The sequence below is a fragment of the Candoia aspera genome, chromosome 2 (genome assembly GCF_035149785.1).
Source record: "Candoia aspera isolate rCanAsp1 chromosome 2, rCanAsp1.hap2, whole genome shotgun sequence".
NCBI classification, from domain to species: domain Eukaryota; kingdom Metazoa; phylum Chordata; class Lepidosauria; order Squamata; family Boidae; genus Candoia; species Candoia aspera.
The window spans coordinates 2,332,578-2,398,506 of NC_086154.1; the positions used below are offsets into that span (position 1 = coordinate 2,332,578).

Here is a 65,929-nt window from a genome sequence, read left to right on the forward strand (position 1 = left end):
GGAGGAGTGTGGTACAGGCCTCGCTGCCTTTACCTTGCTGCCCCTTCTCCCTACGGGGTTCTGATCCAGGGAAGCCTTAAGTCATTAGGGACAATACAAGCAAAGGGAATCGTAGAAACACTGACCGAGGAACCTCCTGGAGAGATTTAGTGGTCAAGAGACAGCAGTCAGGAACAAGGCTAGATCACTTTATTTCATTTATTTCTTTCTCATATTTAGCCACCGCCCATCTCTCCCAGAAGAGGGACTCTGAGCGGTTTACAATAAAAGACTTTAAACAATGGACGCTTGTGAGGAGGTAGAGATCACCGTTAGCGGAGCTCCGTCTGAGAAACCAAACTCATCGCTGGTGGGGGAAAGTTCCAGTAATGCCGAGGAGCCCTGGAATACCCATGGAAAGGCAGGGAAGGACATTCCAAAGGAAAGGAGGAAGAAGGAAGAAAATATGGAAGTAGATTTGTCCTTTGCTAAAGCCGAAGGTGGCTTCAGAAGGTGGTCGTAGATGCCTCTCTCCAGGCAGCGCACCGGCTGCGTCCCGTTCAGGAAGTGGCACTCGGACTTCTCCTGGTGCAAGAAATGGGCTGCGAGGAGGAGGAGGAGGAGGAAGAGGAGGAAGGCCGTCAGGAGGGAGTCCCAAGCCCATCACTCCCAGCCGCGACTGGAGGAGGGACCCACATGGGGAGGGGGAGGGGGAGGGGCGGAGACCTCCTACAGAGACCGATGGATGGCCTCTGGAGGGCCCACTGGGAGGGGGAGCCGGGAGGGCCTTTCTCAGCCCCCTCCACTTTCCTGATGGGGCTCCCTGGGGGAGAGCCGGGGGGGCTGCGAAAGGCCCCCGCCCAATCCCCTCAAAGTCCCACCCTTGGGGGTGTGGGAGGAAGGCCCCAATCCACCCAAGGAGGAGAAGCTCCAACACCTTCCTTTGGCAGCAGTGGCCCACCCCGCAGGGCTGTCGCTCTCTCAAGACACTCTCAAGACCCCCTCTGGAGGAGGTAGGGGGAAGCATGTGGGTCCCAGTGGGGCTCCCTGGGGGAGATGGAGAGTTGCTGGGGCTCTGGATGGGGAGGAAAAGGGGGAAGGGGAGGAGCTTCCTGGTGAACCCAGGGTAGGGAAAGGCAGGCAGAAGCTCAACCGGTGCAGCAGTAATATCCACATCTCCCTCTCCCTCTTCCTTGGGAGGGAAATGAGGAAGGGGGCACAATAAGGCTCTCTGGACTGATCCTCCTGGGCTCCCCTGGCCCTTCCCCATCCTTGCAGGCCCCCAAGACCACCTCACAGGGAGGGTCTCCTGCGCCTTCACAAAAGGGAAACTTGGGGAACCCAATTTCGGAGGAGCAACTCAGACCCCCCCTTTTGTTTGCTTATCTGCCCTCGGCCTCACTAAGGCGTGATTTGAGCAATTAAAAAGGCTTCAAACTACAGGGTGCTGCAAGAGGGCTGGAGTTTCACTTCTGCAGCACCAGGCAGCAGGAACAGGCTGAGATTCCTCACATCCACCCCGGGGAAAACAACAACAACAACAACAACACACACACACACACATGGGTTGGCTGTGAGAAGGGAATGGGAGGTAGCTGAAGGGAGACAGCGCACCCTCTCCCATCCCAAAGGCTACTTTCTAAAGAAGGAACAGAAGCGAACAGCCTCCTAGTCCTCATGAGGATCAAGCCAATTAGAGCTTCTGTGAGGGATACAGTCTGTGCCCCAGCTGGGCAAAGGGGTCCCTTTCCTGGATGCTGAAGGTCCTGTCCCTCCTTCTCTGAGGGCACTGAAACCTTTTTCCTCATGTCTGGGAGAATTTTGACTTCTTTTTCATGCAGCTGGGCTCACTTACAAAAGCCACTCATGGTGCTTGGAGGCCATTGGCTGCCCTCCTGTGGCCCAGGAGGATCTCGCCTGCACAGGTGGCTTGGGGGAATCCGAAACATTTAAAAGAGAACAGTTGGAGGGGGCTCTCTGGATGGCCCTCCTCTTGGGAGTCCCTTGGCTTGCACCCTGGCCCTGTTTCAATCACCCCTTGATACCTGGCTCTGTCCCAAGCCGCAGGGTTAGAGGGGGTATGATTTTAAATCGTTGTTGGCTGTTTTCCGGAGTTTTTATGACTGTGTGTGACTTTTCCCTGTATTTTTCTTGTGAGCCAGGCAGACTGTACCTGACTGGGGCAGCCCATATTTCATTAATGAATAAGTAAACAAACAAATAAATCAGAACACCACCGATGGCCACCCAGACTGTCCTGAGGGACCCCCAGCCACGGAGAGACTCCATGTCTGGCCAAAATCGGTCTCCTGGTCCGTTGTAGCCTGGGGGCTTCTTCCGGAGCCTTCTGACCCTTCGGGGAGGGTCTGCGTGGGGCGGATCGAGAGGAGGAGGAGACACTCTTTTCCCCTCCCCCAAACGCTTCCCTGGGCAGTTGGGGTGGGGGCGCCGGGAAAGCAGAGGTCTGGGCTGGGTGGGCCGGGGTGGGACCCCGCAGGGCAGGGTATGGCGGGCAGGAGGGACAACCTCGAGAAACGGGAGGAAGAGCCAACACCGATACAGAGGGCAGATAAAAGCAATCCGAGTCCGGGCCAGAAACGGTAACTTGAGAAAGCATCTCAGGCATGACCCTCCCTGGTGCTCACGAAGATGAAGATTAAGATAAAGGGAGGAAATGGAAGGACATTCAGACATGCAAGTTGTTTTTCCTGTAACCTTATTGGAAAAGCAGGAGTAGCCTGCAAAGCTTTGTTTTCCAGTCTGGTCGACCTCAAAGGGCTGACACTCAGCTTCTGTTCTTGGGGTGATCCTGTCTTCTTACTCTACATTCCCAGGGCCTCCGACCGTTCCAGATCCAATTTTCTTTCCAGGCCCTCCTGAGGGGGAGCGGCTGTGGGTTCAAAGCCTGCCAATTCCAGGGAGCTTCCACCATTACGCCTGAGTGGGGTTGTGTTGCCGCAGGTAGAGTGAGTTCCCTTGCGATTTGGGGGTCCCCTTGGAGTTAGGGTGCCTTAGTCATTTCTCGACTGGACCACTGCAATGCGCTCTACGTGGGGCTGCCCTTGAAGAGCACCCAGAAGCTGCAGCCAGTCCAGAGTGCAGCATTTGACGACTGGGGGTGCGCCTCGAGGCAGCCATGCAACACCTCCCTTGTGAAAGCTGCACCCGGTGCTGCTTCTGGGCGCAATTCAAGGCGCTGGTTGTCACCCTTGGAGCTCTGCGTGGGTCGGGGCCTGGGTGTCTGTGGGACTGCCGTTTCCCAGCAACGTTTGCCCCCCAATGAGGAAGATAGAGGCTTTTGAACTGTGGTGCTGGAGGAAAATCCTGAGAGTGCCTTGGACTGCCAGAAGATCAAACCAGTCCATCCTCCAGGAAATAAAGCCAGACTGTTCCCTTGAGGGAATGATATTCAAGGCAAAACTGAAATACTTTGGCCACCTAATGAGAAGACAGGACAGCCTGGAGAAGATGCTGATGCTGGGGAGAGTGGAGGGCAAAAGGAAGGGGGGCCGACCAAGGGCAAGGTGGATGGATGATATTCTAGAGGTGACGGACTCGTCCCTGGGGGAGCTGGGGGTCTTCACGACCGACAGGAAGCTCTGGTGTGGCTGGTCCATGAAGTCACGAAGAGTCGGAAGCGACTAAACGAATAAACAACAAAATTTGTATTTATATTTTCTATTTTATTATGACTATTGTTTTTTAACTTGCTAGCTGTGTTGTAAACCACCCAGAGTCCCTCTTTTGGGGGGAGAAGGGTGGTGGAAAAATTTGATCGCCAAACAAACAAATAAATAAATAAATCTTAAAGTTCCATATAAAGTGAAAGAATCCCAGACACCCTTTGAAATATGTGACATATCTGAGGTATCTCCCACCATTGTAAGGAGAAATGAACCAATCCACCCAAATATGGGAAGAAATACACACAAAAATCCTGCTCAGCCTTCTCTGTTCCTGTCACAATCTAATCTCTTTTCTTTTACTGTTTTTATCACTTTTGTGGCAACATTATTTGGAAAGCTGTAATCTGTTCAGAGGAACTCTTGGGCTTGGATGGATTAGAACTATTTTGAAAAAACTAGCTTAATTTTTCCCCCTTGATTATGTCGCAACACATTTATACTTGCAGCAAAGCAAACACAGAATACTGGAAAATGCTGTCCTTCCTCTTTGCCATTCGGGAGATCAACCAAGATTCCCGTCTCTTGCCCAACGTCACCCTGGGATACAATGTCTATGAAAACTATTTCCATGCAGGAAAGACTTCAGAGGCTTTGCTGGACCTGCTTTCAGATGGGGAGGCCAACGTCCCCAACTCCAGGTGTGGAAGGCCAAGGAACACAGTGGCTGTTCTCGAAGGGGCTGAGACTGACATCTCCATCCAGATTTCGACCTTGTTGGGCACCTACAAAATCCCTCAGGTGTGTCTTTGCTGGGAAGACTGTTACAGCTGCTTCCAGGTTCAGCTGATGGTCATTCACGCACACACTCGCAGCCTGTTGAGGTAGTCTACTGCCTTACAATCCAGAGATTTTTAAACTCAACCCAGAAGAGAATTTGGTTGGAGAGGCAGGCAAAGATTCTGAATCTGTATAATGTTTCAAAGGAAGACCCTCCTAGTCCAGATTCAGAGGGTTATGCAAACTGGGTGGCCAGTGACCTGAAACTGCAAGTACTCATTATGAGTTCCTTGTGTGAGCGGGGAAAAATGAGGGGTTCACAGAACCCCTGGATGTGCCTTAAACTCATCTAGAAGAAAAAAGGACTGCCTGAAAGGAGGCAAGGGGGGGAGGAAAATGGGTGCTAAAACAGTCATTAGGTTTAGAATTTGTAGCTGAGATAGTGGGTAATAGCCGGCGCCAGCAAGGTCACGCAAGGGGGAGGGATTATTAGGATTGTGTAAACTTTTGTGTGAAGGGGGAAATGCAGGCCCTGATATATGTATACAAACATTAGAATTAGGATGAAGTTAAATACATTCCTGAGGATGTGATCGATATCCATAAGTGTCTCAAGGATGTGTTAATTACTTTCAGCACATGTCTGTTCTTCCTCTTCCTGACAAAAAGGCAATCACGGTTATCTTGACCTTATGTAAATTAAACTAGGATCTGGTGAGCCATCAGAGTCAAAAACAACGATAAGGATTGTAAGAACATCCTGACATCCTGCTGGCATTGTGAATTTGTAAATCAAAGTGGGTGCTTCAAGGTAACAGGAAGAATGTGAGCTGAACCCTCAAAGGAGGGGGATGACAGGCGAGGAGGGTATAAAGGTATAGGGTTAACTTCGTTCAGGGTTCCTTCTTGCACGGAGGGACCCGCCTTTGCAAACGCGTTACAAATAAACTCCTTTCTTTGTATCATCGAACCTGGGTGATTGGAATTCTTCAGGGAGATTTTTCCCGCTGACACTTGGATGGATCAATGCTGGTGCAGATCCAGCCTAGAGAAACTGCAAAAGGAATGATGCAGGAATTGTTCAAACTCTTTGGGGAAGGAGGAGATTCCCCAGTTGTTAATTTGGTGAGTTCCCCAACGTACAGCTGCAACCAGATGGAGATATTGATAAGCATATTTCCAGAGTGCAGTCATTATTGCACCAGCTTGCTTGTAATGATGTGATTTTGGATAATAGAATTCACCTTGGATTTTTATTAGGATCTCTCCCCCAAAGACCTTCAAGCTTTGCTGCAAGTTACAGCGCCTCAAGGCAAACTTTGTCTAATGTAATTCAAGAATTGAAATCTGAGCATTCCAGGCAGACTTTCTATTCAAATGCAAAACAGACCCATCAAGAGGAAAGCTATTTTGCAAAGCCTCAGGGCAAAGATGGTGGTCAGAAGCAGAACAGTGCTTCAAAGACAAAGAAAGCCATCAAGTGCCATTTTTGTGGAACGAGTGGGCGCTTAAAGAAAAATTGCTGGGCCAGACAGGCAGATCAGAAAACCAACAGAGAAAAGGGTCCAGAAATAACTTTTGTTGCATTTTCAGCAATTAATAAAAGTTGCTCTTCTTTTATTATAGACAGTGGATGCAGTATGCACATGATTAATGATCCAGATTCCTTTATTGAATTGAACCCAAGTTCAAAGGAAGACATCAGTTTGGCTGATGGAAGAACAATCCCAGTAGAAGGGGAAGGGCGTGCCCTCCTAAGGTGTGGAAATGGAACCACACAGAGAAATATAATAGCAACTAAGGTTTTGTATGTTCCAAGATTGAGAATGAACCTGATTAGTGCATCTGCCCTCATGGAAAAGGGGCATACCCTTCGATTTAAAGGTGACAGTTGCGAAATAATGGATCAAAAAGGTGTCTTTTTAACAGGATTCCTAGATCAAGGTTTGATTTTTCTCAGTTGTGAGAGGCCAGACATGGCATGCGTGGCTAGTCAGCGAGGAAGGGAGGACAACAGAGCCACTTCCTGGGACAGATGATTTGAGCGCAGAGATTCAAATGCAATTCTTCCGATGAAGAAATATGGATTGGCAAGCAAGGACTGCGGTAAGACTGATGCAAAGTGCAAAGCCTGCACGCGGGGAAAGGCCACTGGGCCTGCAATTCCAAAACAAAGCACCAGGTGCTCCAAGCAGCCCCTGAAGCCGATTCACACCGAGCTGTGTGGGCCAATTCAGGCATCTGTTGGGGGTAACAGACGGGGGGAAGCAGCAATGACCGTTACTTACCTACAAAACCGATTACCAACAAGAGCAACAGATGAAACAGCCAAATAAGAATCCCCTAACCAAGAGCACTGCAGGAGGGGTAGGTGGTGATGACTTGTTCAAAGTACCTTACCCAGGGTTTCCAGATGCAGCAAGCAGGCAAGCCCAGGGAGAGGACATGGAGACGGAGGCGCCGCCTGAGTCAGATGATGAGGAACCGGGAGGAACAGAAGGGGCAGAGATGCAGCATCATCCAGACCGGAGTCCTGCTCCAGGCCTGAAGCACTTATAATGACCCAACAAGGGAGTTCCAGCCAAGCGACTGTCCGACCTCGCAGGAGTGGCATTGCTGAAAGAGCCTGCATCCTGGAAGGAAGTGCAACAGCTCCCGCCAGCTGAAGCAAGTAAGTGGAGGAAAGCAGCTCAAGAAGACTTTGAGGCTCTGCAACACAACAACACTTGGACACTCACAAAGTTACCAGATATTTCGACTGCAGTGGGGATCCTCTGCAGAAAGACCAGCGCACCCACTCAGAGGGATTGGACAGGTGTTAAGCGGGTGGCAAGTTACCTGAAGGGGACTGCAGACCTGAAGCTTAAGCTGCCACAACTGATTCTCCTGAAATAGTGGGGTGCACCGAGGCAGACTGGGCAGAAGATGCAACTGATCGCAAATGCACTCGTGGGAATGTGTTTTTGCTTGGGGCAGGGGCTGTGAGCTGGGCTAGTCACAGGCAGACGACATTGGCATGCTCAACTACTGAAGCGGAGTATGTCTCAGCAGCTGAGACATGCGCAGAAGTACAATGGCCCAAATATCTCCTTGATGATCTGGGGGTAAGTGTTCCTGCTCCAATAAGAGTCTTTGAGGACAACCGAAGTTGTATAAAACTCTCTCTCTCAAAGAAGGTGGGAGGGTGGGCCAAGCACATGGATGTTCCTTACCACGTGATTAGAGAGGCACAGGAGACAGGACTAATAAAGTTGGAGTATTGTCCCTCAGAGAACATGATCACTGACATCCTGACAAAGCCACTTGCAAGGGGTGTCTATCAAGGCCTACGAAGTGAGTTACGTCTTGTGTAGGCATGATTCATGCAGGATCTGAGAAGGGGTGTTGGAAGTCCTGGCAAATCCAGCATGCCTCATTAATATGTAAATTGAGTTGTCCCACAATGCAACTCTGAGGAAGCTCTTTGTTGCCACTCCCACTCCCACTTCCTCTCCTCATTCCTCTCCACCAGGAACAAGCACATGGATCTGTGCTGCTCTCCTCCCTTCTGGGCACCATGCGGTGGGCCTGGAATCCCCCTTTCTTCCACGCAGCTCTTGGCAGCTGTAAGGCTGAGAGTTGAGGGCAAAACTAAGTATTTAGAAAGGAAAGAAGAACAAAGGAACTTCATCTTTTCCACCAAGATGGATGTAACACAAGCAACAATAAAGTCAGTAAGAAATTCTTTTACTTCTTAACCTAATATCTCTAAGCATGCGATTCTTCATGCTTGGGAGGGCTGCGTGTGTAAGATCCACAACCTGTATTTCTCTGGCATGCTCATTGAAGCTATTTTAAGAGAACTCTTTTTCTGTGCCAGCTTCTCAGCTGTGTTACAAGCTCTGCTCCATTTCAGGGGTTCTAGCAGGCCACTAAATTGGCTTCACTGGTCAGCCCCCCCCCCCTGCTTTCTACCTGGGTTTCCCAGAGAGGTGTGGCATGAGCAGACAAGACACACAGCCCTGGTCAACAGCCGGGAAATAATTAGGGACACACACAAATCCCTTCCAACTGAACAGTGAAGTACAACAGGTGCTTTGGAATATACAGAGACCCAGTGAATTTAAGGTAACAGCAAAACTTTACCGGTTACAATGCCATTTGCGCTTTCTCATCGGCACACACACACGCATCCACACGTACGCCCGTCCTTCTCGACTAGGCTGCCAGGCAGAGGAGGGACAGAAGATGCCCCGTCTGGACCCAGAGACGACCGAGGGAGTGGGTGGGCCTCAGGAAGCCTTTTATCCGCAAAAGTCCTTGCTTTGTCGATTGACAAGACTTGGAGCCACTCTGGCCTTGCTAGTTGACAAGTCAGGCAGCTGTTGATGGGACTGGGGATCTTCCATGTGCTCAGGCCCCACTGCTTTTGTCTGGCTCAGGTGACCTTTTTTCCTTTATTTCCTTAACGACTTGTTTCCTTCTTATCTACATTCCCAAGGGATCCTTTAGACAAGATTCCTGGCTTTTTGTCCTCTCTGCTTATGTGCCTGCCTCATCTTTAGTTATGGCAGCTTCAGCCTAGTTTCACAAAAGAATCTTTGGTCACGCAACTTTCACTGAGAAGTCCTGAGTTTTAAATGTAGAGCGGAGTTTTTGTGGTGGAGCTCAGGGCTGGGGGAGAAGAGAGCGCATTCCTGGCTGATGTACATTCCCAGTTTGGCATCTGTGGGTGGGCCTAAGAAGGGAGGCAGACTGGATCCACCCTCGACTGTTGTAGGTCCTTTTCCCTGTAGCTCAAGTAGAAACCTTTAGTCTGGCGAGATTCTGTCTGTGTGGTGAAGCCATACGAGAACTGGAGTTGGGTCCTGCGGATATGAAAATCCCCAACTCTACGAGCCAGTGGGAAGGGAAGCAACGCATACGCTGGGTGAGTAGAGCAGTTTTGATTGCAAGGAGTGGAACTGTCCTTTCCTTCAGGACAGAATGGTTCGCTCACATGTCAGATGTTCTGGGTATCAAAGGAAATAGCATCTTCTCTCGTTGCTTTTCAGATCAGTTACAGTTTTGTTGACCAGATGCTGAGCGATCAGACTCGGTTTCCTTTCTTCCACCCGATGCTCCCTGCTGAGGGGTTCCAGTACCAGGGGATGGTCAAGCTGCTGCTCCATTTCAGGTGGACCTTGGTTGGTCTGCTGGCTCCAGACACTGACCAGGGGCAGAGGTTCAGGAGAACATTGACTTCCAGGCTAATACAGAATGGCATTTGTCCAGTTTTATCAGAAGTTTTTTCCATAACTATCTACGAAGGGACTCTAAATCCGAGTCCATATTACAGCTGGAGAGAAGTAAATGTCTGTCTTTATAGTGCAGAGAGAGAATTAGTCACTGTGGGAATAGCCATTCTACATGCAATATTTGAATCCTTTCAAGAACCTGTTAGAGGAAAGGTTCTCATCACTACTCCCTGCTGGGACTTCTCCATTTATTTGGCAAAAGAGTATCTTCCCATGCAAAACATCCATAGCATGGTCTTCTTCCTCATGAAGGGAAGCCACATGGCAACGTCTGGTATGACTTCCAGTTTCTACAAGACCATCCGATGCTTAGCAGAGAGATCCTTCAGGAGTTCCTTCCCCAGGGATGCCTCTTCGGTGAGAGTCTGGAGACGGTGCAGGCAGAGGGAAGAACTGCTGGCTGTGCCCCGGCAGGTGATCCATCAGATCCTGTCTCTGGAGGGCTATTTCATTTACAACACAACCTGGGCTGTGGCGCGGGTCTTACATGCAGCCTGCATGTCCCAGTCTAAGAGGACAGCGATCAAAAGTGCTCAAAACATGAAGACTCCGAGGCTGAAGGGATGGCAGGTACGTCCTTTCTGTCTCCCTCCTGCAGCTGGGAATCAATTTTACAAGCATGAGAACTGGGCAGATATTTAGAAAAAATGATTTATTCTGAATGCAAAAGATGAATTGAATACCCACTTTCGAGCCCTCTCTCTTCTTGATTCCCTTCACGTGTTTCCTACCTTTTGCAAAGTATTCTCTTCTTAAATTGGTTTTCAAGGAGAATGCATGTTTCTCTTCTTTGACACGGTTCTCTTCTTCCTTTTCTTCATTCTAACGATCCAGGTGGTATATCAGGCAGCGTAGCACCTCTGGCCCCTCACCTGCTGGCTGCCACTCCGCTCAGGGTCTTCGCCGTTCAGCCCTCTTCTCCCTCATTCAATCAAATCTCATTAAGGGTCTCGTGGTCACCACCGGGAACTCCCTGCATGTCTTAGACATTCCTCTTTGCCAGCAGGAACTGCGTTTGACTTCATCCTCTCCCTTGTATTCCTGTGCGGTGTGGGCCTCCTTCTCAGTCCCTCAGGCAGTGCAACACCTCTGACCACCCACCCGCCTGCTGCCCCCCTTCGTAAGCTCCTGCCTTGCCTAGAGCCAGCCTCTATTCCTGGGCCACAGCCCATTTAACGCCCTTGCTGGTGCTCAGAAGACCCAGTAGCTGCGAGTGGCAGGTCATGTCTGGACTGAGGAGCTAAGCAGGATCAGGCCAGGCGAGAACTAGGACAGATAGACTGAATCATTGAAAATATCTATCTATCTATCTATCTATCTATCTATCTATCTATCTATCTATATCTATCTATATCTATCTATATCTATCTATCTATCTATCTATCTATCTATCTATCTATCTATCTATCTATCTATCTATCTATCTATCTATCTAATTTGTCACCACCCATCTCCTCCCACCAGTCAGACTCTGGGCGCTTTACAACTCAGAGTGAAGAAAAATGCTTGTCTTGTAATATCACAGAAGTTGAGCTCAGACGGTAGGAGAGAACAGCTTCCTTGATGGAGGTTTGAAGTTTCTTCTCTGTCTCAAGTGACCCAACAGTCACCTCAGAGCAAAGGCAAATGAAGTCATCCTCCAGATAAGGACAGAGTTTTGTCTGATGTAGCTTCCCTGTAAACCTCTAGAGGGCAGGAGCAGCTCTGCACCTGTGTGAGCACTGGATTTCAATCTGGCTTCATGGGGCACAGTTCCTCCAGTGTGGTTGTGTACAGCCTACTTTTTCTTCATGGTCTTTTGACTTCACTGCTTCACCTTTTCTCCAGGCTCAAGGTGGGATCCATCACATTAGCTCCCTCCAGCGTTTTCTCCAGAACAACCCTGAGGAGAAGTTGGCTCAGATTCCCCCCGTGGGATTCCATGGCTGAGGGGAGCACCAGTCCTTGGTCTTCCCAAAGCTCGTGCAACACCTGAACCACAACACCCCCTTGGCTGAGGAGGACAAGGAACCCAGTCTGTGGACTCAGCCGTTGGACTTGGATGCATTAAGCGTCGATCTCAGTTTCTTTGTAAACTTAGTCCAGATTTGTCGTTGTGTGCGAGAGAGCCTGTATTCTTACTTGGAAGGAATTAGATTACCATGCAGATGCCATGATCATTTCTTTTCTTTTCTTTATTAATTTTTATTTATGTATTTGATTTCGATAGCCGCCCATCTCAACAAGTGACTTTTCCTCTTTCTCCCCATTCTTCAACTCTCACTTCGCTCTTGAAACTTGTTTTGCACTTTATGCCCTCTTCCAAAATCCTAGTTCACTCCTGAGAGGAAATTCAGCCTCCCACATTCTCTGCCTGCTACAGAAAAGACAAGAAAAGTTGCGAGTGGGAGGCATTTGCCCTCCCTGCCTTCTGGGTGAAGGAGCACGTTTCTGGGCAAAAGAGGGGAGGAGGCTGATGAAGGAAGAGCCTCTGAGGAGGAGCTGGGTGGGATGGTGGTGAAGGGCTGAGGAGCACCCATGCAAGCGATCCAGGCCGCCACCTCCTTGTCACACGCGTGCAGCTGGCTCACCCTTACAGAGGTACAGATGTCCTGACGAGCAGCAACCACGCCGAGACGAGGAACCGGTCTCTAGTGCTTTATTGTTGCTATAGTAGGCAGAAGATCCTACCCAGCTGAAGAAGCGCGGGAAAACCCAGACAGATAAACCCCACAAGTCAAGGCGGGCCTGTTCTGTGTCCCCCTGAATGACCGCTCAGATTCTCGCTGCTAGGCATGCGTTTCCCCCCCTGGACAGGGGCCCCCTCCTGCTCCCCATCAGGGCTCAAGACAAGAGAGAGGAAGACCCTCAAGTCCACCTAGAAAAATAAGTTTATCTGGTAAAACTGAAATTAGATGCTATCAAAGGTTTCTTTCAAGAGTTGATTGCTTTATTCAATGAAGCCACCAGAAATGTTATTGATAACGATTTTTATGGTGATTATTATAAACTGGGATCTCCTAGACTGCCAATTTTGTTTGGATAGCAAGTCTCTAGGTTGTTAAATGGAACGTGCTTTGCGGAAGACCCTGAACAAAACAATGATTCATAAAGATCAGCATTTTTAATATTTGATGCTAACGTTACGGGCGACAATCAAATAAAAAAGCAATTGGAAGTTAATGGGAAGTTTATCACAAAAAAATTTGAGGGTGGTATAAAAGGAAATCAGATAGAGATCAACAAATTGTCTATGAGAATTTAACCCATTATTTATTTCAATTAGAGAAAAGTAAGGAGTTCAGAGGAAACGGGGGAGTTTTCCAGAAGGATCCCTTTGCACCGGGTTCAGCTACAGGAGAAGGAGAGAGAGGAAAAGAGAAATATGCACCATCTTTGTTTGGAGACGTCAACCTTGGGTCCTTCTGAGATGATTTATAGTCCTGTTTGTTTCTGTCTCGAATTCTTGCAAGCATTTTGTAAAGGAATTTAGAGGAAGGAGTGAAAGCTGGTAAGGGAGGGAGGAAGAATCACGTCATCAAGGAGGGACGTGGAGAAGAGATGACACAGTCCAGAGGTGGAAGGAGAGGGGAGAAAGTACGTGCTTTTTGGGAGACCTTCTTCTTGCTCTTTTTCAGATGCAGAAAAATGCACCAAATGTCCAGAAGATCAGCATCCAAACATCCAGCGAGATCACTGTATCCAAAAGATCAAAGCTCTCCTATCCTATCAAGAAACTCTGGGGATCATCCTGGCTTCCATTGCCTTGTTCTTCTCTTTAATCACAGGCTTTGTCTTGGGAATCTTCATGAAATTCAAAGAAACTCCGATTGTCAGAGCCAACAATCGGGACCTCTCCTACATCCTCCTCGTCTCCCTCCTGCTTTCCTTCTTGACCTCCTTCCTCTTCTTTGGCCAGCCCAGGAGAGACACCTGCCTTCTCCGACAAACAGCCTTCAGCATCGTTTTCTCACTCGCTGTCTCTTCTGTCCTGGCCAAAACAGTCACGGTGGTATTGGTCTTCTTGGCCACAATGCCAGGGAATAAAGTGCAGAGATGGCTGGGGAAGAGCCTGGCCAACTCCATCATCCTTTCATGCTCTGGTCTCCAAGTTGCACCTCCATTTCCTATGACCTGCACTCCCAATCTGGAGAGATTGTCCTGCAGTGCAACAAAGGCTCTGTGGCCATGTTCTATGGAGCCCTGGGCTACATGGGCTTCCTGGCCGCCATCTGCTTCACGGTGGCTTTCCTGGCCAGGAACCTCCCTGGGGCCTTCAATGAAGCCAAGCTGATCACCTTCGGCATGCTGGTCTTCTGCAGTGTCTGGGTCTCCTTTGTGCCCACCTACCTGAGCACCAAGGGGAAGTATGTGGTGGCTGTGCAGATCTTCTCCATCTTGGCCTCCGGTGCTGGTTTACCGGCCTGCATCTTCATCCCCAAGTGCTACATTATTCTGCTAAGGCCAGAGCTGAATACAAAAGAACATTTGATGTCAACATAACACCGAAAAGGGATTTCCGGATGAGGTATTTTCCAAACTTGTCAATTAATAAATCTGGCAAACAGGCTCTGACCTGGTGATGTTCCTAAAACAAAGAACTGCTCCCCTGCACCCACCAAGTCCCATTTTTTCATATCATGATAGAAATGGACCATCACTTTAAAAAAAGCACCATTTCTTCCTTTCTCTTTGCTCTTGAGGGTATGCAAAACTGGGGGGGGGCATAGGAATGCTGTGGGTGAGCGTAAGAGAATTCCTCCAAGGCCACATTTTAACTGGAGACTGGGACACAATGACGTTGGACCTCAGATTGGTATATTGACAGCCCTGGAGAAAAGGTGGGCTTAACGAGGAGAGGAGTTACGGACCTTTTCGATAGGGAGACGCAAATGAGACGTTCGTGATACCTTGCACCCCCCTTAATTCGGAGGGGAGTTCTGAGGAGTCAGTCCCCTCACGGGCTCCTCCTTCCACCCCAGCCATCAGCTCCGCTCTTCATGGAGCAGTCTTCTGTCCACCACTGCCTCCCCAGAAGTCCTCCTTGCTCTTGCTAGAGGTTACCTAGAAGAGTGACCAATGCCATTTCTGTCCCACATAGGGGCCTGCATCCTGACCAGAAGGGTTCCAGATAACACTGTCCATCCAGGATCCTCCGATGCTGTTGTGCAACCACCTAAATACTCCACATAAGGAAGTTCATAGGTGGGCAAACTGTGTCCTATCGGAAGATGCAGGACCACCTAAACATCTCCCTAACCTGAGATGGAGAGATATTTCTCTTTATAATTATGAAACATATGGAGATTTATCTTTCCCCTTATCCCAAATTTCAAGGGATTTTGACTAAGCATTGCCACTGGCATAAACATGAGGCTGAAAATCAATCAAAGGGCTGCCTTGCATCAAAAAATCTGGATGCTAGATGTCCTCTGTGCCAGCTGAGCTTCAGAGCTTGTGCCTCTTCTCTCTCAGGTGCGGGATCTCGTCTGGGCTGCCCCTCTATTTTTAAAGCCACAAAAATCTCAGTCCAACCACATTAGATCTTGGACCTGTCATGGTGCCTCTCTCTAAGTAAGAAGAGCCGCTTCAGTGCAGGTGACTCTCTCAGTCACACAAGAAATGGTCCTGGTGATTCTGAGCCTGATTCTGCTCCGTGCAGCCTATGGGCTACAGAAGGCCAAATGTCCCTTGGCTTTGGAGTGGGATGGAGTAGACCCACCAAGCCATCGCAGGCCAGGAGGCCATCTCACTGGTGGTGTGATTTCTGCAGGAACTGCTGCGTTTCAATCATACGGTTTCAACAAGTGTCCTTCTAACTTTGACAGATAGAACTGACTTTTTCTCTGGTGTTTCAGAAAGGCTAAAAGGGGAAAGGGAAAAGAAGCAGGTCTCAGCTAGGCCTCAGGAGCAAGTTCTTCAGGGTAAGATCACGGAAAGGCCTATGAGTTCTTCCTTTTTCCTATCTGTCTGACTACAGCTCCCACATTTTCCCTATCATTGTGTCATGAGTGCCGTTGAGCTGAAGACATCAGCACAACGGCACACATGACAATACCTAGGAAGCAGAGGAAGGGACTTAAGATAAGCAAAGCACGCACAACAACAGACACAGACCCCGAGGAGAAGGGAATGACCCCGGCCGGATGATCCAGCCATCAGGACACAAAAGAGGATGAAGGAAAGACAAAGACAGGGCGGATCACGAGGCACACCTGAAGCTGTCAGCAAAGCGCAACGGAGATCGCCCAGCTGACAGCAATCACCGGCCGAAGGAAGAAACAGATTATGGGCGAGGCCCGGGGCACCAGCAGGGGCCCTGCAACCCTTCACCTACCGGCACGAAAGCATGCAGGACTAAGGGGGGATGACGCAACCCAAAGTGAGGGGGCGCTGACCGGCGCGGGGTATTTAAACCCCGCACCGGCGCGCTCCCTTCACTCTCAGCTTTTTTCTCGTCTAGCATTACGCTGAAATAAACCTGAACCTGCTTTTCCTTAAACAGTGTCTGTGTTTCACTCAGCGGTAGGCAGCGCATGACATAAAGCTGAGAGTCTCATAAACTCAGCCTCGCCAAGCCCCACCGGACACTAACGAGCCGCAGGAGGAACAGACGGCGAGAAGAACACGAGCGGAGGGCGATGAAGCCGACGCGTCGCGGCCAGGGCGGCCGAGCCGCACGGCGAGAAGAGGAGGAGGACCGACCGAGGCCAGAGGCAATGCGGACCCCAGGAGCCACGGACACCCTCCCGGCCCACCCCAAGCCTCAGCTCCAACCCCGGAGGGAGGCGGAGGCGGAGGCGTCCCGGCCACGGGAAGGAACATCATACCTCCCGAGACCCGCGGAACCCCCCCCGCCCCACATCACACCCCAGCCACAGGCGTGGAGCTTCAGCCCAACTGCAGCAAGCGTGGTGGAGGATGGAGAGGCAAACCAGCCGATTCACTTCCAAGTCGAGGAAGCTGACCAGCGGAAAGGAACGCCTGAACCCCACCGGTGGCTCAACCGTACGGAAACGCCGACAGGTCCGACCACAGCTGCGGTGCGGACCTCGGACTGAGAAACGCAAGCCAGACTCGCGGCCATGGAGGCCCAACTACGGGACCTCGGGACCACGCTGCAATCGCTGATGTCCTCCATGCCTCACAACTACGTTCCCGTGCAGGCACAAACCCTGATCCAAACCCCGAGCGGGCCTTGGCACCCCCATAGGCCAAACGCTAACCAGCAAGCGCCCCAGGTGGACGAATCCATGGGTCGGGGAGCGAGAAGAGGGGACTCACCGAACACCCGGGCCCCAAAGGACTTCCCCATTTTCTTCGACGGGAACCCCGCGAAACTGTCGTTCTTCATCACGAACGCCAGGGAGTTCATGGGGCGGCACGGACACTCCTTTAACTCAGAAGCGGACAAGATCGCAGCCGTGGCGATCAAACTACAAGACAGGGCGGCGGACTGGTACGTCCAAATGTACGAGTCCAACTCCCCCGCCCTCTCTGACTTCCACGCCTTCATCACCGAGATGAAGCACTACTTTGAGGACCCGCTAGCCAAGGAGAGGGCCAAAAGCGCACTCCAAGGCCTCAAACAGGGCGCACGAACTGTCCCGGACTACGCCCTCGAATTTAAAGCCCTCGCAGGGAAGATCACCGACTGGTCTGAGACCACCCTGCTAGAAATGTTCAAAAGGGGCCTCAACCGTGAGGTACTCCAATGGGCACTCTACCGGGACGACCCGGAGACTCTGCAAGGCTGGATCCACCTCGTGGGGAGAGCGGAACACGTGCACTGCACCTTCCTAATGGCAACGACAGAGGACAAAACCAACACCAGCCCAAAGGTACCCGCGCCACACTTGGGGCTGGCCGGTCCCACATATCAAAAGAAGAAGTTTACTTGCGGGCCCTGCGGGAGGTGCGGAAAAATGGGGCACAAAACGGCAGATTGCTTCTCCAACCGAACACTAGCTAGCGCTCCCAAACCCGCACTGAAACCGACGCTCAAACCAACCAACCCGCCGCCGCCCCCCCACCGCCGGATGACCGGAGCCACAGCGACACCGGACGAAGGCTGGGACGCTTACCTGGGGGGGGAGGACGCCGAAGCCCCAGACCAGCCAGCGGGAAATGCTCCCCGCCTGCCCGCGCCGCGAGGCAGGTGGTGGGACAGGGGCGCGAAACACATAGACAGAGCGACGAAAGCTCCATAATAATGAGGGCAATCAAGCTCTCCGTTGGCAACAGAGCCACCACGGCCACGGCACTAGTGGACTCGGGGTGCTCCAAAAACCTGATCCACCCCGACATAGTCGCCAAGCTCGACCTACCTTGCCTCCCCCTCCCCACGCCGCTGGCATTCTACCAGCTGGACGGCTCAACAGCGGGAGGGAAACCAGCCATGATGCAGACCGAGCTGGTCACCTTACAAATGGGCACCCACACCGAACGAACATCGTTTGTGGTAACCCACATAGGGCGGCCCATCGTAGTCCTGGGAATACCATGGCTCGCGACTAACAACCCTCGCATCAACTGGAAAACCCGCACCTTCCAATTTGACGACGGCGCGTACCGGGCGCCAGTTCCAGCGGGCAGGACCAACCCCACAGTGGGACGGGCAGAGGCGGCAACCCAGGACAATATAGCTACCCCAGAAGACCTACCGGAACAATACGCTGACTTCTCAGAGGTCTTCGGAGAGGCGGAGGCTGATCAACTACCCCCCCACCGCAAGACGGACTGTAGGATTGACCTGCTTCCCGATGTCCCCTTACCCAGGCCGAAGATTTACTCGATGACCCCGAAAGAGATGACAACTCTCCGGGAGTTCATCGATAAAAACCTGGATAGGGGCTTCATAGAGCCAGCATGCTCACCGGTCGGAGCGCCCGTCTTATTCCGGGAGAAAAAAGACGGCACCCTACAGCTCTGCACCGACTACCGGGGCCTCAACGCAGCGTCCCTATCCAATAAATACCCCCTACCCCTCGTGAAAGACATGCTTGCCCACCTGTTCACGGGCAGAGTATTCTCCAAGCTGGACCTTCGCGAGGCGTACTACCGAATCCGAATCAGGGAGGGGGACGAATGGAAAACTGCGTTCAACTGCCCCCTAGGCGCCTTCCAGTACAAAGTGCTGCCATTCGGACTAGCTGGGGCCCCGGGGGTGTTCATGCAGCTCATCAATGAGGTTCTGCATGAACACTTGTTTAAAGGAGTCCTGGTCTACATAGATGATGTCCTCATCTACACCCAGATGCACGAGGAACACATAACCCTAGTCAGACAAGTCCTCGAGAAGCTAAAAAGGGCAAAACTCTATGCCAAACCATCTAAGTGCGAATTCCATAAAGCACGCCTAGACTACCTGGGGTACCGAATCTCCGGGGAAGGCATAGAGATGGACCCCGCAAAAGTCGAGGCGGTGGTGAATTGGGAACGCCCCCGTAACAGGCACCAACTCCAGAGCTTCCTCGGCTTCGCGAATTTCTACAGGTCATTCGCATGGGGGTTCGCGGAGATAGCCCTCCCCCTAACAGACCTCCTCAAAACTAAAGGGGTGGGGGACACACGGCGCGCCAAGAACCCAGGGACAGTACTGAATTGGACTCCCGTGTGTCAAACCGCATTCAACAGGCTGAAAGCGCTGTTCACCGCGGAGCCAATCCTCGCGCACCCGGACCCAGAACGGCCGTTCGTGGTCCAAGCCGACGCCTCAGACTTCTCCCTGGGGGCCATCCTACTCCAAAAGGACCACACAGGAATCCTGAAGCCATGCGCCTACCTGTCGAGGAAATTCTCGGAGACGGAAAGGCGCTGGCACGTGTGGGAGAAGGAAGCCTTCGCAGTAAAATTGGCGCTAGAAACATGGAGGCATCTACTAGAAGGAGCCACCCAACCATTCGAGGTCTGGACAGACCACCGGAACCTCAAGGCCCTCCGGACGCCCAGACGCCTCAGCCCAAAACAGGTCAGATGGGCCCAATTCTTCAGCCGCTTTAACTTTCAACTGAAGTTCATGCCGGGCAAAAAGAACTTCCTGGCTGACGCCCTCTCCCGACTGCCCCAAGATGAAGAGCCCGCCCCAGATATGATCGGGATGGTCCTATCCGCCTCCCAGCTGGGGATGGCTGTGACCACCCGGAGCGGCGCTCAGAGGCGGCCCAACCCCACGTCGCAACCGACGGCAGGGCAACCAGCGACCAGACGGCGCCACCCGCAACTGCCAGGAGGTATACGCGCGGACCTCACTGCTGCCCTCAAAACTGACCCCTGGCTACTAGCAAACCCCGACAAGGTGACGATGGCACAGGACCTGGCATGGGGGGAAGGCAGAATATATGTCCCGGACTCACAACGCCAGGCGATCTTGCGCAGATCACACGACACCAAGCAAGCGGGACACTTCGGGTTCCTAAAGACCCTGCATCTAACATGACGTCAATTCTGGTGGCCCGCGCTGAGACGGGACGTGAAAGCCTATGTAGCGTCCTGCCCGACATGCGCCATGGCCAAACGGGCACCAGGTAAGCCCCCGGGACTTCTACAAACGGTGGCGGAGCCCTCCCGCCCATGGGAGGAAATCTCCATGGATTTTATAGTAGATCTCCCACCCAGCCAGAAGAAAATGACCATTTGGGTGGTGAAAGACTACTTTTCGAAACAGGCCCACTTCATCCCCTGCTCATCGGTCCCATCCACCCAGCAACTAGCCAAACTCTTCCTTATACACGTGTACAGGTTACACGGATGTCCCGCACGCGTGGTGACCGACAGGGGCACACAATTCACCTCGAAATTCTGGCGGGCCTTCCTAAAACTGACGGGGACCCAACAAGCCCTATCCACGGCCTGGCACCCCCAGACGGATGGAGCCACAGAGGTCCTCAATGCCACCCTGGAACAATTCATACGCTCATACACCAACTACCACCAAGACGACTGGGTCGAACTGCTCCCATTCGCAGAAGTCGCATACAATAACGCCGTCCACACGAGCACGGGGAAAACCCCGTTCGAAGTAGTCTCTGGGCGCGACTTCGTACCCATACCGGAACTACCGCAACCCCCGGGACCCCAAGTGGACGCTAGTGACTGGGGACGGAAGATAGCGGAATCGTGGCCAATAATCACAGCAGCGCTGAAGGAAGCACAGGCGGCCTACAAAGAGCAGGCCGACAAGCACCGGCTCCAGCAACCGACGTTCCAGGCAGGGGATATGGTCTACCTATCCACCAAATTCCTGAAGTCACCTCAACCCTCGAAAAAACTGAGGCCTAAGTATATTGGGCCGCTTCGAGTGACACAGATAGTGAACCCGGTGGCACTACGCCTGGACCTGCCGCACAATCTATGGAGACTCCACCCGGTACTTCACACCAGCATCCTGAAACCTGCAACCACCTCTCGATGGCACCCAAGCACGCCACTGCCCTCCCCAGTGATGATCGATGGCCAACAACATTTCGAAGTAAGAGACATACTCGACTCTCGCCGTCAACGGGGAACACTACACTACCTAGTAAGGTAGAAACACTTCCCCCACCCAGAATGGGTGGCGGCGCAACACGTCAAGGCACCAGACCTGACCCGGGCATTCCATGGGACGTACCCCGACAAGCCAAAGGGGCGCCAAGCCGAACCGGCCCCTGAACACCCCCCCGCGGGCCTCCCCCCCCACCCGCCGCGCCCCCAGGGGAAAGGGCCCCCCAAGCCCACGACTTGAGTAGACCTCCTCCCCCCCGGGACTCACCCTCCCCCCGCCCCGGGCCCACTAGGGAGTGACAATTGGTCACCAGTGCATAGCCTGGGGGCAATGCCCAGGATGCACACATGACAATGGCAATCTCACAATACAAAAAGATAAGGTTCCTACCTGGAGCTGAAAAGCACCCGACCAGCCATGCCTCTTCCCACGATGAACTGAGCACAAACAAGCAGGGTGTGGCCGGGGCATGCGCACTCCCAGGGTGTGGTCGAGGCATGCACACTCGGAACACACCCAAAAGGTGGACACGAGGTAGAGGGCGGAACAGGGGGAGGGGCGAAAACACTCCGGCGGGAAATTCAAAAAAAAAAAATTTTTGACAGCTCTCCCGGAGAAAACCGGAATGCGGGGGGGGGGCACTATTCGAACGGGGGGCAGTATGTCATGAGTGCCATTGAGCTGAAGACATCAGCACAACGGCACACATGACAATACCTAGGAAGAGAGGAAGGGACTTAAGATAAGCAAAGCACGCACAACAACAGACACAGACCCCGAGGAGAAGGGAATGACCCCGGCCGGATGATCCAGCCATCAGGACACAAAAGAGGATGAAGGAAAGACAAAGACAGGGCGGATCCCGAGGCACACCTGAAGCTGTCAGCAAAGCGCAATGGAGATCGCCCAGCTGACAGCAATCACCGGCCGAAGGAAGAAACAGATTATGGGCGAGGCCCGGGGCACCAGCAGGGGCCCTGCAACCCTTCACCTACTGGCACGAAAGCATGCAGGACTAAGGGGGGATGACACAACCCAAAGTGAGGGGGCGCTGACCGGCGCGGGGTATTTAAACCCCGCACCGGCGCGCTCCCTTCACTCTCAGCTTTTTTCTTGTCTAGCACTACGCTGAAATAAACCTGAACCTGCTTTTCCTTAAACAGTGTCTGTGTTTCACTCAGCGGTAGGCAGCGCATGACACATTGCCTGTGGAAGGGACATTTAGACACTTGACAGTGGGACAGACTGGCATCAGGAGAACACAGTCTCTACCTCCCTGCATTTCCCAGGCTAAAGCAGAATCATCAAAGACCAGGACTGCCATCCTGTAACCTTCTCTCACGGACCATTCATGGAACATAGAGGTGGATTAAGTTATTTCCATTTGCAGACAGCACATTCTGTAAGATGCGGTTCTTCTGCAGCAAAGGAGGACCACATTTCCTATAAAAAGTTGGGTTGCATCAAATGTCAGTGCTTGACATTTAAAGCTGGGGACAGAGGGAAGGCTTCAGTGCTCATTTGCTGCACTTGAGCGTGGCACAAAAATAGTAAGATTTGGCTGGGCAAAGTGGGGGTAAAGCCGTTGAGTACTTTGGGAATGCTTTGGAGGTATCGGACCCACGATGAAGATCAGTCGGACATTTGGGGCTAAGAGCGGATGGTTCTGCAGAGGAGACCACTTTTGTGCCCTTTACAAACTATCGGCCAGCTCTGAAATCCAGGTCTATGTCCACAACGAAGAGCCTTGGAATGGGGCTGTGGGGTTGCTGACTCTTGGATCGTGGCCCCTGCTGTCCAGACCGAGCGCCAGTCCACTGCGCTGCCCTGGCCAAGGCGATGGGCTGGCAGGGGGGCGACCCAGGCTCGGGTCCATCTGCAGCCCCGGGAGGCCCTCGGCCGACGTTGGGCCAGCCACGCCCTCTCAGCCCCCTCTCCCCGCAGCGTCTGTACAGCTGGGAAAGCAGAGGAGGGGAGGCTGTGCTGCCAGGACCTCCTGAAGGAAGTGGGAGACTGAACTCCAGTAAGGAAGGAGAAGAAGGGGCTCTAAACGTCCCAGGACGATGGGGATCATTTTTATTCCCAGGAAGAGAATAAAAGTTGGAAATGATATTGTTGTTGTTGTTGTTGTTTCTCTCTCTCTCTCTCAGACACACACACACACACACACAGAAATGCATGCACAAGGGTGTTCTCCAAGCCAACTCTGCAACCCCCACACACTCAATGGACAGCCAGGTGTTTTAGGAGCCTTAGAAGGGACGAGCGGTGGAGTGCGGGGAGAGATTGCCCTGATGCTCCTGGCTGGGGTTCTACGTCCAGCTTGTCAAAAACAGACTCCTGAAATCAGATCAAGTGCTTCTTATTGGAAAATGTTCTGGGGTAAAAGTACTGCTAGAACTTCAACGTGTTACGTGAATGAAATGAGCGATGCACGCATGCTGTTCCTGTACTGGCAGGAGAGCATCCACATACTTCTGGAACATCCTCCCCTTCCTTTCGCCATCAAGGAGATAAACCAGGACTCCAGCTTCTGCCCAACGTCACCCTGGGTTACAGTCTCCATGACAACTGTTTGACCACCAGAACGAGGCGGGACGCTGTGCTGGATCTGCCCTCAGTTGGGGAGGCAGATGTTCACCACAGCTGTGGAAGGCGAAACGACCGTTTTATTGCTCCCGAAGGGGCTGCCAGGATTGCACGTCCTGCCACGGCGCCAGGAAGGAGCTTCTTCCCGCCAGTCCACCAAGCAGGGCGACAGGAGCATGGGGAGAAACCGCCAGGCTTGCCGAGTAGGTGAGAAGGCTAACGGGGGAGGCTTTCTTAATGTGCAATTGCGACACCTACAGGCTGGGAGGATCAACGCACTGAGGTGAGCATTTCAGCACCAAGGATAGACCGGAGCACAAGGCCCTCGAGTTGGGTGGCTCCAGCTGGAGGAGAGCTAAAAACTATGAGGGAAGGAGAGGAGGGGGCACGCCGTGGACCGCTGCTTAGGAGGGGAAATCCTGAGGATTTAAGCTGCTGCTTCTGCAGGCTCCCTTCACTCGAATCTTCGACGTGCAGCGGATCACTGGCTTCAGTAAAGATTCCTTCATTGCCTAAGTGACTCGTGTAAGGAGTTCTCATTTAATAGCTAAAGGCTCGAGGCACACAGCGAGATTCAAGTCACTATAGCAACCGTACCCCAAAACTCCGAGTTTACCGAGGAAGGTCCACAGGCGGCATATCCAGAACCTGAAGGAACCCCTCCGGTGTCAGGAGGAGAAGGGGCGGAAGAGGAAGGGGAAGCAAACTCGGGCCAGAGCGCACGAGAGTGCTCAGCACCAGAGGCCATCTCGCCAAATTGGGCAGAGGAGGGAGAGAAGCACAGGTCCCCGACAAACTCAACCAGACGAGAGACCGCGGGGAGACCAGAAGAGCGGGGCTTCAAGCAGAACGTCCCCACCAGCTTCAAGAGTGCACCTTGGTCCAGGGCAGCTGCCTGGTCCCTGGACGTATGAGGAGGTGCCGAGAGGGATCCGGACCGGTGGGCAAATACACGCAAGGAGGGCCCCTGCCCCATGTGGTCAAGTTCAAGGCAGCAGATGGAGGAGGCGAAACAGGAGGCGAGTTGAATGGAGGAGCGCATATCCGACCTACGGGAAGCAGTTGAGCAGCTTCTTCGGAAACTGAGCCTGGGGGTGGCAGCCAGCACAGCGACAAAAGGCCAGTCATCCCCAAGGGGAGAGAGCGGCGAATCCAACCCGAGGGAGGACGTGGAGCAGCCCAGCTGGCACCCTCTCGCCCCCCTCGCAACGGCACCGCAGCCGGAGCAGCGAGGTGGGCCCCGGACACGGATGGACCCCTCGGCACAGGAGACTTGAGGGTGAAGCTAGCCGGGGACCCTAGAAGCCTGGCCTGCTTCCTGACCCACGTGAGGGGGTTGCTGGAAGAGTGTGAGGGGTCTTTTCCCACTGAAGCCTCCAAGATGCGGTACATTTCTACCCACCTTGAAGGCGAGGCAGCAGAACGGTTGGCGGAAATGCACGACTCGGGATCTCCGGAGCCGACGGACTTCGAGCGTTTTATGAGCGCTCGGAGAGATCGATTTGAAGGCCCCTCTCTAAGATGAAGGCCAAGACAAGCTTGCCGTATATTCAACAAGGAAACCGGTCAGCCTCGGAGGTTGCCCTGGAATTTAGAAGGCCGGCCGGGAAGCTGAAGTTTGAATATTTCCAAGGGGGACTGCACCGGGAGATCCTCGAGTGGTCTTTAGCAAGGGGAGATCCCAGGACCATAAGCGGATGGATTTGTCTGGCCGGCGAAGTAGAAGCCGTGCAAATCCGCGTCGAGAGAGAGCAGCAAGCCCAAGTCACAGGGAAGCGGCCAGCGCCACCGGTCCCTCCACCAGAGAAACGGGGAGCCCGTAAGTCGTGGGAGGCGAAGGAGCGACAGTCCAGGCCGGGGCAGTGCGTTAGATGTGGCAGGGAAGGTAATCGCATCGCCAGCTGCCCGCAATCTGCCACCCCGACGAAGGGCAAGGTGGGGGAAAGCAGCGCTGGGGCCCCGGGGGCAAAGCCCAAGGGAGCCACAGCCACCATGATGGAGGGAAAAACTCACGAAGTCCTATCGGAAGGGGGAGATTCAGCTGAGAAGAATTCCAGCCAGCGGGACACGACGTGAGCCTGTTCTGAGTGGCGCCAAAGGACAGCGTCAATTGGGTGGGCGCGAAGCTCCGATGGTGAGCGGAAACTGCCCGGCAATGCTGGCGAAGCGACAGATAGAGACATTGGGGGACAGTGGCAACAGGGTTCTGGCGGGCCTGCTGGATTGGGGGTGCACCAGATGCCTCAGGCATCCCCCCGTGACTGGGCTGAGACTGAGACTGAGAAAGCTGCAGGAGCCCATCGGTTCCCTTCAACTCGACGGGATGGAGATGAAAGGAGGCCCAGCAGAGAACCGCACCGAAGTGGCTCGGAGGCGAACAGGGAGCCCCGAAGAGACTTCCAGGTTGGCCCCTGCTTCTGATCAGCCTGTGGTACCGGGACTAGTTTGGTTGCGAGCCCAAAATCCCCAAGTGAATTGGGTGACTGGGGATCTAACTTTTAAGGACAGAATGTGTGAGAGGTTAACCCCGAAAGAACGGACGGTGGAATCTGAACTAAGAGGCGCAGCGTCCGAAGTGTGGGCGGAAGTGGGAGGAGAGGAGAGCGACCTCGTTCCCACGCAATCCAGAGATTCAAAGGAGGTGTTGGGGAAGTGGAGTCTAACCAGCTTCCTCCTCACAGGAAACCGGACTGTGCTGCAGAAGCGGAACCAGGGGCTGAATTGCCCAAGGCGAACCTGAACTCCATGACCCCCAAGGAACGGGGGGCTTTGCGGGAGTTCATTGACAGAAACTTAGAATGAGGGTTCATCTGCCCTACTTCATCGCTGGCCACACCCGTCCTATTCAGAAATCCCTTCAGGGGCCCCCCTCTTGACCCCCACTGAGAAAGTGGCTCCTTGACCCCCTCTTCGCCTTCCCTCCATCAAGTGGTCAATCCGAGGATGGGGCCCTTCCCCATGGGGCCCCTGGGGATGCAACCTTGATTCCTCCCCACTGAGTTCGGGAGAAGCCTCTGATGGGGGGGGGGAATTGCAGACCCTCCCCATCCCTCTTGGAGGGGAGCAAACGGAGGATCAGAAATTCGGGATGGAGGGAATTAATCAAATGGCATCTGGTTTCAAGGGAATATGGAGCTGAGATCACACTATTCAGAGAGCATCAGCCCACATGATTCCAGGGTTTTCTTATAGTCTAAAGTTTATTGTTTTATAGCAAATAAAAGTGAAGGGAATTGACTCGGAGGGAACCGCAACGTAGCTGAAGCTCCTGTGGATTCAAGGCTGGGAGAGATGGAGAAACGAGGGGTCATCTGAGGAAGGGAAAAGAGGTTGGGGCTCTGCTGGCAGAGAGCAGTTGATCCCTGAGATCACTTCTCAGGAATGGGGGATCTCAGTACACAGAGCATCTGGGATCTCTCTGGATCCGGTGGGATCCAACCGCCAGATGGATTTCAGGTTAAGGGGCTGTGGGGTGGATGGTTGCAGCCATTGCCCTGAATGGGGGTCTCTGCTGAGCAGGAGAGGTTGGGGGGTCTGGAGAGACAGGCAGGCCAAGAGTTCCTGGGGACAGACTAGATGGCCTCTACTCCCCTTCCCATTTCCCCTCCCTCAAAAGAAAAAGAGGAAGGAAAGGAAGCTGGTGGGTCTTGGCAGGGGAAGGTCCAGGCTGCAATTCTCCTCTCGCCAACCCACCGCCTCGAACTTCCATCCTTCAAGGGTTGCAGAAAAGGCAGAAATTCATCAGCTCCTGAAAAAAACATCCTTTTGCATCTGACAGCAGGAAGCAATAGCAGGATTAACTCATGAGTGCTGTAAAAAAAGTGATATGAGAGAAAATTAGAATATATAGTAGTAAAAGGTAAAGGTTTCCCTTGACGTAAAGTCCAGTCGTGTCCGACTCTAGGGGCTGGTGCTCATCTCTGTTTCTAAGCCGTTAGAGCCGGCGTTGTCCATAGGACACTTCCGGGTCACGTGGCCAGCATGACGACACGAAACGCCGTTACCTTCCCACCAAAGCGGTACCTATTGATCTACTCACATTTGCATGTTTTCAAACTGCTAGGTGAGCAGGAGCTGGGACTAGCAATGGGAGCTCACCCCGCCGCGCGGTTTCGAACCGCCGACCTTCTGATCGACAGCTCAGCGGTTTAACCCGCAGCGCCACCGCGTCCCTCAAGAATATATGGTAAAACCTTCAATTAAATATAGGTAAGTTCTTTTTGGAGAGTCTGCAGAAAAAACATGGGGTGGGCTTCCCCTCCCCCTCCCTTTCAGCCCCCCCAGGAAGGCCCACACTGCAGGGGGATGGTTGATGGGCAGGGACCGGATGGAGGGAGAATCCCCCCCCCCCATTTCAGGGAGGAAAAGGCTGCAAAGGACCAGGGATTCCTCCCACTCTTATCTCCCGGGACTCGAACGGGGTCTGAGATCAGCTGAGGGGTTGCAAAGGGAGGCTCCAGCATGACGTTGCCCACATGGAATTGATCCCTAATTGGCTTGTTGGATGGAGGCTGCTGAAAAGAAAGAGAGAGAGAGAGAGAGACAACCAAAACTGAAAAAGGTCTGGAGCACTTCGGGGTCCCACTCTCAATTGACAGCCAATAATACTTTGCATTTTATTCTCTTACAGCCCCTCCAAGAATAACGCTTCCTAAGGAAAACCCTCCATGCTGACTTCTATCTGGCCCTGATTGATCTGGGCAACAGATTACTCAGGATCATGCCCATAATATGTTGCATTATATACTCTTACAGCCTGTCCAAGAATAAAGCTTTCTAAAGAAATTTCTGATCAATCTGGGCAACGGATTACTCAGGATCATGCCCTCAAGGGATCCCCCCAAGCATTTCCCTCTTTCTATGGCTGTTTGGTGCCATCGGAGGATCTGTGGTGGCTCGGTGGGGCCACCAGCCTTGGGACTGGGGGGGTCCAGGAAGACCTTCTATGCCATCTTGATCAGATGCCTCCCCTACATGATCCCCTCCCCATCTCTCCTTATCCAGCCCCAAAGACTCACCTTTCTTGCTCTTCAGGTAGAGGGAGAGCCCCACAGCCAGGAAGGCCACCCCCAGCACGGCCCCCACGGCCCCCGTCCAGAGTTTGCTCCTGGCAGACTTGGAGGAACGTGGCTCTGGGGAGGGAGAGGGAGAAGGAGCCCGGAGTGAGGAGGATCAGGGCCAGCTTCCTCCAGGGGGTCCATTCTGGCTCTGCACTCAGAGAGGGTCTTGCCAGCCCCAGCGGTGCCCCCTTCTCGGGCAGGATGGTGTCCCCAGAGGGGGAGGGCAGGGAGGGGAGGGCAGGGAGGGGCTTACCCCACTGGACGGTGACGGGGGCCTCCAGGCTGGCGTGCCCCACCTGGCAAGCGTAGACATCCCCCCGCTCAGGCCGGGTCTCCAGCATCACCTGGCGCTGGTAGGTCCAGTCTCCGTTCTGCAGCTCCTCCCCGAAGGCGACGCCCTCCTTCTCCGGCCACCCGTTCTTCAGCCACCGGATGTCGATCTCCAGGGGGTAAAAGCCCGTCGCGGTGCAGAGGAGGATGGTGTTGGGGTCCGCGGGGTCCGCCTTGGTGGGGGAGATGGTGACGGTGGGCTTGGCTGGGGGGGAAGCAGGAGGAGAAGGAGGGACGTGGGAGAATCAGCAGGGCCAAAAGCAGGAAGGATTTTAATTTTTAAATTACGGAATGAAGACAAAATAACAAACTTGGCCTCTACCAAATAAAAGCAAAGATTAATTCTACAAGATTTTTTCAAAAATTAACAGAATTGGAAGAAGGTGAAATATTGTCTTTGGAGACACCAGTGGACTCTCAGGTCTGAACTTAGATAGATTGTCTCAAGGCAGGAAATGCGGACTGGCCCCGATGGACGTTTGGACAGTGCAAAACCCAACCGAGAGAGGCCGGAACATCTTCCCCGCCAGGCATCCGTCCGACTCCGGAAGAGACGCCTGTTTGGCCTCCGAGACTTTAACGCCCCCTATTCACGAGGGGCAAATCCCTCCAAGGACATTCACGGAGCATGATCCGATATTATTTGCGTGGTGCTCTGGAGCAAAACCTCCTTTCAGATGGGGGACGAATGATGGGTTGCGACCTCATGGCGCCATCCTACAGAAATGCCAGGAGGAATTGCATTTCTTTCCCAAAGTAAACAGGAATCTCTGACACAACCTTTTGGGAAACAAGGAAAGGGTATATGGGCGGCCGTTTATTAAACTGACAGCAAAACAAAGAGGAGAAAACACTAAAAGGGAGGAACAATTAGATGCCAAAATACGAGTGCAGACGTAACCCCAAAAGACACCTGATGAAAGAATGGCAAGAAGCTAATTTACTGGAAATGGAAGAATTCCAAGAGAAAATAAAATTGGCAAACAAAAGAACTTTGAATATGCGAATAAACCAGGAAACTTCCCAGCCTTTCAGCTTCGAAAAAAGAAAGAAATGCAGACAAGATCAGCAATTGTTACACCAACGATCAGAAATCATGGAAGAATTGGCAGCTTTTTCAAAATAATTATATTCCATGGCTGACATCGATGAAGCTGCCCTGAAGAAATATCTTGAAAGGTTGGTTATCAAAGGATTTTAATGCCCAACGTGGACATATACTAAGCAAACCTACAACTATCCAAGAAACAAAAGTGGCAATAAAAAAAAGCAAGGAAAGGGCAAAGGAGCAACCATCAGGGGTAGCCGTTCACTTCTCTCAATTGCCCAAGTACTCTCAGGGAAGATTCATCCCCCCTCAGAAGACTAACAAGTTCTGAATTCCCCTTTCGGAGCCAGATGGACGGAAGAGCTTCTCGGGGATCTTGCGCTGTGCCGGATCCTTGCTGGTGGTCCTTTGGGGGAATTTGGGGGGGAGACCAAAAATAAAATATAAATAAAATATTATTTTATAATATCATTTATATTATAAACAAATAAAAATGTAAATAATAAATAAATAAAAATAAAAATGCAAAATACAAAAATTAATTTAGGCCATGTGCAAGAAATCTGGGAGAGAGAATCAAGATTTTAATGGGTTTCTTTAAACTCTGCCCCCAAATCAGGAACTTTCCAGCTATGAGACGGAAGTGATTCGGCTGAAGGGGAAGCTGGGTCTGTCACGAAAAAGGTGCTTCCAAGGGGGGCTTTTCTCCCAGGCCCCCAAAATTGGCCAAGCAAGGGTGGGGTCCTTGGTGCTCTCCGAGCCTTGCTGGTTTCTGGCAGACGCTCCATGGCCAGACTAGGCAACCCCTTAAGTGCCAAGGGGGAGTGGGCCCTGCTCTCAGCTGACATATCGTGGCTTCGATTGGCCTAACAATGTTTCTCAGCCTTTGAACCAGGCTTTTCTCAAGGCAGGGGGAAAAGTCCCTAAACCATTCCGTAGGACTGAGGTCTGCATCTTGGTTTAAACACGGAATCAGAAGTATAATTTCTAGATCATTTCCTCTATTTGTTTGTTTCTTTGATTGTTGGATTTAGAAGCTGCCAGACTCCAAGTAAGTCTGAACAAAGAAAAGAGAAGGAAAAGAAGGAAAATGTCCAGAGAAAGGGCAGAAGGACAGGCGAAAGAAACGGCCTTGCCAATCCCCCTTTTCAGACCTTTGGAAACGGATTTCTTTCCTAAAAGGCCAAACATTTCCTGGCTGGAAAGGGGGACCGGGAGGCCCTTTGATCGATTGATCGGTCGCTAAGGATCTATTTGGGAGGAGGGAGACGTTGCTGGGTTTTCCCCCCCCCCCACAAAAAGTCATCTTTGGGCCCTTTCCCGGAGGGGATCAAAGGGATCCCTGATTCCGGGCAGGGAGAGAGTCTGGATCCCGGGAAGGAGAGGGATATTCCGTAGATCTGGGAGCGCGGAATAAAGGAGGAGCAAAGCAGGGCTGCCAGAGGCCCAAAATTTCGATAGCCCAACACGCCCCTTCGTAGCCCAAAAGGAGCCCCAAAAAACTGCAACCCACAAAGAACCAAAATTTCCCGCAGCTGCTCTCTAAAACTCGCCCGATCAGGCGGGAAAACTCCATGAGGGAGAATCTTCATACATTTAATGGATTAAGGAAGGGGGGGTCCCGGCATCCTTCCCCCCCCCGAAGCCCCTCCCTCCCTCCCGGACTCACCTCTCCGGCCAATCACAGGGCCGCCCTGGAGAGCCTCGTAGTTGTGCCGGCAGAAGCGATCCACAGTGGCCCTTTGGAACTGCAGGCGGTCCTTATCATGGTTCCAAGCGTCGGCATCGGGCTGCCCGAACTCGGTCACGGCCACGTACTTGCCCAGGTCGCTGTCGAAGCGGGCAAACTCCTGCCGGTCGTAGAGGTTCCTGTACAGGTAGCGCACCCGCTGCGTCCCGTTCAGGAAGTGGCACTCGAACTTCCACTGAACCAGGAAATGGGCTGCAAGGAGGAGGAGGAAGGCCGTCAGGAGGGACTCCGGGGCCCATCGCTCCTGGCCGCAACTGGAGGGGGGACCCACGCAGGGAGGGGGAGGGGAGGGCGGAGACCTGCTACGGAGGCCGATGGATGGCCTCTGGAGGGCCCATTGGGAGGGGGAGCCAGGAGGGCCTTTTTAGCCCCCTCCACTTTCCTGATGGGGCTCCCTGGGGGAGAGCTGGGGGGCTGTGAGAGACCCCCGCCCAATCCCTCAATGTCCCACCCTTGGGGGTGTGGGAGGAAGGCCCCAATCTGCCCAAGGAGGAGAAGCTCCAATGCCTTCCTTTGGCACCAGTGGCCCACCCCACAGGGCTGTCGCTCCCACACGATGCCCCCTGGAGGAGGTAGGGGGAAGCGTGTGGGTCCCAGTCGGGCTCCCTGGGGGAGACAGAGAGTTGCTGGGGGTCTGGAGGGGGAGGAAAAGGGGGGAGGGGGAGGAGCTTGCTGGTGAACTTCCGCCGTCCTCCCAGGGTGGAGAAAGGCAGGCAGAAGCTCAACCGGTGCAGCAGTAATATCCACACCTCCCTCTACCTCTTCCTTGGGAGGGAAATAAGGAAGGGGGCACAATAAGGCTCTCTGGACTGATGCTCCTGGGCTCCCCTGGCCCTTCCCCATCCTGGCAGGCCCCCAAGACCACCTTACAGGGAGGGTCTCCAGCCCCCTTCACAAAATAGAAAGTTTTGGGGAATCCAATTTCGGAGGAGCAAGTCAGATCCCCCCTCAGTTCCCCGCCCCCCGTGGTTCCCCCTCCCCTCCAGGCCCTGAGTCTGCTATGGGGGGGTGGGGCTGGGTGAACTTTCCCAACTCAAAGGATCCCCAACAAGGGGTCCAAGTTCAACTCCTGCCTAACCTGAAGTGCCTCTAAATGGAGATTCATAAAGAAAAACAAGCTTCTGGTGAAGCAAAAATACTTTTGCCAAAATGCACTTTTTTCTCAAACGGCTTTTTGGATTTTGCGGATTTCGGTATGAAAATGCTGCAGTTTCCCTCTTTCCCTTTCGCTTTCCTTCTCCTTCCTCTTTAAATGCAACAAACTTTTGAGGCCCCGGAAGGTCCAGCCATGGGGGGGTGAGAGAGGGGCCCCGGCTCTGTCTCGTCCCAGCTCGGCTGCCTTCCCACCACCCCCTCCCCACCTGGCCCACGACCCTCGCAGCGTAACGTCCCTCTCCGTCCTCCTGGGGGGGGTGTAAGGAGGGGGGCAGAGACCACGTGGTGATCGCGGCTCCTGCAGGCTCCCCCCTCTCTTGCCCTCGGCCCCTGCCCCAAAGTCCCTCCTGGGGGTCCCAGCCCCTTTTCTCCCCCCCCCCCCCAGCATCAGGGGAACCCGCCCAGCCCCCTCTCCCCTCCCAGCCCCCCCCTTACCGGGAGGCTCCTTCCCCCGTTCGCTTCCGGCGATCCGGCACAGCGCCCCCACCAGCAGCAGCAGCAGCAGGGGGACCCCGGCAGAGCCCATGGGGCTGCCCCACATGGGTATCCCAAATAGAGAGGGGAGGGGGACGGAGATGCTCCCAGCCCCCGAGGCGGAATCGGAGGCTCTGGATGGGGGAGGGAGAGGTTTTTCTGAGACTTTGAATTGGGAGTGCCCAGAAAGGCAGAAGGACCAATGGGAATTCTCGCTTCTGCAGCGTCATCGGTCTCCGGGCAGAGTCTCTCCTGATTCGCCCGGTGGAGGAGATAGTTCGGAGCAGAGAAGGAAGCGGAGAAAGGGGGAGGGGGATCCTTTCGGTCTTGGGGGGCTGCAGCTCCGGGGGGTCCCTGCCGGCCCCAGAGGGGACCCCCCTTCCTTTGCCCTCCCCGCAACTCTCAGCCAGGCTCTCTCTTTCTCTGCGTGCCTGGAGGGGGTGGACTAGATGCCCCCTGAAGTCTTCTTAAGGCCCCGGGGAACCCCAGGCTGGGGCTGCCGGACTCCGAAGGGGGCCTGGTCCTTCCCGGAACAAGACCCTGCAGGGCCAGAGGTCCGGGGCTTCTCCTCGGTTCCAGCTGAGTCGGGGTCCCTGGGGGGGGTGGGAGGCTGGAAGTGGGAGGCGTAAAAGGAGGGAGCACGAGGGAGCAGCCCCTGGGCCTGAGCCTGGAGGCGGTGCAGGGGGTGACGGGGGGGGAGGCGCATCCTCAGCCCCCGTCAGGCCTGTGGGGGGCAGACGCAGCAATGGGGTCCAGACTCTTCCCCCCGCCTGCAATGCCAGAGGGGGGCCTGCCTGGAAAAGCCGGGGAGACCGATCCGGGCGCTTCTCCAGGCCAAACGGTAAGTAAATGGCCTTGGGATCTGGGGGCCACGGGGGTCCCGGGACCGGTTTTGTGCAGCTAAAACGGGCCAGACATTTGAGCTGCTCAGTATCCTGGGACTGGGGCCATTTCCTTGGCCGGAAGTCGGCTGCTCTCCTTGCGCATTGGGTGTTGTGTGAACTCGGCCCTTGCAGTCTATTAACCTGGTTTGGGTGTGTGAAAGAGCCAGCTGTTCTTGCTTGTCTGCCCGGCCTCATTAAGGGGTTATTTGAGCAATTAAAAAGGCTTCAAACTACAGGGCGCTGCAGGAGAGTGGGAGTTTCACTTCTGCAGCCCCAGGCAGCAGGAACAGGCTGAGATTCCTCATATCCACCCTGTGGAAACAACAACAACAACACACACACACACACACACACACACACAGGTTAGCTGTGCCAAGGGAATGGGAGGTAGCTGAAGGGAGACAGAGCACATCCCAAAGGCTACTTTCTAAAGAAGGAACAGAAGAGAACAGCCTCCTAGTCCTCATGAGGATCAAGGGAATTAGAGCTTCTGTGAGGGAGCTCACTGGGGAACAGTCTGTGCCCCAGCTGAGCAAAGGTGTCCCTTTGCCGGATGCTGAAGGTCCTGTCCCTCCTTGTTTGAAGGCACTGAAACCTTTTTCCTCATGTCTGGGAGAATTTTGACTTCTTTTTCATGCAGCTGGGCTCGCTTACTCAAGCCACTCATGGCGCTTGGAGGCCACTGGCTGCCCTCCTGTGGCCCAGGAGGATCTCCCCTGCACAGGTGGCGTGGGGGATCCCAAATGCTTAAAAGAGAACAGTTGGAGGGGGCTTTGGAGGTCATCTATGTTAATGTTTCCTACTGCAGATTAAGGTTGCTATAGTAACTAATCATTTTGGCCAGGTGCAGAGGTTGAATTCAACTGTCCCCTTTTCGAATGTTAATTTTTGCACCTGGGGGGAAGGGAAGAACTTGCCCGGACTTGTTTTAGTTTCTTTTTCTCTTCTGTTCAGACATGTAGAGAGTCAAGCTGCTCTCATTGAGAGCCACATCCTTCAAATATGTTTTGCTTTGGTTTTGCTTTCTGTAAATAAATTATTTTTATAGAAATGCCTGGTGTGTGACTTTTCTGATCTCTCCTGGGCCAAAGGCTTTCCCAGCAATCTGCCAACAGGTTATGTGCCCAGTGAGCAGCCCAGTAAGCCCAGTAAAACCCAGAGAGAAAAGAGAGATCAGCTCCACACCTCATGCACAATTTAAAGGCAAGTAGCAAAGACCTGTGAAGATTTTCTTTGGAGCCACCATTATCCTGGGAGTTGAGGACAATCAGCTAGTCCACGTGCGAGGCATGCAGTCTGCAAAGCAACTTTGGGACACTTTGAGAGACTTGTATGTAAAGGCAACAGCAGGGAGTAAAGTTACCCTGACAAAAAAGCTGTACAGAGCCTACCTTGCAGAAGGAGATAGCCTTCCTGAGCACCTGCATTATATTCAGCAGCTGTTTGTTGAGTTGCAGGAGAGAGGAATGGAATTTACACCTCTCACAAAATCCTATATCCTCCTGTCCTCACTGAATGAAACATGGGACACGCTGATTTGTACCCTGGAGGCTATGCCTGAAGCAGACCTCACCCCATCGTATGTTACACAGCGCTTACTCGCTGAATGGGAGAAGAGAGAGGAAAGATCCCCCCCATCTCTTCTGGAAAGCTGCAGTACCGGAAAAGAAGGGAAAGGAAGCTGAGGCCACAGCACTAGCAGCCAGCGATGCTTCACTTGTGGTTCAGCTGGACATTTGCAGAAAGACTGTGCCTTGAGACCCAAGAGTAGAAAGACAGAGACAAAGAACACAAGGGCAACACAGAAGAAGGCTCTTCAGACAACCCAAATTGCACAGGTTGCTGAGAAAGGTAATTCTGATGTATGGGTATTAGATCCTGGGGCCAATTGTCATTTATGTAACTGTAAAAGCTCGTTTGTGTCACTGTCTAAAACTGAAAGACAAAGTGTATCTTTGGCTGATGGGTCTGTGACCAAAATTATGGGACAAGGTGACTTGTATTTATCCTGCTTGGGAGAAACTGTAAAAGGTATGTTGTATGTGCCAAATTTACAATCAAACCTTTTATCTGTGGCACAATTGGCTGCAACAGGGTATGTCATAACATTTAAGAAAAATGGTTGTGAGATACGTAAACATGGGAAATTGTGTGCTACTGGTATGTTAAAAGACTCCTTGTACATTGTGCAAAATGCAAGGAAGCCAAGCTGCAAGGCTGCAGTTGGCAACACACCATATCACGACCAATGTGTACACCTGATGCACAGGAGATTTGGTCATGCTAATTTCAAGTATATAGCACAAATGCCACAGCTGTGTGCTGACCTAAAGATAAAACCCTGTGATAAATACTTAGACTGTGTAGTTTGCAAAGAGTGCAAAACACTAAAAGCTCCTGTGAGTAAGCACAGTGACAGAGTTACAACTAGACCTTTGGAAATTGTACACTCTGACATTATTGGTCCTTTTGCTCCAAGTCTTGGACAAGCAAGGTATGCAATGACCATCATTGATGATTTCTCAAGATACACATCTATCTACATCTTAAAACACAAAGATGAGGCATTTGAGAAATTTAAAAGTTTTGTGACATGGGCAAATGGAAAATGCCCTAAGCCTGTATCTGCACTCCAGTGTGGCAGAGGAGAGTACCTTTCTCACAAATTCAAAAGGTTCCTAGTGGAAAAAGGGATAGAACAAATTCTTTCTAACCCTGACACCCCTCAGCAAAATGGTGTTGCTGAAAGAAAGGGCAGAACCTTGCAAAATGCGATGGAATGCATGCTTAAAGATTCCCATTTATCTCTTAAGGATTGGGGAGAGGCCATATCTACTGCCTGTTATGTACAAAACAGATTGTCTAACTCTGTGATCCAGGACACTCCATTCCATTTGTTTGATGGTGTGAAACCAAAGGTAAACCATCTTAGGGTGTTTGGTAGCACTGCATGGGTACATATTCCAAAACAACAGAGAAGGAAAGGAGGCCCCACAACAAAGAAAGCCATCTTTGTTGGCTATGAACAAAGCCAAAGGAGCTACAGGTTCATAATGGGAGAGAAATTGATAATTAGCAAAAGCGCTTCTTTTGCTGAACAAAACTGGGGGAGATTAAATTCTAGCTCTCCAGTTGATCTGACCACCACAAGAGAACAGCAAGGACTTGCTGATGGTGATCTTTTGCCTGATGAGGACATTAAACCAGAAAAGCAAACTGAAGATCTGTCTGATGAGACAGATGCTTCTCAGGAAAGTGATAGGAGTCAGAATTTAAGCCCTGTATTACCTCGCAGATCTCAGAGGAGTAATAAAGGCGTTCCTCCATCATGTTTTCAGGCTGAAACAGTAAAGGCTTTTCACATATTCACAGAACCTGAGTCTTTAGAACAAGTGAATGCTTTACCACCTGAGATTGCACAAAATTGGCATTCTGCCATGCAACAGGAATTAGCATCCTTGAAAGAAAATAAAACATGGAAACTGGTAAATCTACCTCCCAATGAACGCTGTCTGGGTTGTAGTTGGGTTTTCAAACTGAAAAGGGATGCTGATGGCAAAATCCAAAAATATAAAGCAAGGTTGGTTGCAAAAGGGTTCACTCAAAGGAAAGATTTAGACTTTGACAAGACTTTTGCACCAGTTACTAAAGGTGAATCAATTAGATTACTGTTAAAAGTTGCTGCACTAAAAGGAATGTCAGTTAACCACTATGACATTCAGACTGCATTTCTCTATGGTGATTTAGACCACAGATTATACATGCAGCAACCCCCTGGCTATGAAAAAGGGGAGAATCTAGTCTGTGAACTGCAGAAGTCAATCTATGGGTTAAAACAAGCTGCTAGATCCTGGAACCAAAAAGTAGATGAAAAACTGCAGAATTTTGGTTTTGAAAAAGGAAAAGCAGATCCCTGTGTATATATGAAGAAGGACAAACAAGGCTGTATGTATCTGTGCATTTATATATCAACAGAAAAAGGCTTGATTTTGAAGCCTGCATGGAAAGCCATTTCATATTAAAAAGCCTGATGCTGCAGAAGGCTGTATTTGTTTGTTGTTAGCTGTAATTGTCCTATGACCAAGGTATATTTTCTATATACTGTTTTATATATTCCCAACTTTTTGAATATAATATATTTCTAAAAAGTATGATGTGCTTTTTTCTTGTTTATTGGTTCAGTCGCTTCCGGCTCTTCTTGACTTCACGGACCACACAAAAGGCTCACACAGTCATCAAAACTCCAGAAAAACAGCCAGCAATGATTTAAAATCATACCCCTTCTAACCCTGGGCCTGGGGACAGAGCCAGTGTCAAGGGCTGATTGAAACAGGGCCAGGGTGCAAGTCAGGGGATTCCCAGGAGGAGGGCCATCCAGACAGCAGGATGTGTGACCCTGGGAGGGGGTTGGCTAGGTGACCTCCAAAGCCCCCTCAAACTGTTCTCTTTTAAGCATTTCGGATTCCCCCAAGCCACCTGTGCAGGGGAGATCATCCTGGGCCACAGTAGGGCAGCCAGTGGCCTCCAAGCACCATGAGTGGCTTGAGTAAGCGAGCCCAGCTGCATGAAAAAGAAGTCAAAATTCTCCCAGACATGAGGAAAAAGGTTTCAGTGACCTCAGACAAGGAGGGACAGGACCTTCAGCATCCGGCAAGGGGACCCCTTTGCCCAGCCGGGGCACAGACTGTATCCCTCGCAGAAGCTCTAATTGGCTTGATCCTCATGAGGACTAGGAGGCTGTTCTCTTCTGTTCCTTCTTTAGAAAGTAGCCTTTGGGATGGTAGAGGGTGCTCTGTCTCCCTTCAGCTACCTCCCATTCCCTTCTCACAGCCAACCCGTGTGCGTTGTTGTTGTTGTTGTTTTCCCCAGGGTGGATGTGAGGAATCTCAGCCTGTTCCTGCCGCCTGGTGCTGCGGAAGTGAAACTCCAGCCCTCCTGCAGCGCCCTGTAGTTTGAAGCCTTTTTAATTGCTCACAACATTGATCTCTACCTACTCACAAGCGTCCATTGTTTAAAGTATTTTATTGTAAACCGCCCAGATTCCCTCTTCTGGGAGAGATGGGCGGTGGCTAAATATGAGAAATAAATAAATAAAATAAAGCGATCTAGCCTTGTTCCTGACTGCTGTCTCTTGACCACTAAATCTCTCCAGGGGGTTCCTCGGTCAGTGTTTCTACGATTCCCTTTGCTTGTATTCTCCCTAATGACTTAAGGCTTCCCTGGATCAGTACCCCGTAGGGAGAAGGGGCAGCAAGGTAAAGGCAGCGAGGTCTGTACCACACTCCTCCCATTTCCAGAAGGTAAAATAAAGTACCATTTCCTTTGGCTGCATCTGCGCGTGACCTTAACACGCATCTGCGGTCTTGGGGGAGGTGGACCCCCCTTCCTAAAAGCGCTGAAACGGGTTGGATGAGCATCGGTCAGGGATGCCTGCTCTGGACCAGAGGACCTTTGAAGTCCCATCCAGCCCTGACATTCTCGAATGCTCTGATCCGAAAGAGTTTTGTATTTCTCAGAGCGAAAATTGGTAGCTCAGGGCTGAACACTGGAGTCCTTGGTGCTCCCTGAGCCTTGTAGTTTTCTTGCAGATGTTTCATTGCCAGGCTAGGCAACATCTCAGCGCGAAGAGGGAGTGGGCCTTGCTCTCTGTTGATTTACTGTCCAGCTTGTGTTGGTGCTCTCTCCTTGGGAGTTCCTTGATTGGGCTCTTGTTTGCTGCTGGGTTGATTGGCAGGGCTGATCCGACTGTCCTGTCCTGGGGCGGCCAGGACAGTCGGATTCCCCGCGGCTCGCGGGAAGGACCTGAGATGAGGCCCCTCCGCCTCCCCACTGAGCCCCCCAAATATCAGTCATCACAGTCCTTGGGAGAAACAAAGTACAATAAAATATACCACCCTGAGGGGACCCTGAAGGATTTTCTGCAAACCTGGAGAATTAGGAAACAAGGCATGGACACACAGCCATCGTCCACACCTCCTGGCACACAAGGACAGACCACACCCAAACGCCTTTAAAAGACGCTGCATGGACATCCCCAGAAGGACACGGCATCTCCTGCCATCTTTGCGGCGCTTCACAATCCCTTTCCGGTTTAAGCTCCCTGAACAGTTCGGGATCATCCTCAGGTTGGTCCCCCTCCCCGCTGACCCCTTCCTTGGTCCAGATCCCACCCAAGCCAGTTCCAAAGTCCAGTCCCAACCCAAATCCCTCAGGGGCTACCCTCCTGACCCCCTACTGAGAAAGTGGCCCCTGGACCCCTCTTCACCTCCCATCAAGTGCTCCATCCGAGGAAGGGGACCTTCTGCACGGGGCCCCTGAGCCTGCAACCCTCCAACTCCTCCCCGATGGGTTTGGGAGAAGCCTCTGATCTCGGGGGGGGGGGCGGGATTGCAGACCCTCCACATCCCTCTTGGAGGGGAGCAAACAGAAGATCAGAAATTCAGGGATGGAGGGATTTTTTAAATTTTTTATCCCACCTTTATTATTTTTATAAATAACTCAAGGCGGCAAGCATACCGAATACTCCTTCCTCCTCCTATTTTCCCCCCAACAGCAACCTTGTGAGGTGGGCTGGGCTGAGAGAGAGGGACTGGCCCAAGGTCACCCAGCCGGCTTTCGTGCCTCAGGTGAGACTAGAACTCACAGACTCCTGGTTTCTAGCCCAGCACCTTAACCACGAGACCAAACTGGCTTTAATCAAATGGCTTCTGACCTGGAGAGAAGGTGGAGCTGAGATGACACCATTCAGACAGCATCAACTCACATCATTCCAGGGTTTTCCTGCAGTCTAAAGTTTATTGATTTATAGCAAAGAAAAGCAAAGGAAATTAACTCAGAGGAGAACCGCAACATGGATGAAGCTCCTGTGGATTCAAAGCCGAGAAATGAGGGGGGATCCAAGGATGGGAAAAGTGGTTGGGCTCTGCTGGGCAGACAGTGGTTGATCTGCAAGATCACTTCTCAGAAAGGGGGGATCTCAGTGTGCAGAGCATCTGGGATCTCTCTGGATCCAGTGGGCTGGAATAAGCGCCAGACGGGTTTTGGGTTAAGGGGCTGTGGGGTGGATGGTTGCAGCCATTGCCCTGAATGGGGGTCTGTGCTGAGCAGGAGAGGTTGGGGGTCTGCAGCGACGGGCAGGCCAAGAGTTCCTGGGGACAGACTAGATGGCCTCTACTCCCCTCCTGATTTCCCCTCCCTCAAAAGAAAGAGAGGCGTGGAAGGAAGCTGGTGGGTCTCAGCAGGGGAAGGTCCCGGCTGCGATTCTCTTGCCAACCCACCGCCTTGAACTTCCATCCTTCAAGGGTTGCAGAAAAGGCAGAAATTCATCAGCTCCTGAAAAAAAACATCCTTTTGCATCTGACAGCAGGAAGCGATAGCAGGATTAACTCATGAGTGCTGTAAAAAAAAGCGATATGGGAGAATATTAGAATATATGGTGAAACCTTCAATTAAATATAGGTAAGATCTTTTTGGAGAGTCTGCAGAAAAAACATGGGGTGGGCTTCCCCTCCCCTTCCCATTCAGCTCCCCCAAGGAAGGCCCACCCTGCAGGGGGTGGTTGATGGGCAGGGACCGGATGGAGGGAGAATCCGCCCCTTTCAGGGAGGAAAAGGCTGCGAAGGACCAGGGATTCCTCCCCTCTCATCTCTCGGGACTCGAAGGGGGTCCAAGGTCAGCTGAGGGGCTGCAAAGGGAGGCTCCAGCGTGATGTTGCTGACGTGGAATTATTCCCTAATTGGCTTAATTTGGGAGTGAATCAAGAGAGGAAGCCTCCCCCCCCCACAGATATTCAATACTGTGTTAACCAAGAAAGCGGTGCTACGATGGGGGTGGCAGGAAAGGACGGAGCCCGGTGCAACTTACGAGAACTTATGTGAAATGGCAAAGGGGGGCGGGAAGGGAGGGCAGCCCACAAATTTGGGGTGCTCCTTCCCCTTCCCCCAATGACCTGAATGGTCCCCCTCCTTTCCTTCCCTTTTGCACTTTCCCAAAAGTGGGAAACATCCTGGGCAATGTTTTAGTGTTGTGTGTTTTTGTTTTTAATTGCATCACATTTTGGGGTCCCCTGGAAGGAAAAGTGACCAAAGACCTCAGAAAAAGATTTGGGGGATCCAGATAATCTTGGAAAGTTTTGCTGCAGAAAGTAAATGAGCCCAATTCCCAGCATGGAGGATTTGAGCATCATTGAAGGCTCCTGCGGTTACTTAAGAGGTATTTTTGGGGAGAAAACAGAATTAAACCCGTCAGTTCCTGGAGGGGAATGCAAAGTGCTCACCTGCAGGTTGTTGGATGGAGGTTGCTGAAAAGAAAATGAGAGAGAGAGATACAACCAATACTGAAAAAGGTCTGGAGCGCTTAGGGGTCCCACTCTCACTTGACAGCCCATAATATGTTGCATTATAGTCTCCTACAGCCTCTCCAAGAATAAAGCTTCCTAAAGACATTTCTGATCAATCTGGGAAACGGATTACTCAGGATCATGCCCTCAAGGGATCCCCCCAAGGATTTCCCTCTTTCTATGGCTGTTTGGTGCCATCGGAGGATCTGTGGTGGCTCAGTGGGGCCACCAGCCTTGGGGCTGGGGCGGTCCAGGAAGACCTTCTATGCCATCTTGATCAGATGCCTCCCTTACATGATCCCCTCCCCAACTCTCCTTATCCAGCCCCAAAGACTCACCTTTCTTGCTCTTCAGGTAGAGGGAGAGCCCCACAGCCAGGAAGGCCACCCCCAGCACGGCCCCCACGGCCCCCGTCCAGAGTTTGCTCCTGGCAGAGTTGGAGGAACGTGGCTCTGGGGAGGGAGAGGGAGAAGGAGCCCGGCGTGAGCAGGAGGATCAGGGCCAGCTTCCTCCAGGCGGTCCGTTCTGGCTCTGGACTCAGAGAGGGTCTTGCCAGCCCCAGCGGTGCCCCCTTCTCGGGCAGGATGGCGTCCCCAGAGGGGGAGGGCAGGGAGGGGAGGGCAGGGAGGGGCTTACCCCACTGGACGGTGACAGGGGCCTCCAGGCTGGCGTGCCCCACCTGGCAAGCGTAGACGTCCCCCCGCTCGGGCCGGGTCTCCAGCATCACCTGGCGCTGGTAGGTCCAGTCTCCGTTCTGCAGCTCCTCCCCGAAGGCGACGCCCTCCTTCTCCGGCCGCCCGTTCTTCAGCCACCGGATGTCGATCTCCAGGGGGTAAAAGCCCGTCACGGTGCAGAGGAGGATGGTGTTGGGGGACGCGGGGTCTGCCTTGGTGGGGGAGATGGTGACGGTGGGCTTGGCTGGGGGGGAAGCAGGAGGAGAAGGAAGGACGTGGGAGAATCAGCAGGGCCAAAAGCAGGAAGGATTTCAATTTTTAAATTACGGAATGAAGACAAAATAACAAATTGGCCTCTACCAAATAAAAGCAAAGATTAATTCTAGAAGATTTTTTCAAAAATTAACAGAATTGGAAGAAGGTGAAATATTGTCTTTGGAGACACCAGTGGACTCTCAGGCCTGAATTTAGATAAATCGACTCAAGGCAGGAAACGCGGACTGGCCCCGATGGACGTTTGGAGACTGCAAAACCCAACCGAGAGAGGCCGGACCTTCTTCCCGGCCAGGCATCAGTCCGACTCCGGAAGAGACGCCTGTTCGGCCGCTGAGACTTTAACGCCCCCTATTCACGAGGGGCAAATCCCTCCAAGGACATTCACGGAGCATAATCCGATATTATTTGCGTGGTGCTCGGGAGCAAAACTTCCTTTCAGAGGGGGGACGAATGATGGGTTGCGACCTCATGGCGCCATCCTACAAAAATGCCAGGAGGAATTGCATTTCTTTTCCAAAGTAAACAGGAATCTCTGACACAACCTTTTGGGAAACAAGGAAAGGGTATATGGGGGGCCGTTTATTAAACTGACAGCAAAACAAAGAGGAGAAAACACTAAAAGGGAGGAACAATTAGATGCCAAAATACGAGTGCAGACGTAACCCCAAAAGACACCTGATGAAAGAATGGCAAGAAGCTAATTTACTGGAAATGGAAGAATTCCAAGAGAAAATAAAATTGGCAAACAAAAGAACTTTGAATATGCGAATAAACCAGGAAACTTCCCAGCCTTTCAGCTTCGAAAAAAGAAAGAAACACAGGCAAGATCAGCAATTGTTACACCAACGATCAGAAATCATTGGCAGCTTTTTCAAAATAATTATATTCCATGGCTGACATCGATGAAGCTGCCCTGAAGAAATATCTTGGAAGGTTGGTTATCAAAGGATTTTAATGCCCAACGTGGACATATACTAAGCAAACCTGCAACTATCCAAGAAACAAAAGTGGCAATAAAAAAAAGCAGACCCGGAAAAGCACCAGGTCCAGCCGGGCTCAGGAGTGCAAAGGACGTGAGGAGGAACCGTTGGGAGCGACAATTAACCAGCACAAGAGATTGAGGCGATGCCGCTGACCGGGGAAGAAAAGCATTTCGTGTGGCACACAAAAGACACATCGACCAAACGGGTTAGATTCCGAAAAGAAACATCCAGAACGATGGCAGGTTGCAATTGTCCTAAGAGAGCATCTCGGCCAGAAGGAAGGAAAGCAGCATTAAGTTTTCTGCACACAGAAAAGGCCTTTGACTCCCCATTCCTTCTGTCAGCGTGCAATAAAATAAGCCCCGCACGTGATGTGGCATTCACCACCACAGAGCCACAAGGGGCAATAAGGCAGTGGGTGAAAACCATCCATCAATTCTCTGGATACCAAATCAACGTCCCCAAGCCAAAAATTATCCACCTTTAAAGCTTTCACACATAAATTTTCTTGATGTAGAAGGCAGTGATACTTCATCAAACGTGACTTGCCCGGTGGCACTTGCATCCTCTTCTATCAATTTTGTAGGTCCCCCACTTTCACCAACCGTCACCGGGGCGCCATCAGTAGATATACCAGGTATGTTGACAGTGGTTAAAATCGCTTTGATATCGTTTTTACTGCTTCGTACAAATCAAGCCTTCAGCAAAGGATCGTTACCTTGTCGTGGTGCTGGAGCTTGAGCACCTCAATGATGCCATGAGCTAAACCGTGAAGGGCCACCCAAGACGGGAAGGTCATGACAGAGAGGTCAGACTAAATGCGATCCCTGGGGAAGGTAATGGCAACCCACCTCAGTATTCTTGCCGTGAAAACTAAATGGATCAGTACAACCAGAGATATGTCGGTATACCATCGGAAGATGAGACCCCCAGGTCGGAAGATGGTCAAAATGCTACTGGGGAGGAACAGAGGATGAGCTCAACTAGCCCCAGACGTGATGACGCAGCTAGCTCAAAGCCGGAAGGACGGCTAGCGGCCGACGGTGCTGGTGGTGAACGGCGAATCCGATGTTCTAAGGATCAACACACCATCGGAACCTGGAATGTAAGATCTATGAGCCAGGGCAAATTGGATGTGGTTATTGGTGAGATGTCAAGATTAAAGATAGACATTCTGGGCATCAGTGAACTGAAATGGACTGGAATGGGCCACTTCACATCAAATGACCACCAGATCTACTACTGCGGACAAGAGGACCACAGAAGAAATGGAGTAGCCTTCATAATTAATAGTAAAGTGGCTAAAGCAGTGCTTGGATACAACCCAAAAAACGACAGAATGATCTCAATTCGAATTCAGGGCAAGCCATCTAACATCACAGTGATCCAAATATACGCCCCAACCACAAATGCTGAAGAAGCTGAAGTAGAGCAGTTCTATGAGGATCTGCAGCACCTACTGGACAACACGCCCAAAAGAGATGTTATTTTCATCACAGGAGACTGGAATGCTAAGGTGGGCAGTCAAATGACACCTCGAATTACAGGTAAGTATGGCCTGGGAGAACAAAACGAAGCAGGACATAGGCTGATAGAATTTTGCCAAGACAATTCACTCTGCATAACAAACACTCTCTTCCAACAACCTAAGAGACGGCTTTATACATGGACTTCACCAGATGGACAACACCGAAATCAGATTGATTACATCCTTTGCAGCCAAAGGTGGCGGACATCTGTACAGTCGGTAAAAACAAGGCCTGGAGCTGACTGTAGTTCAGATCACGAACTTCTTCTTGCACAATTTAGGATCAGACTAAAGAGATTAGGGAAGACCCACAGATCAGCTAGATATGAGCTCACTAATATCCCTAAGGAATATGCAGTGGAGGTGAAGAATAGATTTAAGGGACTGGACTTAGTAGATAGGGTCCCGGAAGAACTCTGGACAGAAGTTGGCAGCATTGTTCAGGAGGCGGCAACAAAATACATCCCAAAGAAAGAGAAAACCAAGAAGGCAAAATGGCTGTCTACTGAGGCACTAGAAGTAGCCCAAGAAAGAAGGAAAGCAAAAGGCAACAGTGATAGGGGGAGATATGCCCAATTAAATGCAAAATTCCAGAGGTTAGCCAGAAGAGATAAGGAATTATTTTTAAACAAGCAATGCGCGGAAGTGGAAAAAGACAATAGAATAGGAAGGACAAGAGACCTCTTCCAGAAAATTAGAAACATTGGAGGTAAATTCCAGGCAAAAATGGGTATGATCAAAAACAAAGATGGCAAGGACCTAACAGAAGAAGAAGAGATCAAGAAAAGGTGGCAAGAATATACAGAAAACCTGTATAGGAAGGATAACAATATCGGGGATAGCTTTGACGGTGTGGTCGGTGAGCTAGAGCCAGACATCCTGAAGAGTGAGGTTGAGTGGGCCTTAAGAAGCATTGCTAATAACAAGGCAACAGGAGACGACGGCATCCCAGCTGAACTGTTCAAAATCTTGCAAGATGATGCTGTCAAGGTAATGCATGCTATATGCCAGCAAATTTGGAAAACACAAGAATGGCCATCAGACTGGAAAAAATCAACTTATATCCCCATACCAAAAAAGGGAAACACTAAAGAATGTTCAAACTATCGAACACTCATTTCACATGCCAGTAAGGTAATGCTCAAGATCCTGCAAGGTAGACTTCAGCAGTTCATGGAGCGAGAATTGCCAGATGTACAAGCTGGGTTTAGAAAAGGCAGAGGAACTAGAGACCAAATTGCCAATATCCGCTGGATAATGGAAAAAGCCAGGGAGTTTCAGAAAAACATCTATTTCTGTTTTATTGACTATTCTAAAGCCTTTGACTGTGTGGACCATAACAAATTGTGGCAAGTTCTTAGTGGTATGGGGATACCAAGTCATCTTGTATGCCTCCTGAAGAATCTGTATAACGACCAAGTAGCAACAGTAAGAACAGACCACGGAACAACAGACTGGTTTAAGATTGGGAAAGGAGTACGGCAGGGCTGTATACTCTCACCCTACCTATTCAACTTGTATGCAGAACACATCATGCGACAAGCTGGCCTTGAGGAATCCAAGGCTGGAGTTAAAATCTCTGGAAGAAACATTAACAATCTCAGATATGCAGATGATACCACCTTGATGGCTGAAAGTGAAGAGGAACTGAGGAGCCTTATGATGAAGGTGAAAGAAGAAAGTGCAAAAGCTGGTTTGCAGCTAAACCTCAAAAAAACCAAGATTATGGCAACCAGCTTGATTGATAACTGGCAAATAGAGGGAGAAAATGTAGAAGCAGTGAAAGACTTTGTATTCCTAGGTGCAAAGATTACTGCGGATGCTGACTGCAGTCAGGAAATCAGAAGACGCTTAATCCTTGGAAGAAGAGCAATGACCAATCTTGATAAAATAGTTAAGAGCAGAGACATCACACTGACAACAAAGGCCCGCATAGTTAAAGCAATGGTGTTCCCTGTAGTAACATATGGCTGCGAGAGCTGGACCATAAGGAAGGCTGAGCGAAGGAAGATCGATGCTTTTGAACTGTGGTGTTGGAGGAAAATTCTGAGAGTGCCTTGGACTGCAAGAAGATCCAACCAGTCCATCCTCCAGGAAATAAAGCCAGACTGCTCACTTGAGGGAATGATATTAAAGGCAAAACTGAAATACTTTGGCCACATAATGAGAAGACAGGACACCCTGGAGAAGATGCTGATGGTAGGGAGAGTGGAAGGCAAAAGGAAGAGGGGCCGACCAAGGGCAAGATGGATGGATGATATTCTAGAGGTGACGGACTCGTCCCTGGGGGAGCTGGGGGTGTTGACGACCGACAGGAAGCTCTGGCGTGGGCTGGTCCATGAAGTCACGAAGAGTCGGAAGCGACTAAACGAATAAACAACAACAACAAATCAAGCGATTTAGCCGTGTCCTTTAACGGCACCAAAGAAGCCATTCCTTCAGTGACATTATATTCGTTATCAACGCCTCTAATAAAAGTGGCAAGTTGAGCCGTATCTGGAGCATCGGTACTTCCATCCATCGCCAGAGCAGGTGGGAAAGGTCCCCTCGGCAAGCACCGAGTCACGTCTGACCCTCGGGGGGAGGCCACTTCCGCGACATTTTCTTGGCAGGCTTTAGCGGGGTGGTTTGCCATTGCCTTCCCCAGTCGTCCAAAGCATGAAGTTTGAAAGTAGCAGCTTTACCCTTCAAACCTCTCTTGACAGATTTTCCTGTTGGTTCAGTTCGCCTGGCTATAGTCTGGTGAGACAAAATGATTTTAGAAAAATTGCTTTTTTTATCAGGACAAATTATATCTGCCACGCTTTCCATACATTGCTTAAGAAACTCACCATCGGTAAGTGGATTTGATTTCTTGCAGTCAGATTTGCCACCAAATAACTAGCTTTAGGGTGGCGCTGCGGGTTAAACCGCTGAGCTGTCGATCGGAAGGTCGGCGGTTCGAAACCGCGCGGTGGGGTGAGCTCCCGTTGCTCGTCCCAGCTTCTGCACACCAAGCAGTTCGAAAACATGCAAATGTGAGTAGATTAATTGGTACCACTTCGGCGGGAAGGTAACGGCGTTCCGTGAGTCATGCTGGCCACATGACCCGGAAGTGTCTATGGACAACGCCGGCTCCAAGGCTTAGAAACGGAGATGAGCACCGCCCCCTAGAGTCGGACACGACTGGACTTTACGTCAAGGGAAACCTTTACCTTTACTAACTAGCTTTTACAGTAGAGTCCTTATGAGTTGTGACTTCTTTGAAAAAAAATTGTTGAGACGATAGACTTTTTTTCAGTTCTGCTAATTTGTCATTACGACAAATCCCTTGATATGCTTTGAATTTGGCAGCATGTTTTTCCATATAATGCCATTTCAGATTGTAGTCTTTGAAAACTGACACATTTCCCTATAAATTAAGCACAGTGCCTCAGTATTTGTCTCGACAAAAAAGTACTCAACTGTCCATTTTTTACTGAATACTCTTCCTTCATCGGCGATTTTTGTTTTTTTCCTTTCTTTTTTGGGTTCTGTTTTTTGTTGAAACGATGTTGAAGCCATGCTGGAATACATTTATTTTTGAATAAATTTATTTTTTAAGAAATAACACATCGATCGTAAATTGCTAGGCAGGCAAATAAACAAAGCAAAGTGTTATAATCAAAGTGTAATCGTCGTCACAGAACACGTCTAGGTAGGTTGAAATATTATATGTAATGCCATGTCGCCACAAGCTGACGTGTGCAGCGGGCATCAGCACTGCTCCGCCCCCTCCCCTACACAGCGTTCCGTTGTTTCTGCCTACGCAGTCCGTGCTGGACCACCACGCAATCAAGTCAGGAAAAAAAAATTGCAAACTAATGTTAAGAGTTTATGATTTTTTGGGGCCGCATTACTAGCTGTTCAGGGCCGCGTGCTGCCTGTGGGCCTTGGGTTGGACATGATTGCCTTAAACAATGAAGGTTTTCAGAGGACTAAAAAGCCAGTGACAGAAGATTCTGTAAAATGAATAAAATCCCACTTGATCTGGAGAAAACACAGAAATAAGCAGAAAATAACAGAATGAAATTTAAGGGGAAAAAGGGGAAAAGTGTGATGTGGCTATAATTTTAGGCAGCATCAACAGGAAGACTTTTTTTAAGGAAAGGGCAAAGGAGCAACCATCAGGGGTAGCCGTTTACTTCTCTCAACTGCCCAAGTCCTCTCAAGGAAGATTCATCCCCCCTCAGAAGACTAACAAGTTCCGAATTCCCCTTTCGGAGCCAGATGGACAGAAGAGCTTCTCGGGGATCTTGCGCTGTGCCGGATCCTTGTTGGGGGTCCTTTGGGGGAATTTGGGGGGGAGACCAAAAATAAAATATAAATAAAATAAAATATAAATAAAATAAAATATAAATAAAATATTATTTTATAATATCATTTATATTATAAACAAATAAAAATGTAAATAATAAATAAATAAAAATAAAAATGCAAAATACAAAAATTAATTTAGGCCATGTGCAAGAAATCTGGGAGAGAGAATCAAGATTTTAATGGGTTTCTTTAAACTCTGCCCCCAAATCAGGAACTTTCCAGCTATGAGACGGAAGTGATTTGGCTGAAGGGGAAGCTGGGTCTGTCACGAGAAAGGTGGTTCCAAGGGGGGCTTTTCTCCCGGGCCCCCAAAAATTGGCCAAGCAAGGGTGGGGTCCTTGGTGCTCTCCGAGCCTTGCTGGTTTCTTGCAGACGCTCCATGGCCAGACTAGGCAACCCCTTCAGTGCCAAGGGGGAGTGGGCCCTGCTCTCAGCTGACGTACCGCGGCTTCGATTGGCCTAACAATGTTTCTCAGCTTTGAATCAGCTTTTTCTCAAGGCAGGGGGAAAAGTCCCTAAACCATTCCGTAGGACTGAGGTCTGCGTCTTGGTTTAAACACGGAATCAGTATAATTTCTAGATCATTTCCTCTGTTTGTTTGTTTCTTTGTTTGTTGGATTTAGAAGCTGCCGGACTCCAAGTAAGTCTGAATAAAGAATAGGGAAGGAAAAGAAGGAAAATGTCCAGAGAACGGGCAGAAGGAGAGGCGAAAGAACCTTCGCTAACCCCCCTTTTCAGACCTTTGGAAATTCATTTTTGTCCTAAAACGGGGCCCAGGAGGAAAAGAGGAGGAGAGCCATGGGCTCCTGGCCAGAAAGGGGGACCGGGAGGCCCTTCGATCCATCGATCGGTCGCTAAGGATCTATTTGGGAGGAGGGAGACGTTGCTGGGTTCCCCCACACCACAAAAGTCATCTTTGGGCCCTTTTCCGGAGGGGATCAAAGGGATCCCTGCTTCCGGGCAGGGAGAGAGTCTGGATCCCAGGAAGGAGAGGGATATTCTGTAGATCTGGGAGCGCGGAATAAAGGAGGAGCAAAGCAGGGCTGCCAGAGGCCCAGAATTTCGATAGCCCAACACGCCCCCTCGTAGCCCAAAAGGAGCCCCAAAAAACTGCAACCCACAAACAACCCTCCCGGACTCACTTCTCCGGCCAATCATACGCCCCGTCTTGGCCACCTCGTAGTTCTGCCGGCAGATATCCACAACGGCCCTCAGGCCCTGCAGGTAGACCTTATCGCTGTTCCAATAGTCGGCATCGGGCTGCCCCAACTCGGTCACGGCCACGAACTTGCCGAGGTCGCTGTCGAAGCGGTCAATCTCCTGCCGGTCGTAGAAGTACCTCTGCAGGAACCGCACCCGCTGCGTCCCGTTCAGGAAGCGGCACTCGCCCTTCACCTGCTGCAAGAAATGGGCTGCGAGGAGGAGGAGGAGGAGGAAGGCCGTCAGGAGGGAGTCCCAAGCCCATCGCTCCCAGCCGCGACTGGAGGAGGGACCCACGCGGGGAGGGGGAGGGGAGGGCGGAGACCTGCTAGGGAGGCCGATGGATGGCCTCTGGAGGGCCCACTCGGAGGGGGAGGGGGAGGGCCTTTCTCGCCCCCCCCCCACTTTCCTGGTGGGGCTCCCTGGGGGAGAGCCTCTAAATGGAGATTCTTAAAGAAAAACGCGTTTCTGTTGAAGGAAAAATACTTTTCCTTCAATACAGTTTCCCGCTTTCCCTTTCGCTTTCCTTCTCCTTCCTCTTTTAACGCAACAAACGGGGGGGTGAGGGAGGGAGGGGCCCCGGCTGTGTCTCGAAAGGGGGTCCCTCTCCGTCCTCCTGGGGGGCTGTGGGGAGGGGGGGGCAGAGACCCCGCGGAGATCGAGGATCCTGCAGGCTCCCCCCTCTCTTGCCCTCGGCCCCTTCCCCAAAGTCCCTCCTGGGGGTCCCAGCCCCTTCCCTCCCCTCCCCCCAGCATCAGGGGCACCCTCCCAGCCCCCTCTCCCCGCCCAGCCCCCTCCTTACCGGGGGGCTCCTTCCCCCCTTCGCTTCCGGGGATCCAGCACAGCGCCCCCACCAGCAGCAGCAGCAGCAGGGGGACCCCGGCAGAGCCCATGGGGCTGCCCCACATGGGTATCCCAAATAGAGAGGGGAGGGGGACGGAGATGCTCCCAGCCCCCGAGGCGGAATCGGAGGCTCTGGATGGGGGAGGGAGAGGTTTTTCTGAGACTTTGAATTGGGAGTGCCCAGAAAGGCAGAAGGACCAATGGGAATTCTCGCTCCTGCAGCGTCATCGGTCTCCGGGCAGAGTCTCTCCTGATTCGCCCGGTGGAGGAGATAGTTCGGAGCAGAGAAGGAAGCGGAGAAAGGGGGAGGGGGATCCTTTCGGTCTTGGGGGGCTGCAGCTCCGGGGGGGTCCCTGCCGGCCCCAGAGGGGACCCCCCTTCCTTGGCCCTCCCCGCAACTCTCAGCCAGGCTCTCTCTTTCTCTGTGCGCCTGGAGGGGGTGGACTAGATGCCCTCTGAAGCCTTCTTAAGGCCCCGGGGAACCGCAGGCTGGGGCTGCCGGACTCTGAAGGGGGCCTGGTCCTTCCCGGGACAAGACCCTGCAAGGCAAGAGGTCCGGGGCGTCTCCTCGGTTCCAGCTGAGTCGGGGGTCCCTCCGTGGGGAGGCTGGAAGTGGGAGGCTTGAAAGGAGGGAGCATGTGGGAGCAGCCCCTGGGTCTGAGCCTGGAGGCGGTGCAGGGGGTGACGGGGGGGGGAGGCTCATCCTCAGCCCGTCAGGCCTGGGGGGGTGGCAGAGGCAGTAATGGGGTCCAGACTCTTCCCCCCGCCTGCAATGCCAGAGGGGGGCCTGCCTGGAAAAGCCAGGGAGACCGATCCGGGCGCTTCTCCAGGCCAAACGGGAAGCAAATGGCCTTGGGATCTGCGGGCCACGGGGGTCCGGGGACCGGCTTTGTGCAGCTAAAATGGGCCAGACATTTGAACTGCTCAGTATCCTGGGACTGGGACCGTTTCCTTGGCCGGAAGGCGGCTGCTCTCCTTGCACGTCGGGTGTCGTGTGACCTCGGCCCTTGTAGTCTATTAACCTGGTTTGGGTGTGTGAAAGAGCCAACTGGTCTTGCTTGTCTGCCCTTGGCCTCATTAAGGGGTTATTTGAGCAATTAAAAAGGCTTCAAACTACAGGGCGCTGCAGGAGTGCTGGAGTTTCACTTCTGCAGCACCAGGCGGCAGGAACAGGCTGAGATTCCTCATATCCACCCTGTGGAAACAACAACAACAACAACAACACACAGACACACTCACACTCACACACACACACACACACAAACGGGTTACCTGTGCCAAGGGAATGGGAGGTAGCTGAAGGGAGACAGAGCACAGCCCAAAGGCTGCTTTCTAAAGAAGGAACAGAAGAGAACAGCCTCCTAGTCCTCATGAGGATCAAGCGAATTAGAGCTTCTGCGAGGGACACAGTCTGTGCCCCAGCTGGGCAAAGGGGTTCCTTTCCTGGATGCTGAAGGTCCTGTCCCTCCTTGTGTGAAGGTACTGAAACCTTTTTCCTCATTTCTGGGAGAATTTTGACTTCTTTTTCATGCAGCTGGGCTCGCTTACTCAAGCCACTCATGACAGCTTGGCTGTCCAGACTGCCCTCTGCAGAGACCGCCACTTGACAGTCCCCCTCCTTGGCATCTCTGCCCTCCTTCCCTCATTCCATCCTCAGCTCAGGGGGGCACAGTCCCTAAGCTGCCCCCTCAAATAAGTGGGTGGGTCATTAATGGGGGGAGCACTGAGCCCTGTTTCTCCTCCCTCCATCCAAGGAGGGCTTGAAGTCTTCTGGAAAGCCCATCCTCATGAGCCTGTGGAATTCCTTGCCACAAAACCTGGCTGGCTTTCACAGGAGAGGAGATCCATCAAGGGCCATGGATCTGGAGGAGGCCGCATTCGCTCCGGATCCCACTTGCAGGGGAACAGGGGAGGGAGAGGGACTCTCCCCCAACTCCTGCCTGTCATGCCCAGAGATGAGGCTGGCCTGGCGCAGGTGAACCACCCCGCTGCCATTTGCTCCCTCCCTCAGGAACAGTGGGGGGCAGAGAGGCCCCCCTTCCCCTTTTGGGACCAGCTCTTGCTTGGTTGCCCTTCCTGTGGGAGATGCCCCCCCCCCCCTTACACACACACAGCCTGGAAGCCTCTGCCAAGCCAAGATCTCGGTAGCAGGTCGGCGCAGCAGCAGCAGAAGCCAGCTCAGCTCTAGGGGCCAAATTGTGGCTAAGAACTAGCTGCAGCCCAGACAAGTCTCCTGATAAGAGGAAGGGGGAAAGAACCACGGATGCAGAGACGCCAAAGGGGCTCAGAAACGGATGGTAAAACACAGGGCAGGTTAAGCACTAAGGCAAATGAGGCTGGGGAGCCCTTGGGGGTAATAAAAGCCCCCCCTCCCCCAAAAAGTCAGGGAAGAGGGTCCGGGCCATTTCGGCAAGAGCCCCACAGCGCCCCCTGGTGGGCAGAGGAGGAATGGCGCCGAGAGGCTCCCCGCCCAGCTCAGCGGCTGATGGCGCCCAGGGTGGTCCAGCTCCCCTTGCGGTCCCCCTTCCCCCGTGCTGGAGAGGGCTCCGTGGGCCGCCCGTGTCCTTGCTGGGGCGCATCAGGGAAGCGGATTCGCACTAGACCCAAAGAGGGATTTCAGCCAAAATCCAGACCCTTCGAATCAGAGCCTCTTGGTGAAGAGTAGCTCCTTGAGGTTGCTCTGCTTGTAGCCTCCCAGCTCCCCCCTGGGAGCCTCTGCCAAGCCAACATCTCAGCAGCACCTGGGATCACTCTCCTCCCGCTTTGAGCCTGGAGCAAGGAAGGCAGGGCGGCTGTGAAAAGCCCTGGGTCTGGGACAGCTGCTGGTGGGCGCGTAGGAGAGAGAAGAAGAGACAGGAGGAAGCGAGGGTGAGAGCAGCAGTCAAGGCTTGGAGCAAAGCCAGAGAAGGAGTCAGTGAGACTGTCCACTCGAAGGAGAACTGTGTTCTAAAGGTAGGAGTAGCATTGTTGGTGTGTAATAGTTATAGTAAGAGAGTAGTATAGTGGTAATTATAGCTTAGTGACCTCCATGTATTAGTTAGAATAGACATAGTATAGAGTAGTAGTAGTAGAGATAGAAATAGAGGTCAGTTGGAAATTGTATTAGTTGGTCACCTAGTTAGGGAAACAAACACCTTTATACTCTGAGCAGTTGTTTTCTAAGTGAAAGAACCCCCCCCCCCATAAAAGGGGTGATCACAGGTCTTCCTCTTCAGTGTCTCATTTGGGAACGTCCTGGTGAGTCTGAGTAGACAACCTGTCATGAGTAAGGATGGCGAGCAGGGGGCTCCTTTCCAGACTGTTAAGCGCATGCGTAGCACTGAGGAATTGGTGAGCCATTCCAAGAGGCACAGATTGGGACCGCCTTAACCTGCGGGGTTTATATGGCTGGGTTTTTCCCACGCTTGTTCAGTTTGTTAGGATTACTGTTATGTATTAGCAATAAAACATTAGAGAACAGTTCCCTGTCTCAGAGTGTTTCCTGGGAGTCAGGACACAACCCCTGGGTATCAAACGACCCTGTGCCAAATTGGTAGCAGGGTGGGATATCCAAACTGGGATTCCCCGTCCAGCTTAAAGGGGAGTTTGTTCAGACTCACCGGATTCCTGAAACCCGGTACATGAAAAGGAAGGCTTTGATTGCTAAAGGGAGAGAGCTTGGGCCTCGCAGGCCACACACTTTGCAAGCCTTAGCTAGGATACTGGCTGCAGGGAACAGACCCTTGAGAAAACTGGAACTAGAGGACTAGAGCCTTAGAAAACAAACCAGGATGGAAAAGGCCGAAGGGACTGGAATTCCTACACACACAGAGAAGGCTCCCACCACAGACTCAAGTGTTCGGTTTTGCCCAAGGAGAAAATGGGAAGGCCGGAAAGGGGGCCGGGGCCAGAAACTTGGGCAAACCTGGTCCCGGAGATGTTGAGGCAGCAACTGGAAGGAAGGCTCTTGAGAGGGGCGGAGAAAGGAGACAGGCTGGAGTGGGAGAAAAATGAAAGAGAGGCACGAAAAATAAGAAAGGCGGGATAGACTATAAGTAAATAAAATAATTTACTCCTCTCTGTCAACTAAACTAAGAAAAAACAACCTAACTACTTCTTATTACTATTGTTTGTTTATACAAATAATATCTGAAAAATAAAAACAAAAATATCCATCTCAACCCTTAAAAAATCCTGCTGATAAACATATTTAAACAATTATCAAGGTAAACCAAAGCATTTAAGCTAAAGCAAAATAACTTGCCAATATCTTATTACTGTTATATATTTAGCAAAGCCACTTGGTTAACACCCTTTTACCTAAAATGTAAGTGCTATCCAAAGAGCAAATATCTATGTCTAAACCTGAAAGACCACCCTGAGAAACACATTTAAACAATCATCCCACTTCAGAATAAAGCAAAGCATTTACAGGTCTCAGCATTATACACAGAATTTTCTTCTTGTCAAGCTCAAATTTTACAGCCTGCCTTGAAAAGTCCAGATATTCTTCAAGAACCTTCCGCCCTTGAAGCCGAATTCTCTTTCGGGGTCTTGATGCAACAGCATCACAGCTCTCTTTCTAGGCCAGAACTCTTTTTTCTTTAAATCTCCACAAGTCACTTTCCTTCCCTTCGTTTTCTGAGCCCACCTCACCAATCCTCATCTTCTTCTTTGGTGAAGCCACTTTGTACCTAGGATAATTTTCAACCCTGTCAGCTTCTCTCAACCGTTCAGACAGTGGGGATTCCACAGGTTCTGAGACAAGGCCCAGAACGTGAGAGACTTCGAGGTAAAACTCTGTAAAACTCGCTTTAATTTCCTCCGTAGCTCTCTAGTGACTCAGGGAGGTAAAGCCCACTAAGACTGAAACTGAAGACTTCCCCGGCTGCCTTTCCTCAAAGTAACCAATCCAGGAAATAGAAACAAGAAGGGTTCCCACAGGAAAGTAAAAGCAAATAGGTCAGAATTGCAGTCCACAGATTCAACGAAGTGGGTAAAACCTTTTATAGTCCACAAAACTCACTTTGTTTAAAAAAAGAAAGCAAAAAGACAAAACTGAATGAATATTATAGGCATAAAGGAGAACGATCCTTTCCGGGTGTAACTCGTCTATGAAACAGAGCGATAGGTAATTCCTGGGGCCATTTTAAATGAGTCTCAAGGGGCAGCTTTCCTGATCAGGTTTTCAATTCCCAGGCCTCCTCCATAGCTGTAGCTATCTCTTCTTTTGTCTATGTTGAGAAAATGTAGAGAAGAGGCCACCATTTTCTTGAGAGGGAGCCTTCCCTTCCCTCCCCTTCCCTTCAGAGCCATTGCTTTGATGCTATCTTTTAAATAAGTATTCAAAAGTCCTTATATGAAATATCAATACAACAAGAAATATCAAATGAATACAAAATGACTTGAAGTGTCAGATCAGGCCCTGAAAGCTACCACTTCATAAGTAGGACAATATAGTTATCACATTGTCCAAACTCAATCCTGAAAAACCCCGTAATTGTTTCACGTTAAACTCACTCAGTAACTAAAGATTTTCTCTTACCATGGAGCTGTAGAAGTTTTTTTTTCCCCCAAACAAGCCTTCCTTTCAGATCGTATCTTAGTTACTGATCCTCTGCACAATTTCCATTGTATAACGACCAAGTAGCAACAGTAAGAACAGACCATGGAACAACGGACTGGTTTAAGATTGGGAAAGGAGTACGGCAGGGCTGTATACTCTCACCCTACCTATTCAACTTGTACGCAGAACACATCATGCGACAAGCTGGGCTTGAGGAATCCAAGGCTGGGGTTAAAATCACTGGAAGAAACATTAACCATCTCAGATATGCAGATGATACCACTTTGATGGCTGAAAGTGAAGAGGAATTGAGGAGCCTTATGATGAAGGTGAAAGAAGAAAGTGCAAAAGCTGGCTTGCAGCTAAACCTCAAAAAAACCAAGATTATGGCAACCAGCCTGATTGATAACTGGCAAATAGAGGGAGAAAATGTAGAAACAGTGAAAGACTTTGTATTCCTAGGTGTGAAGATTACTGCAGATGCTGACTGCAGTCAGGAAATCAGAAGACGCTTAATCCTTGGGAGAAGAGCAATGACAAATCTCGATAAAATAGTTAAGAGCAGAGACATCACACTGACAACAAAGGTCCACATAGTTAAAGCAATGGTGTTCCCCGTAGTAACATACGGCTGCGAGAGCTGGACCATAAGGAAGGCTGAGAGAAGGAAGATCGATGCTTTTGAACTGTGGTGCTGGAGCTGAAATACTTTGGCCACACAATGAGAAGACAGGACACCCTGGAGAAGATGCTGATGCTAGGGAGAGTGGAGGGCAAAAGGAAGAGGGGCCGACCAAGGGCAAGGTGGATGGATGATATTCTAGAGGTGACAGACTCGTCCCTGGGGGAGCTGGGGGTGATGACAACCGACAGGAAGCTCTGGCGTGGGCTGGTCCATGAAGTCACGAAGAGTCGGAAGCAACTAAACGAATAAACAACAACACAGCCTTTTCTTCCATGTTTTGTCCTTTTAATTGGGCATTTCATCCAAAATCAGTCCAACATCCCATCTATTCATGTTTAACGCATGCTGGTTAGTCAGGTAAAGAAGTGGAAAATAAGTGGATTCTGGTTGATCTTTTAAATTTCAGCAATTCTTCTCTTCTTTGGAGGGAGAGGATGAGATCCTGGAAAATAAAGTGGCTTACATTGGAAAGGTTGATGGAGGCTGTTTTTCAAAGGGCTCGGTCGATCTTGGCTATCTCCCTTATCCCCTGTCAGCACCTTTAAAAACAAATTCTAAAGGAATGTGTTTCGGTTAAAATGAACGTATGGGAAAGGAGACCGAGGGAGCCTGAACAAAATCGTCCTTAAAGAAACCTGTTATGCCAGCTGTTTCACTTAAAATCCCACCAATCGTGAAGCAGACATCAATATCAGTTATTTGCTGTCTTTGTTTCCAGAGAAAGAAACTGCGTGCTGGAGCATTTTAACTGGCCTCCTGTGCGAGGGGCTCGAACGCCTCATTACAGAAGTGGCCGGTCCTACAGGTAGAGAGGCTGAGTGCGACCTGCTGGCGATCCTTCAGGAATGGTACATCCGTAAGACTCTGTCCTTGGTCTTGACGAGGGTCCTCGCTCCTGCTGTGCCAGAATTTCAGAGGAAAGCTCACCCGGTAGCTGTCCGTGGTCCTGAAATAAGGCCTCGAAAGGCGTTCCTACTCAGTCCCTCAGAAAAGTAAACGGGATACGAGGTATACTGGATCAGTTATGTTGAGATGACAGGAAAGCAGGCTACGAACAGGTTGGATTTTATTAAAAAAAACAAACTACTTTAGACTCTATCTTTAGAGAAGCATGAAAAAAGTAAAATTCCACTAGAGCAGCCCTAAAGATAGAAAGAAAGGAATCAGTCTGATGTAGAATATAGGTTCTTCCTCCTTTCCCAAGGGCTAAGGGGGTTCTCTATCTCTCTCTGAAACCTTGTCAGACTGATTAAAATCTTCCTGACTGGCTAGACAGATGCACAAGAAAGAGCTGGCCTTTGAAACAGTCTTGGGGATCAACACACATGCAGGCAGGCGTGCGCTGCTTTAAGGCTTGCCAATTTCTCCAGTGATTCTAGGTGCGTGTAAGACCTGACAAAGCCTTGTAATGGAATAGCATGGAAAGTTCTCTACCTGTAAATCAGGTATTTGGCACATCTTTGAAGGGGTGCCAGGTAAAATAAATAACTTTCCTTGGAAATCTATTCACCCAGTCTACCTATAGAAGAAAGACATTCGGGGTGAGGCATTTACTCTATATGCCAACAAAGCAAAACAAGAATGTGTATATATAGGTTTTACTGTGTAAGTCAAATAGCTTCAGAGTTTTATTGAAAGGTCTTCCAGAGATATATTGTTGGAGATAAACCTATATTTGAATTCATATAATTTGTGTCCACAACCTTGACACTAGTACAATGAATGGAGATGGGTCTGCACATTAAATGGACATAACTCTGAGGATCACACTAACTAGGGATCCAAACATTGATACTCAGATGCATCTGAAGCTTCAAGGCTGCAGAAAGTTGTTGGATGCTATTTAAAACTACAATCCACTGGGAAGGGAGCAGAGGTATTTGTCCTGGACTCCAAGCTCAGCTTTAGACATGTGCTTTTTAATTTCTTAAAAATCAGATCAGGTCTCACTCTTTTTTATGTCTTGTCTTATCTTCATGAGCAATCACTCTTATTAGGCCAATTACCTCAAGCACCCCTGAACAAAAAAGAAAAAATAAATAGAAAAAACAATGTAGTAAGGGCTCTTCCTCATTTCCAGTTCTGTGGTGTACAGGCAGAGAAGAGCAGAGAAAACCAGCAAAGAGCAGCTGCTCTCCTGAGCAACCAGAGTGAAGTGTGTGCTACTCTGTGTAGGTATAACGCACTGGCTGCCGGGTTCCAGCTTGGACAACATCCGGAGTTTCCCCCACATTCTGAACTCCACCCTGTGGCTAACAGCAGACTAGCTGGTTTGGATTTGAACTTATTGTTACTGCTTTTGAGTGGATAAGGGATGGACCAACCTTCTTTGGGAGGGAGAAATGTCAGGAAGAAGGCAATCTTACTACTGACAGCTCTCAATATGACCAGCCCAAAAGTTTGATCAGGTGTCACTTTGGAGGGAGAACAGAATCCCTGTCTCCCTGAAGATTTGGAAAAGCCAGAAAACTGATCAGAGAGAGAGCGTTCCCTCATTCTCCACTACGGTTTGCCCTAACGAAAGTACTAAACGCACTTGCACTGTTGTTCGCTTTTTTCGTTTCATGGGTGATGGGAACCAGTCCAACAGTCGAAGGGGGTGGGGGGGAGATGTGTGGAATATTCATTTCTTTGCAGCTCCAGTCAATGAGTGCCAGTAGGACTTGCTTTGGGGCATCAGAAATAGACTCAGCTACATCTGTTTGTCTTTGATTCACTTGCTTCCAAGTAAACTGCTTTATGATTGGGCTTCTCGGGCACCTCTGGGAAGTCAATCCGCTGAAATTCATTCAGAACTCTAAATAAGAGAAGGCAAAATTACTATTATATTGGACCACATCACTGGGTCCTTTCCTTGCCCACACTACTGTTGCGGTGGACGGTATTTAATACTGAACAGGATTCTTTTTCACCTAGACCCATAAACCACCTAAGTAACAGTGCCCCACTGTAGAGCCATTAAAAACAGATCCAGTATATTTGCAAACAAGTTTCATGGATTTCAGGAAAAGGTCCAACAGCAATTCTGGCTACTTTCATTTGAAACTGAAGTTCCGATGCCAATAGAGCCTGTGACCTTAAACGCACTTGCTTCAAAGGTCGTTGCTTGCTTGACCCAATAGAATGCCAGCCGACAATCTACATTACGTCCTATTCAATATCCTGATCTGATGTGCTGGATTTCAGCTCTTGTGAATCTCCCAGCCCATATCTGGAGGGCCCCGTGTTGGAGAAGAGTGCTTTGGAGTAACTAGTTTAATTCACAACTCAGAGAAGCTGAAGTATGTAGTGGTTTTCTAAAACCCTGAAGACTTCTTGTAAGAAAGAAAGATTATAGGCCCCAGAGAAGTTGACAAACCTTCTAAGGTTATCTTCAACCTAAACAGATCTATGCTGTGAATACAATCCAGACCCGTATATGTCATGGGCTACGATAATATATTTCAGTGGCCTGGGAGTAAATCCCACTGAATTCAGCAAGATTTGCTTCTGTGCAGGCAGGTACTGGGCAGTGTGATCCTACATCATTTGGAAGTGGGGGGTCAATTGAAGCAAGCAGATCTTTACGTTGACTTAAAATACACCCCTCCTTCTCCAGTAAAGGCATCCCCATCGCCCTTACTTAGAAGATCTGCATGTAAAGATCAGCTCTCCCACACGCCAGCCCCGCCTAAGCCTTGCTGTGCTTGGAGGGCAGCACAGCGGTATGTCGGGAAGCATCGCCTTCTGCTGTGTGCCTCTCTCACTTCCCTGAATGTTGGAGTCCTGCTACCAGCAGTGGTCATAAAGCAGTTGCAGTGACCACCTGAGATGGACAGGCAGGGTTAGAGCATGAAAAGGCAACGACAAGGACTATACCTCATACCAAGCCATGGTTGGCTTAAACACAGCTGAACGGGACACCGTTGGCTGGGGGCACTCAGTCATGCACCTACATTACGGTGGCTCAGCCCCTTCTGCGCCTCTAGCAGGAATCGCCCCGCTGCGCTCCGTGCGCGTAAGAAGGCATCCTCCGGCGCCAGTCTGCCCTGCGCGTCCCACCGACAGTTCTGGGAAAGGTCGGGGTCGGCTTCGCTGGAAAATGAGCTTGGGGGTGTCTTTCAGGGGAGAAGGACCAGCGTTTCTTCCTCCCCTTCCACCTGACACAGCCTGCTCAGGAAATGGCTGGCAATATTCATCGCGGGAGCACTTCCGTTAAAAGTAACTCATTCGACTTTCACAATCAATTGAGCGACATCATTACGGCAGAAGCTTTTTATCCTTGATAAAGTGCTTGCCAAGATTTAGCAAAAAGGGTGGAGGGGAGAGAGAAGTAGAAACCCGCCGAGCAGAGTCGTCAACGTGTCAGTCTACAGCATAAAATATAGCTAAAAGTTCCTATTTACCAAGCACCCGAGGGGCTGCTTTAAATGCTGAGTTACGCGTGCAGAAGGGAAATCACCGGGCGCGGCTCGCCCCAGTCGCAGCGCGGAGAGGGCAGGAAGAGCGATTCTGGGGAAAGGGATGGGACTGGGAATGAACAGGGCTTGCTTCCCTCGAGAAATGGGCTCTTCCTAGCAAGGGAGCGAGGGGTGGGGTGGGGGGCAGGATAACTTGCTTTGTCATCTATGGTCTAGTGGCGATTTTATACTAATAAAATTCGTATTATAATAATATGAAGATGATCGACAAATATTTGCCAGAATCGCCAGATGGGAATCTAGCCGCTCTGTGGATAGAGAGACACCCCCCCACCCCACCCCACCCCAACCCACCCACCGGCGCCTCCAAAATTCAAGACAAGCTATTGAGGCCGAAGGGAGTGGAAGTTCAGCGAGCAAGCTGGACAGGGCAAGAAAAAAACAGCCTACTTCCTTTTCACTTAAATGCCTTTGCGCATATCTGGGTTTCTTCTGATTTGAAAGGGAAAGAGCATCAACAAGAGTGCAAACAGACACCCCCCCAAAAAACACACCCCTTCATTTTAAAAATAGAGAAGTATAAGCAAATGAGCAGAAAAGGGGCAGAATTTGCAATATATCCCATTTGAATTGACCTGGACACTGCAAGCTGTCCTTTAGCGTAGACCTATATAAGTTTGGGTTCAGTCCCTAAGGAGCTTTACCTTAGGGCGAACTTTCCTTGAACCCCCTGGATTCTGGATGAGATCAGTGCAGTTCCTTGAACTCCAATGCTTGCAGAACTACACCAGAGGAAAGGTGGGCATCCCCATTGACCTTACCGGATGCTTCAAAACGGCCGTAGCGAGCTAAGAAACAAGGCGCTAATGACTTGAACGGGAAGATCGAGCCAGGCTAACCGGGTCATCTCATTCATGTCTCCTCAAAAGGAAACCGCACTCTATTCAAGGGGGCTTGCTCCCAGGAAAAGGTCTATGGATTAGAAGAAGGAGAAAAGCAATTGAATGACGGAAGACAATTCATTAGCTGAGCTGACTGGACTCACCAGGGGAATGAGCAGCAGTCTCTAATCCAGGGTTGTGTCTGGAGTGTCAGCGAGGTCTCCAGATATGCCATAATAACCTACCTCTGTTATTTTGGGTAAAAAACACGACATTGGGAATACGCGGAGCCTGCGCTGTGGATTGCACAGAAACGCCAAGCTTACCCCATACAGCATGCCTTTTGCCTCTCAATAATAGCTGTTTCAGGAACCATCGCTGTACGTGTGTGGATGCGTATGACTGTACCCAATACCTCCACCCAGGACATGGATAGCAGCAGACGTAGGTCGCTTGTTCGCAACACCCTTCAGATCCTACGCAGCCTTTGCGTTGGCTGCCATTTTTCTACAGGCAGAACATTTCAACTGGGGGGTTCCTTTGTTTATTTATTCTTCCAAACCAACAAACAAGATCAGTTGTGACGACTGCGGGTGCACGGCCAGCTGTTTTGCTCTTTCTCTGGCTACCTACAAAAGTACAGCAAATCGCTTCAAAGAAGGGAGGACAGGAAAAGCAGTAAAATAATAGCCAAATGCTTTCAGCACTCCCACCCGCACCACCCACCCACCCACCCGCGATCTTTGAAAAAGCCTTGTAAGGAATGGTTGGTGGAGGACAAGAGGGCCCGGTTGGTAATAATTTCCCTGCAGCCTGAGGAACATGCTTAGAGGCTCTAACTCTGCCCTTTAACTGAGAAGAAAACAACGACACCGAAATCGTAGTGGGGGAGAAGGGGAGGATTGACTGAAAAAATATAACGCTGCTATAATTTAGAATCTGAAGCTGCACAACAACAACAACAGCAGCAACAACAAGCGAATCGCCCCCTTTCCCAATCTCCCAAAGGGAGCTGAAGCCGCGGGTCACGCCTTTTACGCTACAGCTCATCCTTGGGTTAAGCAACAGGCACCGGTTGACAGCCAAGTCCCAGCGGCCTTCTTTGGTGACACTCGCAGGCTACCCAGACTAGCGATTTCTAGCAACGTCCTGCCGTCACCTATCCGGATTAGTGATACATCGCTCTACGGGTGCAGGAGGATGCTAGAAACCCCTCAAATGGACAGCCCTCAAGGTGTGCAGGGGGCGGGGGACCTCGGAACATCTCGCCGACCCTTTCAGAGGACACCAGTCAGGCGATTTGATCTGAGGAGGGCGGGTAGGAAGGTGTGGTCACGCCCCCTCCCTCAGGTAATTGGCCTCGGGATATATCAGCCCTGTTGTCACCCAGGACACTCCGGGTCCTTAGTCTGAAAGACCGGCATCCCTCTGATGAAGCTAACAAGGTGTTACGAACACAGGATGGAGGCCAGAATCCGGACATCCCTAGTTATGGGGCCGTTCTTTTTTACCGACATAGCAAGAACTGGCGGGGCTTTCGACTGCTAGCGAAGGACCACAGAAGCAATGGAACCGAGCGAGCAAGCCTGGTCATCCTCTCCATATTTCTGTGTAATACAGAATCAGTGGAACACCTTCATGACACTGTTTTAAGTAGAAAAACACTCTCACTCTTGAAATAAGGAACATGCAACCTCCCTACCTGGAAGGCTCAACAGCTGCTCTGAAGACAAGATCCAAGAAGGAGTGGATGGGGTTTTAGGGTCCCTGGATCTAGTGATTTGCCATTGTTAATCCTGAACGTGTTTGCACTCCCCCAGTCAGAG

The 65,929-nt window shown here is 51.0% G+C and overlaps 2 protein-coding genes across 2 annotated transcripts; both read right to left on the reverse strand.

The window, feature by feature from the left end:
- Positions 1–28,538: 28,538 nt before the first annotated feature.
- Positions 28,539–33,588, reverse strand: LOC134488812 (H-2 class II histocompatibility antigen, E-S beta chain-like). Its single transcript, XM_063291150.1, has 4 exons — positions 33,490–33,588; positions 31,819–32,091; positions 29,025–29,306; positions 28,539–28,843 (listed from the first exon to the last, which is right to left on the reverse strand). Exons 1-4 carry the CDS (start codon positions 33,578–33,580, stop codon positions 28,539–28,541), a joined length of 951 nt encoding a protein of 316 aa, XP_063147220.1. The 5' UTR covers positions 33,581–33,588.
- A 385-nt stretch (positions 33,589–33,973) lies between these two features.
- On the reverse strand, positions 33,974–52,650 carry LOC134488813 (H-2 class II histocompatibility antigen, E-S beta chain-like). The gene is made up of 6 exons (XM_063291151.1): positions 52,552–52,650; positions 51,692–51,961; positions 43,387–43,668; positions 43,045–43,202; positions 42,688–42,711; positions 33,974–34,195 (listed from the first exon to the last, which is right to left on the reverse strand). Exons 1-6 carry the CDS (start codon positions 52,640–52,642, stop codon positions 33,974–33,976), a joined length of 1,047 nt encoding a protein of 348 aa, XP_063147221.1. The 5' UTR covers positions 52,643–52,650.
- Between the last annotated feature and the right edge of the window lie 13,279 nt (positions 52,651–65,929).

Coding starts and splice junctions, on each gene's coding strand:
- LOC134488812 (XM_063291150.1), bottom strand. CDS start 33,580: ATGGGCTCTGCCGGGGTCCCCCTGCTGCTGCTGCTGCTGGTGGGGGCG. Junction 29,307..31,818: donor CCCTGTGATTGGCCGGAGAG/GTGAGTCCGGGA, acceptor CTTCCCCCCCAG/CCAAGCCCACCGTCACCATC. Junction 28,844..29,024: donor CCCCGTCACCGTCCAGTGGG/GTAAGCCCCTCC, acceptor CTCCCTCCCCAG/AGCCACGTTCCTCCAAGTCT.
- LOC134488813 (XM_063291151.1), bottom strand. CDS start 52,642: ATGGGCTCTGCCGGGGTCCCCCTGCTGCTGCTGCTGCTGGTGGGGGCG. Junction 51,962..52,551: donor AGGGGGGAAGGAGCCCCCCG/GTAAGGAGGGGG, acceptor TCCTCCTCGCAG/CCCATTTCTTGCAGCAGGTG. Junction 43,203..43,386: donor CCCTGTCACCGTCCAGTGGG/GTAAGCCCCTCC, acceptor CTCCCTCCCCAG/AGCCACGTTCCTCCAACTCT.